Raw genomic sequence first — 72089 nt, 5'->3', positions numbered from 1 at the left:
GATTATCCATCCAGAATTTATGAAACCGAAAGGGGGCATTCTTAGGCTTACTAGGAGACTCATAAGCAATATGTAAGGGGGAGTGATCCGACACCACCCGAGGCAAAACCCACTGAGAGCAAGAGTGGAAAATGTCAAGCCATTTAGAGGTACCAAAACTACGATCCAACACAGCCTCCACATGACCTCTAGACCTGTTATTGGACCAAGTAAATCTTTTCCCAAAAGAGGGAATAGAGATGAGACTGCAAGAATCAACTCAAGCACCAAACTCCGTGGCCGAACCCACAAAAAAAGCCCCTGGGCCTCTCTTCTCTTCAGAAAGCAAGGTAGCATTAAAATCCCCGGTAACAAGCCATGGGTCAGAAACCAAATTAAGATTAACCAAATCCATCCAAAGCTCTCAACGACTAGTTCAAAAATAGCTGGCATGAATGACTGTAATGTACACCAAACCCCCATTCCGACTAGCTGACATGGAAATTTGTTGGTCTGACATAGAAATAATAGAAGGGTGCGGCAGACCCAGTTTCCACATAACCCAAAGGTTCGGGGCAGAACCCAAGCGCCGATTATGAAGAAGATCTGCAGCGAACCCCAATTTATTGAAAAACAAAGCTGAAAATCTACTAACCTCAACTTTAGGTTCAGCCAGACAAATCAAATCCGGACAGAATTCGAAAAGAATAGACACGAGCGCCAAGATACCCGCCTTCTTACTGCTACCTCTGATATTCCAGAAGAGAACTTTCATTAGTAACTAGTAGACTTAGCAGCCAAACGTTCTGAATGTTTGCGACCCTGTTGGTCCACCTGCGACGACACTCTGCCTTTGCGCTGCATAGAGGGCACCATGCTCTCCTTCTCGATCAAAAGGGCTGCATCATCAATGGCTTTAATTTCCCTCGCATGCACCACCATCGTGCCATTTAAGAGAGAAGTTTCAGCAATTTCATTCACTACGTGGGAGCCATCCACTTGAAGAACAACTTCTAATCCACCATCAACTAACGGCACCGAACTAGAGTCAAGGGACTAAAGCTGCGCTGAACCCCTAGCATGCCTTCCCCCACAGCTTGGGCCAGCTCGAGCACTTAATGTCGGCCCACCCCGAATTGCACTTGATCGACCATGACCCACGTAAGATGGGCTAGCCCGACCTGAACCACGACCCGGGCCAAGAACAGCTTCAGGCCTAGGAATAGGATTTAAAAACCGAATTGCATCTTGAGGGATTGACGTGGGCAAAGAAGGAAGGTTTCCAACTGCTGCACCAATTAAGCCATCACGTTCCAAGAGAGCAGCATCTCTCAATGAAGGGGGCCCAGCCTGGCCAGTATCCACGTTATTCTCCACCAACTCACAATTTAAAAATTCCTCCCCACACAACGGCTGAGGGAGATTTCTTTCCATAGTGGCACTAGCACAAAGAGGGTGACACGGGATTACACCACCCCCAAGATTGCCTTCCAAAAATTGCTCACCACCCACACCAACGTCCTCAATCCCACCCACCGCTAGAGCCACCCCTGCTTGAATCCTTAATGGAACACCACCAAGGGAATCAGGGACTCTAGAGGAACCAAGAGGAGAACCACCCCACTCATCGTTAGCTGGGCGAGGCCTAGACGAAGAGCCCAAGCTACTAGCATTTGACACCTCGTCCTCTCTAACCACCGCCACTTTAGACCTTCTTGCTTTCTTAGCCTCCACCTCTAATCGCTCTTTGCAGTTGTTAAAAGCATGTCCAACCCTTCTACAGAAACCACAATGCAGGAGATTGTCTTCATACACCACGGCATGTTTGAACCAGAATAGTTCTGTAGAGCCCATACGATGGCACCCCACCATGACTTCATCAAGCCTGTCCGCTGATAAGGCCATGTCCACTAAGACCCGAGCATACATACCCGCTGTGCCCTCACGAGTTTTGTTATCTAGCGCCACCGGCGTCCCTAAGGCTTTGGCTAAGGAAAGAAGGATTTCTGGGTGCCAATTCTCAAAAGGCAGATCTGGGAAGCGAACCCAAACAAGTTTGCGAGCTTGATGAGCCTCGTTAACATTGAAGTCCGGACACCAGCATTGGAAGCGAATCAGTTGATTACCCACTCTGATGGGGATCCTCCTCCAAATCATATTCATGTCTGCATCCAAATCGAAGTGAAAGATGATATAGCCTTTGCCGATGGGAATCGTTTACACAACCCCTTTCAGCCTCCACGACTCCAGGATCGCCTTTCTCAAAAAAGCAATAGAGACCTGTTGCAGATTTAACCTACCAATCAAGGCAGATTTGAAACGCTGCACTTGGGACTCGTAAGTCCCCTGTGGGATTTTTACCCTAGTAAAGCAGCCTTTATGAATCGGAACAGGGAGAGTCTCAACATGAGGAATTGAAACCTTGCCTACAGCATCTGCAAAAGATCTTCCCCCTACCAGGGCCGGCGCCCCAAGACCACTAACACCCACAGCCCCCTTCTCCCTATGGATCCCACTGCTGTCACCAGGATGAGGAGGATCGTCATCTTCCTCAGCATCTGCAAAGGAGTCCTTCTCAGCCTGTAAAACCTCAGCAATCCTACCACTCATCGTTTTCTCAGCCTCTGGGAAAATTCATCCAAAACATGCATGGTATCACATGTAAATAAAGGGGATGTAGTACTTATCTAAACTATAGATAAACCAAGATTAATGATGGCAAATACGACATCGTGAACATGGAGAAACTTAAGGAATCAATGAGGCTGAATTGTGTCACCGGTCACTCTCCATAAAACCATAGTTTCCCCTTACTGGTGCAACCGAGCTGATGTGAACTAGTCTCCCAAGATAAAACAACCCATATTGGCCCTCTAGTCCACGTGCACTCGATGACTAGGCTACATCGAGACACTTCAGGGTCGTGCTCAATGGGATACAAAACAAAATACAATTTGGAATTATCTACAAATTGTTATTAACGTGGGTTTAACAACATCTCTATATATAGGAGAGAGGCAGAGACACCTCTAAAAGACATGCCCAAACAACATGTCTTTTCCCACAAGATATATATGTTGACCATTCAAACCTATATTCCAATAGATACACCTATTGGTCATTTAGGTGGCTATAGAAAAGACACAACCCTCTAATATTTGGAATCATCTATTTTAATTAATAAAAAATTCCAACTCACTCTGTGTGTGTGTGTGTGTGTGTGTGTGTCTTCTTGCATCATCTGTACCATGTTGGTCATTGTGAATTCCATCTCCAACTTGTTGGCACCAGGGTTGGAGGAACCGCTCCCAAATCAATTAAACAATATTAGGTACAAGAATTGCCTTCTCTGTATTATCAATATCATGTATGATCTCTTCCTCCATAAATACGTCTCAGCATCTAATGATTTTCTTATTAATCGGATCATACAACTTATAACCAAATTCATCCGGATCACAATCCACAAATACACACTATCATGTCTTGACATCAAGTTTAGACCTCTCATCCTTGGGAATATGCGTAGATGTCTTGCATCCAAAGACACACAAATGATCATAAGAAACATCCCTGCCTGTCCAAACCCTGTTGGGTACATCAAACTATAACAAAACACATGGTGTCAAATTCAAAACATGAACAACTGTACTCAAAGCCTCACCCCAGAAGGCTCTTGATAGCCATGCCTGTGAAAGCAAACATCTGACACTCTGTACTAGTGTCATGTTTATTCTCTTAGCCAAACCATTCAATTGAGGAGTCGTTGGAGATGTTATTTGATGCTCGATACCTATTTCTCTGCAATAATCATCGAATGATCCTGAATACGCTCTCTCATTTTCTAAGCCGATGTATTTCAACTTCTTTCCAGTCTATTTCTCAATTGAGACTTGAAACTTCTTAAATACATCTAACACCTGATCCTTTGTCTTTAAGGTGTAAACCCATAATTTTCTTGAATGATCATCAATGAATGTTACAAAATAAAGAGACCCACCAAACGTTCTTGTTTTCATAGGACCACAGACATCATAATGTACCATATCTAGTACATTCGACTTCCTTAAAGGAGGGGAACTCTTGAAGGAAGCTTTATTATGCTTCCCTGCCAAACAATGAGCGCACACATTTAGAAGCTTCTTCATAGACAATACCATCATTCTTTTTTCACTCATGTGCCTGAGCGTTTTGTGCCACAACTCAATTATACCCTCATGCTCCACTGCATTTATAATGTTTTTGGAGGGCTTTGCCTGCAACAAGTACAATGTAGAACACTTTTTGCTTCTTGCCACAACCATAACACCCTTGGTGAGCTTCCATTGTCCATTATGAAAGTATTACAAAACCCCTCATCATCAAGTCTTCCTACAGAAATTAAATTTAAGCGGATGTAAGGGTGTCAATCAGTACAGTATCGATATTCGGTATGGTACCGAAGCCAAACACCCCATATGGATACTATATCATACCAAATACGGTATCATTTTCCCACACCGAGATTGTACTGGTTCGATATATGGTATATATTTGGTATGTGTTCGGTACAGTATACAATATTTGTTATACGTTTCTTAAATTATATATATAATATGAAAAATATTATTTAGTATGTTATATTCTTATATATATATATATATGAATAAGTAATTATATTAAAAAAACAACAAAAGGAAAAATTAAATATACAAAAAACAGGAAGCCACCTAGAACCCCTTTAAAATAGGCTTAAAGAGGGAAATGTGAGGCCCCTAACTAAAACGGGACATGCCCCGCATCAACAAAATTGTCAAAAACAAGGAAGTTACAACTGATAGTAGATATAGAAATTAGCATCCTCCTTAACCAATTTACAAAGTTCCTCTAGCAAGTCAACCGGTTGGAGAATAGTCTACACATCACCTGTAGGTAAGAAGGCAATGTAATCTACTGGTTGATTCACCTCCCTCCACACATGCTTATATTCCACCGAAGAAAGAGAGGCACTCAAATGGTGGATTTTGCTCTTTAACCACCGTAATGCCCACGGACCTTTAATCATTCCATTTGGCAAGTCCACAACCAATTTGGAATCTGACTGAATAGACACTTCATAGAAACCTTTTTCAATACATAAAGTCATACCCCGGAAGATAGCGTACAACTCCATAGAAAAAGACTGATCTATCTATACCCGTACTTGCAAAAGCAATAATGGGATAAACCATAGCATCACGAATCAGCCTTCCATAAGTTTCCTTTGCTTGGGATAGAGAACCATCACAATGCAACGCAAACATAGACTGAGGAGGTCAAAACCATGAACATGCCTCCGGAACAGTAGAAACCCAATGCACATTAATTCCCCAACTATCAACAAGAAACTGATTTCTAGGAGTGTAACTCCCGTAAGAGAATTATTATACATATTTGATACATATATACTTATATATATTATTTATTATGTATAAATTAGTATATATATATATATATATATATATACTAGCAAACGTGCACGTGCAAATGCACGTGTGGCCATCTGTTGTGGCAATAGAGAAACAGGCGAGGGGAGACCATGAGAGAACAAGAGTTTGAGAAAGAGAAGGAACATGGGAGAGAGTAAAATAGCGTGAGAATTAGGGGAGGGGAGATTGTGGAGGGAAGAAGAGGAGTCTAAAGCTGTGTGTGTGTATCGCAGAGAGAGAGAGAGAGAGAGATTGGGAGGAGCTAGAACGAGAGAAGGGGTGGGAATATAGGAGAAGAGTTTGAATGGGGGAAGAGAGATTGACTTTAAAAGCGAGGCTCTCCTCCAATGTGTCTTAAGGGAGAAAGAGAGAGTGTTAAAATTAAATAATATATTTATAATTCAGATAAAAATTAAATAAATTTATTATATTTGAGAGTCAAGGAGAATATGGAGAGAGGGACAGAAGCATCATGGAGAAGAGAGAGTGCAAAGGGAGGAAGAGAAAAGAGGGTTGAGGAAAGGTTTAAAAACACAAACAAGGTAAGGAATTGACCTCTATTGATTCAGATTTGATTCTAATTAACATCGTCTACAAATTGGTTGAGAATCAGCCGAACTCAACCTCACTCGGTTGAACTGAATAGCAAACTTGAACTCGGTTTTGTGAGATTTAAAATCTCAAGACTTGTCAATCTTCCGATGTTTTAAGGCAGACTACGAAGTTCATTTAGGTGGCCATCAAGTTGGTGCAAAGACTACTACTACTCACGAAAGGAAGTTAGATGAGAATGAATCATATTGAGATGGACGCTATATATCAAATCATCTACAAAGTCATTGAACAATTTTTTCTTAGATTTTCCTAAAAGAATAAAAAGGAAATAAAATGATCCAATCTCAAAACTTTTCCAAAGGAAGATGAAAAAAGATATAACCAATACATTTTGAGGTACAAAACATCATGGTGACTTGAAGAAGCTCTCTTCTAGTAGCATAACCATACTGAAAGCAGTGGATGTTACGTTGACACTTCTTGTAAATAATACCGAACAATGTGATGATGCAAGTATCGATGATGACACCAATGACAATGTCAACCTTCTGTCCACCTTTCAGTGCTCCAGCCAAAGAAAGATCCCTTGGAATCGGTAGGCCGCATTGTTGACAAATCTTTGAGAGACATCATGGATGACTCAAAGAATTTCCTGGCAGTGAAACCATATTGCAAACGAAAGATGTTATCTTGACACCTCTTGTAAATGATGCCAAGCAATCTAAAAATGTAAATGCTGATGATGACACCAATGTTGTGCTAGCCTTCTGTCTACCTTTCAGTACACTCCGCCAGAAGAAGAGCCTTTGGTATCCGTAATCTAATTGTTGATGGCACTTTTGGATACAAAAGTTAGCCCCGCCAACACCAAGAAGACCCCCATTCAGGTCTACATCCAGGGCATAGTGGACAATATTGGGGCTAGTTAGAAGACTTTCCTCGAACTGATTTCAACTGGCTTCATCCCCACATCATCATTTCTCCATATTATGCTTTCCTTGTTGAAGAACATGGAAAACCATCTCCCAAACACAAACTTAAGGTATGTTTGTAACAAAGAAAGAAGTCTATGGTAGCATATCTGAATAATAGTGTCATTAAACCAGACGTATTCTGCAAGTCAAATTGAAAAGAGGGAATCAGATACCTGAGAGGGCATGGATAATCATGTCTGGAATAAATTTAAATTGAAAACAACTACTTTACCAACTTGCAAAATACTACAGACTATTTATTCGAATGAATGTTATAACAAGATCTTCAGTTTAGCATCACTAAATAATATAGGGCATTGCAAAAGAGAGGATCTACATTTTGTGACCTCGACTAAATACAATCTCTATCAATTCAAATAAGGTTTATGAGGTAAAGGTACAGGCATCATCAAGACTTATCATGGTTAAACAAAATAAACAGTCTCAAACTGATTTTAAACAATGACTCTGGATTAGTTTATAAAGGTCAATGCCCCAACAATAGTGGGGATGATTCCAATTTTTTCACCCATTCCCACTGGACATCAAGTTTGTCAATGGAAGAGAATTTTCTAAGTGACAAAATCTGTAAAAAGAAGCATCAAGCATACACTGTTTTACAGGGTAAACCTGCACCTTCTTACACCTAAAATTGATCCACATCATGTCTTGTTTCTACTGCTAGATGAAAGGAGGTCGTGGGGAGGAAGACAATAGGGCATAAAACTGGTTCTTACCTGCCATTTCTCCCCCTCCCCCTTTTTTCTTCGGGTAATCAGTTCTTTCCTCTTCTTTCAAGAGGAAGATACGTACATAGAACAAGGCAACAACATTGCATCAACAGATTACATAAGCATTGGATATTTTATAAGAAATTCACTACTCTCCATACAGCTGGAAAATTTTATACCATATCTAACAGAAAAATATTTCAAAGAGAAAAGTAGTACCCAAGTACTCAACATCCTTCAGTATCTTTCGACGTTGATCTGTCTTTAGATCTCCAAAGCTCATATATCAGAGACTTAGGGTATCAAGTTTATAAATACCAATGACAAAATGTAGCATTATCAGCATTCCTACCATCATTTGCCAACAAAGTTTTTCGAGCCCTGCCTCTTGAATAACAACATTATTAACAACAATATTGCCCTACATAATTTCTGTTCTATTTCATAAATTTCATGAATTGTAGGGAACTTACGAGTATGTAAATTTGGAAGGTGATTTCGGATATGCTTAGGGTTTCCGTTTCATTAACTAAATTGAATAGCCACTAAATTCAAGTAAAAAATAGATAAAAACCAGAAAATTCAGCACCTCCAAGATACAAGTAGATAAAGAGAGAACTTACCATCATAGAAATAGAAATGGGAAATCTTGTCCTTCGAATGAATCTGGTGGTCGAGCCAAACAAAATATAGGGGATGTGGATTATTACAGACTCAAGTGAATAGAAAGAAAACAAAATAAATAAGAGAGACTGCTATTGTGATTTTCAACGCTGCCGAAGAAGAACGAATCTGCTCTGGATATCTCAGTCAGGATCCGAGATAAAAATTGCTCTGCACAGTACAGCACCAAACCTCAGGTCAATTCATAAATGCTAAAAGCCTTAAAATGCACAAGGATATGTATGTAATTTTAACTCAAATGTAAGAACATAAAAACAAGGGAAAATTTCATAGACACCCCCTGTAAGTATACAATATATCACGGACACCCCAAACTTTGGAAATATATCACAGACACCCCTTACTTTATGTTTTTATTTCAACTTATCCACACCGTTAGGTCTGTGCAGTCATGTTGCTGTTAATTTTTTTATAATGGCCAAATTACCCTTATAAAAGGGCTCATAACCTGCAGAAACTCATTATCCTACGCTCCTCTTCTTATTCAATAGCCTTCCCTCTAATTTTCATTCATATTTCAATAAAGGGCTCATAACCTGCTGGCCTTATGGGTTTAGGGTTTCCTAGACTCACATCAATGAAAGACCAGAATTGCATAATGCAGAACAGTCTAAGGATTTCAGCGACAGAGTATTCATCTTCCTAGATTCATGACTACTTAACCTTATGGTTGGATACAGAGTAGCTTTTAATTGACATAAATCTAAATGGCTGCCCTCTGAAATTAGAACTTGCTACCTTCAGCACCTAATAGCAGTTATACATACGCACATGCTTGGGTAGTAGACGAACTTGGGGTGTTATGCCTCCAGATTTTTAGTTCATTGTTACTTCTTGTTTTCAGGATATGAAAGTGGGAAGATGAGATGAGATGGGGATGGGGTGGCGTGGGTGGGGCTGCAGAAATATTGTGCAAATTTATCATTAAAGCTCCCCAGAATCCTTGATTCAATTGCAACAAAGTATTTTCAGTTGTATCTTGCCAAATTACCACTTGTTCTTGACATTATTACTTCTAATACCTGGTGCTGAAGCCCACCATGTCCTCAGCAGCAGTCTTCTAAAAGGAGTCAACAGTAGCAACTTAGCAGCCTAGAGTTTCTTTGGTTTTGCAATTTCGTTTCTATTTGTGTTAGTAAGGTTCTAGAAGTTATATTGTAGGTCTATTAAACTAATTTCCAGTTGTTTCTAGGCTAGTTTCTTATTTTAGTAAGAGTTGTTTTTGGAAAGTTTGTACTTGCTACCCAATCAACCAATGATATCCTTGCCCTGCGAATAGGGTCGCCGGAGAAGAAATTGCTGCACTTAATTGTCGCTGGAGGTGGAGCTGGAGCAGGTGATGGTCGCCCAAAATGGTTTGCATCCGCTCTCCCTCAGTGTCCTCTCTCTTGGACTGCAGATTGGGAAAAATCAGTCCAAGAGATTAAAACCAGGCTAATATACAAATAGACCCATTGAAGCACTACCCATACGATGAGGTGGTTTTTGTCTTCTCAATTTTGGTTCACACATCCCTTTCTGCACCCTACCACCACTTCCACTCTATCACCATTTTATGTGGATATCATGAATCTTGTGCAAAATAGCTTGAAGGTGGATTATCATATTTGCCTCATGATCTGTGAAGCTTCTACTTTGATCTCGGGCCTTAGTTAGTAGTCCATCTGAGCCTGCAATTCTTTCTGCACCACCTACACACGTAAACATGGGAAATTGTGGAAGTTATAATGAGGGAGAGAAGGGGAGGGTAGAGACATGTGATAGTGGGGGAGGGAGACGGAACACTGCTAATTTAATTCGATTCAACACTGCTGGTACAAGAAGAAGATGGTGATGCCTCAATAGAAATTTGAATGAAATTGCTGGATGAGAGAGGGTTGGTGAGGGAGACAGGGGGGGACGTGAGAGAGGAATACAGCTGGAGGGGAGAAAACTGAGGAATAAATAAAAGAAATAATAAAAACTGAATAGTAGAAAAGGATTCAATAGAGGCAAATATAGGATAATAGTGGATACACTGAGGATTCAAGACTTGAATTTTACTGATTACTAACGAAACCTCTTTACCCAGAAAGCCAAAAAAGCATAATGAAATGATAATAACGCTAATTCTGCTACAAACAAATGAAATCAATATATGAAAACTCAGAGCTAAAGCAAAACCAGGAAAACAAAAAAAGAAGAGCACAACTTTTGAAGTTCGAAACAAATCGCATCACAATAAAGGAGTTAGCGGTGGATAGCACAAACCTAATGAACTCTGCAGATTGCACCCTTCAGTAAAATTCGTCTTCAAACAAGGCCATTATCCTGAGAAAAAAAAGGAGGGGATCAAAGCTGAACCATTAAATAGAGAACAAAAAGGAATTAGCAGTGGATAGCACAAATCTAATGAACTCTGCAGCCATTAAATAGAGAACAAAATAAATAGAGAACCATTAAATAGAGAATAAAATAAGAAAATTAACTAGAGAATAAACACATAGCTGAGAGAACCATTAAACAGAGAACAAAAATCCATGGCTTTGTACACGCATAGCTGAGAAAGGAGAGAACATGAAACGTATGTGTGTGTGTGTGTGTGTGAGAGAGAGAGAGAGAGAGAGAACCCCTTGATCATTGAAACAGTAAAGCCTGAGAATCAACATATCTGTGATTACCGAATAAGAAATTGAAAGTAGCAGGGATATTCATGGAGATCAAGTCATGTTCATCACAAGATGCAAACCAAGAGATAAAATTTCAGAATTGTCAATGAGGATTGGGTCATATTCAATACAACACACAAACCAAGAAACAAAATCCACCTAATATAACTGTTGCATATGTTTTGGACCAACTTGTTAAAGAGGATTTTATTTAGTTACCATATGCAGAAGTTCTAAGGTTCTGAAGGAAGAATGATTTCAGTTACTATCACTTGCCCCAAAGACTTAAAAATAAACAACTTGACCAATTTGCATACTGAGACAGTGAAGGAGGTATGATATTTACGTGATTACTACCGGTAAATCTAAGCACAAAGTCTCAAGACCTCCATCCACCTCCCTGTCCACTGTTGCTACTTGCTTCTCTTTGTCAAGTACAATCTACCAGTAAACAGCGAAAGATCATAATAAATTAGAACAAGTATTAATAGAAGATAATTCATAACATCCCATTGCATTTCAAGATGCATGAAACAGAGACCATAAATCCATATAGAGAAACAGAACTCAGACTCATTTCATCTTCAAAGAATTAAACAATAGAGATCACAGATTTATCAAGAAAGAATGAAGCAAGAAATTGCAGCTTCATTTCACATCTATTTAATCTGAGAAAATCAATAGGAAGATAAAACTTACCTGGATCGAGCAGCAGAACCCCAGCCGAAGAAGGAGAAACCTCAAAGAAAATACACGACAAAACTAATGGGAGAGAGCAGCCAGATCTGGTGGTTCCGGTGTCGGTGAAAGCCACAGTACTCTCCTTCGATCTGAGGTTCCTATTGTTGGTAGAACCTCTTGGAACGAAGGTCGCAGTAACGATCAGATCGAAATTACAGCGGGAAGTAGAAAAAAAAAATTCTTACAGACTATGGATCAAATTACAAATAAAGAACTAAAAGAGAAAAAAAATATCAGATACCTCTGATTACCGAAGAAGTCAAGCCAGAAGTCAGAGAAGTAATAACTCTGTGATTACCAAAGAATAAGTAAAGAAGGGTAGAACATAGGAACTAACACAGACTACGATAACAGAGGCTTTGAGAGGAACCCTGTTTGAGGCGGGTCAGTCTCCTCAGCCTTCGTACAAAGTCCTCTTCTTCACAAATCACACAACTCTATCTGCACAGAATTAAGCCAGAAAATATGCGGAATAGGCTTTAGGTTTGGTAAGAGAGGTTCCATTTTGCAGTGAATAAGACGATTGAGATTGGGAGATTGGGAAATTGGGAGAGAGGAGATCATGGAGAGGGAGAGGGGTTAGGTTTGAGGGAGAGAAAGGGGTAACGTGAGAGGGACTGAGTTTGGGAGATTGGTAGAGGGTTTAGGTTTGAGAGGAAAAAAAAAGATCAGGAGATTGGGGGAGAGGAGATCGTCGAGCAGGATGTATATAGTCTTCTATCACCAGCTTCCTTAGAGAATCAATCAATAAGCAGCCGTGACTTGTTGTAACAGCAGTCAACAGTGCCAAAATGGCTCTCGGTTACTCACAATAAGAACACAGGTTGCAGGGAAAATTATCTCCTCCAGGTTGCAGGGAGAGAGAGGGTTGACGTGAGAGAGACGTTATTGAGCTTATCTGTTCCTGGTATCTCTGAAACTGGTTGAATGGGCATATCAATACCTTTTCCTTTGTCTTTCTTTTCCTCCTTCTTTGGCTTTTACTGTGAGGAAAACAACCCCAAGGGAGGGGCAGTTTCCAAGTAAGAAGAAACAAAATAAGATGCACAAAGAAATCTCACGATTCTTAAGCCCTTATGCTTGAAGGAATAAAATTTCAAGTTTAATGGAATTGTAAGTCATTATTGATAGTTCCATACTTCCATGTGGGAAAACAGATCTGGATATCTGATGCAATATATGCAGGAATGGCCTACAGGATTGGTGGGTTGGGCCCTTTAAGGTGCCACTTGGGCTAGAGTCATTTACTTATTCTTATCAATCTGGACCAAAATTTGTAGTTTGCCTAAACATTCAGAAACATGAAGTATCTCGGCAAATTCAGTGACTAAATTGGAATTATCTTCTTGCATTTCATGAAATAATTTCGTGAATTACTATGATAAAACCAAACAAAATGTTCAATATCTAAGCTAATCTGAGTAATTTCACATTTGGATGGAAGAATGGATCTTATTTGCATTAAGGAGTTTTTTCTCTTTACTATAGGATGGGGCCATGGATTATTATTTGCAAATGATTGTAAGGTTGTCATGATTAATTGTCTGTTGATTTCAAATAAATTTGTTACTGTTTGTTTTATAGATTTTTTTTTTGCTGATTTCATCACTATTAAGTTTCTCTTACTTTCCTTTCCCTTTATGAAGACCTCAGTTTTTCTTATTTTGTTTTTTAAAAGATCCGTGTAGACAACCCCATTTAGTTGGGATGAGGTTGTGTTGTTGTTGTTGTTGTTGTATTACTCATTCAAAAGAAGGGAAAGAATGTTTACATGTTCTTATAAATTTTAATGTTATATTCACTTTTCCCTTCTCCTTTTTTCTATTTGTTCTCTTGGAATTAGCTGTTCTGTCTTTTCTATATGGTAATTCTCTCGCCTTACCTACTATTTTTCGCTGCCCAAATCACAATTTAGATCTGTTGTACCAAAGCTGAGGCCTGCCTCAAACTCATATACCTATCTAACTCAGCTAAGGCTATTATCATTTGATTTTGTGATTTTGTTTCATTGGAAAGAAATGATGTAACACCTACACCCTACCTAGACCTACCTTGGACCATTGGTGAGTGACCGAAACCTTGAGCTCTAACCATTTAAGGGAAGGCCTTAACCTACCTTGACAGCCCCTTTGTGTCTTAGGGTGGAACATAACCGAGGGTGAAGTCCAAGGCCTTACTTGGCCTGAAATGGGATCACTGGCTGACCATGAGGCCAATATTAAACCTTGCAGCTACATCAGTCGCTTAGGGGAGCGGCAGATCCCCATCAGCCGCCCCATCTGCTTCCTAGCCTTTAAATGCTTTAAAACAACATCTTTTTTTTTGTGGGGTCCACTTGGCCTTGGTGTAAACCTAATCTATGGTAACCCTAGATGTTGTGGGACACTCTCATGCCCTCTCATACTTTGTGGGGTCATGGTGAGGGGTTTACATGGCCAAAATATAAGAAAATGCACTTTTAAGTTAGGGTTTCCATATATAGACCAATCAAATAGGCTTTAGTAGAACCTGTATATGAATAGAAATAAGCCTCTAAAGCCCCATTTCTCTCAGCCTCACAACCAAATTCATGGGAAGGAGCTGAAAAAGGAGAAAAAGGGAGGAGGGGAGTGCAACTGGTTTACTTCCTCTTGCCTTAGATCACCAAGGTTTGCCTAGTTCTCCCTCTTTCTTTCAATTCCTCCATTAATAGTTATTGATTTGGGGATTTGATTGGGAATCCTAGTATACCTCTGTAGTTAACAGAATTAGTGTTCTATTTGAAGTTCTAAACTCCATTCTACCCTCTCTAGCTCAAGGTATGCAAAACCCCATAAACCATTGATGGTTCTTGATTAAATTTGGGTTTCCAAACATTGAAACCATTACTAAATCCCTCCCCCATCAATTGGAAGTATTCTCTGAGTGTAATAAACTCAATGGAAGGTGTAGGGATTGATTCCTGAGCTGCCTTGATGCTTGGGATGACTTGCAACCAAGCCAAACTGAAAATACAGTAAATCTGGCCTGGGGCGGCAGATCACCATCAGCCGACCCTCTCCATTTTGTGCATTGTTGCACCTGAAGCATGCCCTTTGTGCCCGTGTTCATCTCCAACTCTTTTAGACTAAACCACTAGTTAAATGAGGGACATTTTTGGGGTATTTTCTTGGAGTATTTATAATTAATTCACTCTTGTATAATTTATTATTTAGGAAAAACTGAAACCCCCGGTAACGTCGTACGGGTACCCTTTGGAAACGAATTGCAGAATTGATTCACCAAGGTAAGTGAGTTAGATTGATTTAATTTAATGAGTGTTTTTGAATTTTTTAGTCTTGTATGCCACATTCATGCATTGTTGTTGATTGAATGTTTTACTATGCATGTCTTGGTAGTTTAACTAAATAGCCATCATGCTGGCTTGATAGAGACCGGTCTAATAATGAGACTGAAATTTTTTAGATTGGATTTATACAAATTACATTTCATTCGATTCGGTTGAAATTCACGATTTTTAGCATAAAACTGGATCAAAAACCATTTCATTCAATTCGATTCAAATTCATGATTTTTAGCATAAAACTGGATCAACATGAACAAGTAAAAATCTTCAAAACCAAAACCAAAACAAAGTTTTTTGTTGGTTTCTGTTCGGTTTTAAACCAGTAATGGGAGACTTTCATAAAAAAAAACCAGTAATGAGAGACGCACATGTTGTGTCGTGGGCCAATAAAAAACTGGCAAGTAGAGAATTAGAATATTCATTTTTTTGTACGTCAATAGCGAGCGCCAAGGCGAATTAAAATTCTCTGTCGGTGGGCGGTGGCACAGCAGAGGCCATGTGTACCATGTGTGACACCTGACCTCTACTGTGCCGTCAGATGTGCACCGCCACCCTGTCGGTACTGCAGAGGATCCTGGTCAGCGCCGAGGCTCACAGGCAGGGGGTTCAACAGATATGTAGTGCTGTGATTTTTACATAAAAAAGTTGTAAAATATGTTGGAAACATTCCAGTAAATGTTTGGAATTGAGCGTCAAGTTAAATCAAATCCTTGCATGACCTATACTAGCAGAGGGAATCTAAGGGTATTTTTGTTGCATTTTGATTTGCATGTATCTTTTGTTTTTTGTCTTTGCTATTCTCTTGAGCATGAAGAACTTTATACCCTTTTTGTAAATATTTTTGTGAATTAACTCAGCACCTCCAAATTTAGATAAGTAGAAACGTGAAGAAATATATAATCTCTTATGTGAAAAACTTTACGTTATGAGTGACGTAGGGGGTTTAGCTAGGGTTTCGTTGCGAGAAGGTTACAGGGAGGATGTGGATGGTGATCCTCGCGTTCAGGAGGGTGCAGGAGGGACTGATATGGATGCTTGGTCTGACCCCTTTCTTCTTGGGGAGCCCCATCTCATCCCTGGCAGGAGGCTAGGGCCACGCTTTACTTCTCCCTCGGCGCAAGTTGAAGGGGGTGTTAGAAAAAACTCTGTTTGAAGAAGGAAACTTCAAACTGCTTTGAACGCAATCTCGCTATCGTAAAGGAGATATTTGCCCCACACGACAAATTCACCTTCGGGAATCAACAAAGCAATAAATATAAAACACAGAACTCCACTTAGAGATACTGAATTGCAAGAGGGAGAGATAATTCGTTTGAACACATGACTCTATTTTATAGAAGTGGAGCATCTCTTCTGAATAGACATATCTATTCATTCTGTATCCATTAGATCAATTGCCATATGATCTAACGGTCCAGATTAAACCAGAGATGAACCTGTTCACAACAGTCATATCCTATTAGACGTGACCTTAGGATCTTCTAATCCGACGGATCTGATCATTTAAAAAAAACAACGTTAATAAATACCATTTATAACTTTTGTAGTTTTCCGATGTGGGACTAAAGCATTTTTCCCAAAATAACAAATTATTTATTTAATCTCTCATTTATTACAATCTATCTAACAGGGGGTGGGGGCGAGGCACAAGCGCAGGTGACTGGGAAATTGAGATCCTTTGCGGTTGTGGTAGGTTGTCCCTCTTTCCCATAGTTGGAGAACCTACCGAACCCGGTGACGGATGAGGACGGGCTTACCAGAATCAGAATTTCTCAGGCGGCTTATGAGGCTCAACTAGAGCTGCACCGTTTCACGCTTCTTGGGAAACTGAACTTCAGACGGACCACTATGGATTCGCTGCGTAGGCTGGTGAGGGAGTCCTGGTCGCTTAAGGAGGGGGTGGTGTTGAAGACTTTAGGGAAGGGCTTTGTCCTCTTTTAGTTTCAATCTGAGGCGGACATGGCGATGGTTTGGAAACGGGGACCAGTTAGGGTGGATGGGGTCTTGCTGTGATTTCAGCAGTGGAGGCCGGAGTTCAAAGTGGAAGAGGAGGACATTACGCATGCGTTAACCTGGATTAGATTCCCCAACCTTCCTCAGGAGTACTGGCATGAAGAAATCCTATTGTCCATGGCAAAAGCGGTGGGTCGGCCCATTGCGATTGATAGACCCACGAAGGAGTCCCACTTTGGCCATTTTGCACGTGTTTGTGTCGACGTGGATGAAGCGCAACCCAGGGTGCAGGAGATCTACGTAGAGAGGACCTTGCCCAGATCATCGAAATTGTTTGTGTTCAAACAGGTGGTTGAGTTTGAAGACCCTCCATCACGCTGTGGTGGGTGTGGCCGTTATGGACATCGGGTAGGGAGCTGCCCTGCAGGTGATCGAGATAAAGGGCGTTCGGAGGAGCAGGGGGCCAGGGTTGTGGAAGGCTTGCCGGGAGGGGATCATCGCCGGAGCAAGGAGTGGCGTCCAAGGGGGAGAAGGAGTCCTAGTGGGTTTGTTCCAGCTGTACAGGCGCAAATTCAGGAGGAAAGGGTTACTAGGAACGGAGAGGAGGTTGGGGTGGTTTCAAATTGCTCTTTGGAGCCATCTAGATTTTTGGATTCATGCAACGTGATTGCCCAGGTTGGTGTGCCAGCTGGCACTACTCCTAAGGAGTTGGATGTGCGGTCATGGGAGCAGGGTCTAGAAGGTGGGGTGACCCAAAACAACACGGAATTGTGGGTGGGCCATGGTGGGCGTGTGGCTTTGGACGAGGGCCTATCGTGTGGCTTGGTTCGTGAGGAGGTGGGGCGAATTGAAGAAGGGGAGCTTGAGGTGGTCTTACCAGTGAGCCAGTGGGTTCAGCCAGGGACGGGGACTGAACTGGTGCGTTACTCTCCACCAATGAGGGTCTCTTGTGCTAACCAGGGGCGTCAAGTGATTGTTCACTTTGATCTTTCTACCCAGTCTTCTGAGGAGCAACGTGACATAGTGCCTTTTACAAAAGTGATGCAGCGTTTGGGGAGGTCTGTGAGCCATAGCTTGCATGAGGAGAGAACTCAGGGGGAGAAGGGACAGAGGAGGAGAGCCCAGGAGTTGGTGGCGGTGGATGAGCAAATCAATCAGGCAGGTGCTAGTGGCGACGGTGCACGTCGCGTAACGCGTAGCTTGAAAACCCGTTCTAAATGAAGGGGCTATTTTGGAACATCAAGGGAGTGGCCAATAGGAGGGCTCGCGTTGCGATTCGCCTTCTGGTTCGCGAACATAGACCGATGTTCTTATGTATTGCAGAGCCAAAAATTAGGCCTGAGAAATGCCCAGTTGGTTTCTTTAGTTCACTGGGTTATTGCAGGGAGTTTATTAGAAATGAGAGGGCTAGTGGGGCACCTAACCTTTGGTTCTTCTGGAGGGAGGGGGTTACTCGGCCAATGGTATTGGTTTCGACGGAGCAGCATATTTCTATGAGTTTGGAGGTGCATGGAATTCGATGTTTTATCTTAGTGGTGCATGCTCACTGCAGGAGAGTGCAGGGACAGCAATTGTGGTGCGACCTATGCTCCATAGCTGGGTCGGGGCTGCCTTGGTTAGTACTTGGTGACTTCAATGTGTACCTTCTCTCAAGTGAGAAGCGGGGTCCTGGCCGTTTTAGTGTTGGATCGGTTGAAGACTTTGCTGCCTTTATTGAGTCTGCGGCCCTAGTGCCCTTGCATTCAACGGGGAGGAAATTTACGTGGTCGAACAACAAGAGGAGCGGCAATGTGAGAGCGGTTCTTGATCGTGGCTTGTGTAATGAAGAATGGTTAGAATCCTTCCCAGGCAGTGCACAGCAGGTGCTGGTGAGTGGATATTCGGACCATGCCCCATTATTAGTGGATTGCAATGATGTGCCTAGGCCGCAAAATGTACCCTTTTCGGATGAATCGGTTTTGGACAGAGCATGCAGATTTTCAGGAGGTGGTGAGAGCTTCGTGGGAGGTGCCAGTGAGGGGAATGCCCATGTTTATTGTGGGGCAGAGATTAAAAAGGCTGAAGAACCCGCTTCGTGAGTGGGCTAGAAGGGTGTTCCCTCATGTGGACCAGGAGGTGGCTAGAGCTCGAGCTTGCTTGGAAGAGATCCAGAATCAGATGGATACAGAGGGGGCTTTGAGGAGATTACTGCCAGAAGGGATTATGAAGCTGCAGTGGGGCTGCAGGAAAAGCTTTGGGCTGAAAAGTTGAGAGAGAAGTGGTTGAAACATGGGGACCGGTGTTTTAAGTTCTTTCACTTATCAACTAAGCTTCATAGGGCCAAGAGTCTCATTCGTGAGCTTCATACTGATGCAGGGGTGGTAGTCACTGATAGCATGTTGATAGGGCAGCAGGTGGTAAGCCATTTTGAATCCTTTCATAAGAAAGGGGTATCGGTTCAGCATGATCAGCTCCTTTATGTGATACCGACGTTAATTTCTCCAGCTGATAATGAGGTTTTGGTGGTTGTTCCTTCAACGGGAGAGATCAGGCAGGCAGTGATGGACTTGGATCCCTCTAGTGCACCAGGCCCAGATGGCTTTCTAGGTGCTTTTTTCAGAGTTTGTTGAGGCATTGTGGGCCCTGAGGTTTGTAAAGCCATACAAAATTTTTTTAAAGAAGGAATAGTCACAAGAGGGGTAAATTGCAATTTTTTGCCTCTCATTCCCAAGGTGGAGAATGCTAGGAAAGTGGGGCAATTTCGCCCTATTTGTCTTGGCAACTTCTTCTTTAAGGTCATTCCTAAGATTCTTGCTTCTCGATTGGCACCTTTACTTCCAAAGTTGACTTCAGAAGAACAGGGAGCATTTCAGAAGGGGAAAATTATTTTCTCAAATATTGGGGTTGCATCGGAGCTGACAAATATGATGAAGGCAAAAAGTTTTGGGGAAAGCTTGGGGCTTAAGCTGGATGTACAAAAGGCCTATGACACACTGGAATGGCAATTCTTATTTGATGTCCTGGAGAAATTTGGGTTCCATGCGAAATGGATTTACTGGATCCATCAGATTCTTGATTCTACAAGGCTATCTATCTTGATTAATGGTGGGCAGGTGGGTTTTTTTGGAGTGGAACGGGGGCTTCGTCAAGGAGATCTGCTCTCTCCTATGTTGTTCATCTTGGCGGAGGAAGTACTGTGTCGGGGACTGTAGGAGCTCAAACAGAAAGGCTTTCTTAAGGGCATCCCGGGTCCGAGGAAGGTATTAACCCCTCTCATCTTGTTTTGCTGATGATCTATTCATTTTTATGAATGCGGATTTGCGAGGTGTAAAGAAACTGAAGGGTTTTCTGGAGGTGTATCATGAGTACTCTGGGCAGGCATTTAACCTGGCAAAAAGTGAACTTTTTTTGGGTCGACTGCCACTAGGGAGGAAACTGCGCATCAAGGAGGTCCTGCAGATTCCAGAATGCTCTTTTCCAACCCACTACCTGGGTGTTCAGATCTTCCAGGGGAGAGTTAAGAGGGAGTTGGTACTTCCCTTGATTGATAAAATTAAAGAGAGACTGGCAGGGTGGAAGGGGCATTTGCTTTCGATGGCAGGAAGGGTGGAGTTGGTGAGATCAGTAATTAGTAGTATGCCGATTCACAATTTCTCAATGTACCTGTGGCCAGCATCATCGCTATCTATTATGGAGAGATGGATGAGTAATTTTATTTGGAGTGGGGAGGCACAGTTGGCCAGGGCAATCACAGTCAGGTGGGATGCAGTGTGTAAGCCTAGAAGGAGGGACGTTTGGGTATTCGCTGGCTTAGGGACATCAATCTAGCCCTCTTAGCTAAGCTGGGTTGGTTCATTAAGACGGTCAACTTAGGTCTAGCAGGTTTCCTGAGAGGGAGGCTTGTGAAGTATGATGGGTCCCTGCGTAGGCTGAAATCTTCCTCCATACTCCCTGGGTTGAGAAAGGTATGGTCGTTTGTGGGTGAAGCGGAATGATGGGTCATTGGGGATGGGTCCTCCATCAGTTTCTAGCATGATCGTTGGATGGGGGATAACAGAATTATGGACCTGCTTGATGACAATGCACAGATTTCTAGGAAATTGAGGGCATATGTGGCGGATTTTATTCAAGAGGGAAGTTGGTGCATGCCTAGGGTAACTTCTCCTTTATTGGATTCTGTTTGTGAGAAGATAAAGTCAATTAAATTGCCAACGGTAATGAGGGAGGATAAGAGGATCTGGTCCTTGACGGAATCGGGGTTGTTTACTGTGAAATCGGCTTGGGAAGGTCTCAGGCAAAGGGCGGCTTTGAGAAGCTGGGTAGGGGTGGTATGGTTGAAGGGTTTACAGCCTCGTGTTTCTACTTTTGGCTGGCGATTGGCGTGGAACTGCCTGCCATCAGATGACCTTGTAAGGAAGCGGCAGGTGCCATTGGTTTCTTGGTGTGACTTGTGCAGGTAAGACCAAGAATCAGTACATCACCTGTTTCTTGAGTGCAAATTCAGTGTAATTGTCTGGACTGATCTTCTTATACGGTTTGAGGTAAGGTGGGAGGGTTTTCCTTCGATGGAGGAGCTATTCTCTTGGTGGAAAAAGAAGGCAAGGACTATATTGTTGCGAAAGGCATGGCTGCCCTTAGTGATTCTGATTCCATATCAATTATGGAAGGAACAAAACAAAAGGAGATTTGAGAATAGGGCTGCTTCACAAGGGTTGGTAATTAGGCAGGTGCTATCGTCTTTGGCTGAGTTCTCGATGCTAAGCCCTATAAATGTGAGGTAGGTTTCTGAGTTGACCCTATCAAGAAGTTTGCATTTGAAGGTACAACCATACCAGCAGCAGAGGATTATCGAACTAAGTTGGGCTTCCCCTGTCCAGGATGAAGTCAAACTAAATATAGATGGGTGTTCTCTTGGGAATCCAGGGCGTACAGGAGCGGGAGGAGTTCTTTGTGATCATGAGGGTAATCCCATGAGATGTTTTGCGAGCTATGCAGGTGTGGGATCAAATTTCTATGCTGAATTTGAAGTTTTCTTTGTAGGAATCCACCATGCGATGTCCTTGCATGTGGAAAACCTATGGGTGGAATGTGACTCTCTTGCAGTAGTGAGTTGCATAACAGAGCAGGGTATTCCATGGATATTTCAACAAAGATGGTGGCACTACAAGAGATACCTTGATAGCATCACGTGGAAGGTTACACACTGTTTCAGGGAGGTGAACACGGTGGCGGATAGGCTTGCAAATCATGTAGCCTCTACTTCATCTAGCAATGTGTGGGAAAGTCCCCCGAGTTTCATAATGAGTGAAATTACGAGGGAAGCCTTAAAAAGACCAAGATACAGATTCTTGTAATTTGCTGATTGGTTGGATACTTTTCTATTGATGGCTAAGCCGTAGGTGGACTAGTTATCTGACAGCTCTGTAATTCAGTTGGTTGGTTTGATGTTAATATAATATACCTCTGCTGATTTCTAGCAAAAAAAGAAATACATAATCTCTTGATGAGAGGCCATGTGAGGACTTTTTGCATTTTTATATATGCATTTTGCAAAGCCTTTTCATTTTTATTCAAATTTATTTCAATGTCAATGTAAAAACTATACCTCAAAAACATGTATAGGGTTTTGGTAGAGTTATGCCACATACCTCAATTGATACATGTGTGCATTCAGTTGCCACGTCTCTTCCCATTATGTCTGGAATCTAGATTTCGGGAAGGTTTACATATCTCTCTACTCTACTATCCCTACACAGTCTATCTCTACTATCTTATCCTTCCTCACACACATCTCTTCTCATTGTCTCTTTTCTTTGGAATACTGCCAAGTTCAAAGGTAGCACTAGCCAAGCAAAATTTAAATGGAAATTTTACTATCTCAGAGTAAGATGTATTTTGTTTGTTGGCAATTTATGTAATTTAGTTTCTATGTTTTTTCTTATTTGATTGAAGTTATTCATCTGTAGTTTAAAGTTTCACATAATATATATCTTTTAAATTAATTTAAATGTTTATACCACACCACCAAGTAGAGATCTTTTCCCATATTTTTTATTTATTTATTTCCTTCTTCCTTTTTGTATTGGGTTGTGTTATTTAGAATGTATTTTTCAACACCATTATTGAAGAATAAAAAGAAATGGTCTCTTTGTTTTTCTGGAAGCTGTTAATTTGCTATTTGATCAAAATGAAGGAGTTCATGCTTTGATAGGAATACAAGTGCAGGGGGATGATTGAAATCCTTATGGAATTAAATGATAAGTTCTTCATAGCATGTGAAAACATCAGATCATTACAAGAATGGGTTGCATCCTGGAATACCACCTACACCTTATTGGATGCATTGGATGTTGGGCCTAATAATGTGGTATTCATATGTACTCCTAGGATATGCCTTGTAGTCTAGGTTGTCTTTTGGACATTCTTGTAATATTGACAATTGAGGATTTGATAAAACATTTTTTTAATATTATTATTATATAACAAGGAACATTTATTGAAATCTTATAATGTTTTTTCTTGATGTGGTGGAGACAATGTCTTCCTATAAGCATCTTTGCCAAGGTGTAGTCACTTACGTAAGGAAGCTTATCATTGTATTGAAGACCAGTCTATTTTGGTTCGGATGAGTTCGATCGATTCTTAACCTCTTTTGGGATGATATTAATTCGAATCAAATTGGAATCAAGTGGTCACGGGTTTGAGTCTCTGGAAATAGCTTCTCTGCGAAGCAAGGGTAAGGCTGCGTACATTAGACCCCGCAGTGATGGGAGCCTCGTGCACTAGGTACACCTTTTTTTATAAAAAAAAATTGGAATCAATAAAGACCAATCCCTTTCCCGATTCCATGTTTTTAAGACTTACCTCAACCCTCTCTTGTTTATGATCCTTTTGTCCCTCAATCCACGATATCCCCCACCCACAATATAATAAATTTATTTAATTTAATAAACTCTCTTTTCTCCCTTAGACAAATCTCTCTCTCTCTCTCTCTCTATCACACACACACAAACCTCATTCTCTCTTGAACTCCCCCATGTTCCTTCTTTTTCACAAATTCTTTCATTCTCTCAATGTATCTCTTCTCACCTGTTTCTCAATTGCCCCAACATATATATATATGACCATCTGTGCATTTGCACGTGCACATTTAACTGCACAAACTCATGTTTTCACTTGACTATTTTATCCTTCTTTTTAATATAAATAGTCCATCTCATTCATTATCTTTTTTTTTTTCATTTTTATTCTTCCCATATTTTTAGTATCCTTCTATTTATTTATTTTTTAAACTAAAATATATTTCTTTGGTCACATAAAAATAGTGTATTTTTCCTATCTCACATGAGATTCTCAATTACAAAACTATTATTCTCAGTTACAAAAAATATGATATTCTTCCTTTCTAACACGAGATTCTCCCTCTTAATTTTCTATTGCAGAAAATCTTTTTAATATCTCACACGACTCTCTTCCCCCCCAATTATTTACTCTTTCTCTCACTCACTTGCTAAATTCCCTCCCGTACCTCTCTCCCTCTGCCTATCTCTCTCCCCAATCTCTGTAGGATGGTATTCTCTCTCTTCCTGACCATCTCTATGACCTCGATTGCAACCATCTCCAGCGATATCCCCTGGAGAAAACTATCACCACCACCCCGGCTCCACTACTCTTTGATCTTTGTAGGTTGGGGTTATTGCAAAGGTTCTGCGAACGACAGCATTTGTTAAGTGTTGGAGAGCAAATTATTAGAGGACCTTTTGTTTTCTGGATTGCAAATTCATATAGCTAGGATTTAGAAGGCATTCAAGTAACCTGACCAGAAACCTATGGTACATAACAAGTACAAACTGACTATATATTGGCCGCTCGGTATATGCAATATGGATAGTAATAGATGTGATGCTCAATAGGGTTTCTACTACTCGTATAGGGAGAACATCCAAAAGAGAGTTGTTGGATTTGATTGTGCCAAATCCAAGGCTTTAGTATTTGCGAAGTGTTTGCTAAAGAGAATTTTATTTTATTAAATAACTTTGAGAATAATTTTCAAATTTTTTTCTACCATTCAAAGTCCTAGACATTCTCGTGATTAATTATAGTAGATCGGAATTGTGGCGGTGAATTTTATTCCATGGTTGTGGAGGTTTATTATGGATGTTAGTAGTGTGGGGAGAAAGTGTAATAAAACATCTACCAATTGGGGGTTTTCAGGTTATGCCTTTTGTAGAGATGTTCTTTTATGCAATTAAGAAAAAATTTATTGTAGAGATTTTCTTATGTGCAAATATGGATAACTTAAAGGGCTACCATTTAGATTCACACCACTTGGGACAATTTGAACCATTAGATTGTAATCTCTGAAATAAGCATTCTCTTTAAAAGAGAAGGCTTTGGTCAATTTTAAGGACTAATCGTTAGTTCTCAATTGCTAATAATTTTAGAGAGTTGAGAGTTGAAAAGAGAAGAGTCTCCTTCAACCTCAAGCTTTGGCCATTGGAGAGAGAGAGAGAGAGAGAAACAATGATTGACTCTGGACAGGGAGTCAACCATGCTGTTATTCCCCCTAAATGGTTTAATACATCAACAAAATCCACAGTCTTGTGCTTCCCTACATCAAAAAGGAAGAGAGGAATAGGCACAGGTTGAAATGTGTGGACAACAATAGCCTCTTCACTTCCACTGCTCTCCCCTTGAAGAGGTGGCATATGAGAAGTAAAGAAGGACACAAATTCAAAGAGAGTGACATCTTTGGAGAGAGGCTGCTTCCTAGAGAGGATGGATGATAGTAGTTATAGCCTTTGTAGAAGGGGTATAACCAAGAAAAGACATTTAAGTGCTTTAGGATCAAGTTTAGTTCGAGCAAATTTATTAACATGCATATAGCACATATGCCCAAACGCTTTGGAAGATAACAAGCTCTGATACCAAGTTGAAAGTAATAAAAGAGAATAAGATGAGAGAAGAAGAGAAGTATAGTGCATAGGAATGCTTCACATCTTCCCCGATGTCTTCTAATTGATGGGTGAACAGCTTATACAACTCTTCTTACATGGTGTTAGCCTCTATTGGAGCCCACTACTCTTCTAGGGTTAAAAAAAGAGGCACAATGGACAGACAAGTTGTTGGTTGACTCTCAAACCAGCTCTGATACCATGTAAAGTTTCCAACCCAAAATTCTGAACAAGTAGGTGAAAAGACTCCGAGTGTATAAAGGGTGCTGTAGGCTAATTAGTAGCCAATTTGGGACTAAACTCCCAACAACACACACAATAAAGTAAATAAACTCAAAACAGAACTCTATCTAGATATTAAGTATTCTAATCTAATTCAAACATTTAACTACTAATCCCATGCACTAACTTTATCCCCACTCTATGGGCTTCTGAATTGAGCCTATTAGTATGAAACCCAAAAAAAATAAAAGGCCCAACCTATAATATAACTATCCAAATGTCAATTTCAGTCCATTGGACTACCACAAGCACCTTATGTGCCTTTATACAAGATTAATGTCTAATGCAAGTATGCAACTATATCAATTCCCTTGTGTTGAAAAAAACTTACCCTCAAGTTTTGTAGAATGGAACAATCTTCAACATACGATCATCAACCATTCTCCTTGACTCCACGCGATGAATGATCTGACCACGATCCAACAGTACAAAATCAATGATATCTAATCCGTTGTTAAAGTTGAAATGTGGAAGCATAAACTCGATTGGTTTGATTAAAAGATCAACCATTGTATGTTCCTCCACAGGTGGCTCTTCAACGATAACTGGAGTCACTACATATTCTTTCATCGGTGGTTCACCGTCTAGGTCTTCCACCCATTGTTCAAAGACTGAGATCAGTTTATCGAATGAAGATCCCATTTGATCTGATGTGATTAGTAATTGGTTCTAAAATTTATTATATTGTCGTTGAGTTTCTTCGATATTCGCTTCAACTGCTCATAAGTTCTCTTATACGAGTAAAAGTTGATGATGGATACAAACAAGAGAGTAGGATCTATGGTATTAACGGTCAAGGTTGCTTTGATTCCAAATAATGGGATCTAAAAATCTAGATTATGGATACCAGAAGCAAGCAAGCCCAATGATTAAATCTATGATCAGATCTGAGATGAAGGAAATAAAATAAATAAACTCAAAACAGAACTCTATCTAGCTATTTAAGTATTCTAATCTAACCCAAGCACTTAACTACTAATCTCCATTTTATGGGCTTATAAATTAGGCCTATTATAATGAAACCCAAGAAAATAAAAGACCCAACTTATAATATAAATACCCGAAAGGTTAATTTCAGCTCACTGGACTGCCTCACACACCTTATGGGCCTCCATATGAGATTAATGTTTAATGCAAGTGTATTAGTTTGGTTATTGAGGAGCCTTCAATTCATTTTCTATATCAAGAAATTGCAAGGTTAATTGAAAGTACCACCTAAATACTCTTTTCTTCGAACTTCCATTAATATGGGTAGGAGCTGAATGCGAGCTTTCAAAGTATCACTCTTGCAAGAAGTTCAAATCTCCTATTTAGAACATAAATGTGGGATTAGCAAAATGTTTTCATCCAATAGATGTTGAGGAAAGTCTTTTTGTGGGGCTGGGGGTGTTCAGGGGAAGATGATTCATTTTTCACTGCCAATAATTTCTTCTAGACAATATAACAAGTGGTTGGGGGATGTTGTTTGGAGAGAGATGATGCAATGCAATCCCAATGATATCGTACCATATATAGCAAGTGTTGGGATTTTGTTCCTGGTTAGGAGACTTCTTCTTATTACTTGTGAGACATGACTTCTTCCTATTACTCATCTTCTAATTACTGAATGATTGACATTTCTTTTCATTAGGAATTTTCTAATCTAAATGACATGTTTCAGAGGTTCACTGGGGTTTGGAGAGGAGGCATTACAATCTCTTCCCAGGAAAGTTGGGTCCCAGGTGTTCTATTCTCAGACTATCATATATTTATGCTTAGGGCTTCAAATTTGTTTTATAATTTTCCTGAATTTCCAGTTAGTAGTTCAATACCATTGTTTTGTATTATTCCATTTGAAGTTATAAACCATGATCTCTTATGCTAACGTGTGCAGGATGTTAATGACGTTTTAACTGCTACACTTCTAATACCAAAATAATTTGCTCTCCAACACCTAACAAATGTTCATTTCTGCCTAATTTTTCTTCGTGATCTCTTTTATGAATGCTGATTTGAACTGTGTGCACAGGGTTAAGAAGTTTCTGGACAACTATCAAATTTATTCAGGGCAGAAAATTAACCTTGAGAAGAGTAAGATTTTTGTGGGGAATATGTCCGCTCTTAGAAGAGGTAGGGTGAAGGAGGTTCTGCAAATTCCTGATATCTTGGTGTGGATTTGTTCAAGGGTAGGGTGAAAAAAGATTTTATTCTTCCCCTGGTTGATAAATTCAAGGCAAGGCTGGCAGGGTGGAAGGGTAGACTTCTGTCTATGGCGGGAAGGGTAGAATTGGTGAGATTAGTGATATGTAGCATTCCAGTGCACAATTTCTCGGTGTACTTATGGCCTGTTTTGTCTGTGGAGTTGATGGAACGATGGATCCGAAATTTTATTTGGAGTGGGGATGCAAATATTTTGAAATCAATCACTGTTAGGTGGAGCAAGGTATGCAAGCCTAAGTGTGAGGGTGGTTTGGGGGTGAGAAGGCTTAAGGAGATCAATCTTGCACTTCTAGCAAAATTGGCATGGTTTGTGAAGAATGATAACTCAAGTTTTGCGAAGTTCTTACGGGGAAGGCTGATTAAGGCTGATAGATCTTTAAAGCAGGGGGTGAAGTCTTCCATTCTCCCTGGTATTAGAAAGGTGTGGGAGATGGTAGGGGATAACGAAAGATGGATAATTGGTGATGGTAAGAAAATAAGTTTCTGGTTCGATCGGTGGGTGAATGGGCAGTGTATAGATGATGCCATAGCTCCTTATGTCACTAACCCAAGGCTGTTGCAGGACAAAGTTGTTAATTATATTGATGATGGGGAGTGGCGATTACCAACCCCTGGATCACTAGAACTGCAGGAGGTATGCAATCAGATTTTGTAGGTAAAGCTTCCAACTACTGAACACGAGGATAAAAGGGTGTGGGCTTTAACGGAGTCGGGTGTATTTTCGGTTAAGTCTACATGGGAGAGGCTGCATGCAAAGGAACCTCAGAGTAGATGGTCGAGGCTGATTTGGCAAGGAGGTTTAGCACCTAGAGCGTCGATTTTTGGCTGGAGGTTAACCCATCGAAGCTTGCCAACTGACAAGAATGTTACAAAGAGCGCTGTTTATGGGGCATCAAGGTGTGATATGTGCTTTAGGAACATGGAGTCTATTCACCATATCTTTATTTAATGTGATTTTTTAGCCGGGGTTTGGGAAGCAGTGCTGTCCATTTTCGATCTAAGATGGACTGGTTTTCCTTATATTGAAGAACTTTTCTCATGGTGGAGGAGGAAAGAGTCATGGGTGATGCTTTCAAAAATTTGACCAGCATTGGTAATATTAGTGCCATACCACATTAGGATGGAACGAAATAAGCGGAGGTTTGAGAATGTGCATCGCAATTACATGACTGTTTTAAAAGGTATTTGGAAGAACTTAATTGATTTTTCAAATTTGGAACTAGTGCAAATATCTTCGGTGGCTGAACTTCTGCTATCAAGGAAGCTTTCGCTCAAGGTTATTCGGCAACCTCAAAGGCTGATTACCGAACTTCTTTGGCAGCCTCCAGTTCAGGGATGGTTAAAACTTAACATAGATGGGTGCTCTCTTGGAAATCCAGGGCGATCAGGAGCAGGTGGAATTCTTAGAGATCACAATGGGCGGTCTAGGTGCTGCTTTGCTTCTTACACAGGTGTGGGATCAAACTTCAGGGCAGAGATTGAGGGTTTGCTCAATGGTGTTTAGCAGGCGATATGGCTGCAGGTGGAGTGCTTGTGGATTGAAAGTGATTCGGCTGCGTTGGTGAGTTATGTGGAGAATAATTCACTACCTTGGGAATTCCAGCAGAGATGGAGGTTCTCCAGTGGCTATCTTGCAAAGGTGAGGTGGAGGATAACCCATTGCTTCAGGGAGATAAATGGGGTGGCAGATATGCTAGCAAAGAGGGCTGCGCTAACAAGGATATCAACGACATGGGATGCTATTCCAGGTTTCATTAGCAATGAGATGATGTTAGATGCGACATTAAGGCAGAGATATAGGTTCCCTAGGTGATTGAGGTTGGTCCTTGTAATTTTGCTGTGGTGTGCTTCCCTATTGATGGCCATGCTGAAGGTGGGGAATGTACTCCAACGTATTAGTCGAAATCTGTATCTGTACCTTACTTTCTTTTCTATATTATAAACATCTACTGACCTTTAGCAAAAAGATAAATCACTGTTAATAATCATGCTCATGCTCTCCATGGTGAGTTGGATTAGGCAGTCTTATTTTGACAGAGGAGGATATCACGCCAAAACTTGGACATCAATAAATTCACTTTTTTTTTATTTTTTTTATTTTTTACCCCGAATATTCTCTGGGACCTGGGACAGCCCCTAGCATTTTATTAACAATAAAAACACTAGAGAAACAGAATACAATGGGGGGGGGGGGGGACATTCCCGCCTTACCCCAACCCTTACCATAGTGGCTAACATCACTCAGCTCTCTCTAAGCTCAATCCTTCCCCCCCACACTATTTTCTTATGACAGGTAGGCCTAGTGCATCTTCCCGGATTATCCGTAGTAACTCACGTGGGAGTTCACTTTCTGTTGCAAAAATCATGTCTTCCTTTCTGTCACATGCATAGTTTGCAAGCCAGTCTGCTGCCCTATTACCTTCTTTGTACGTAAAAACCATTGTCGCATATGTTTCTTGCATCAGGGATAACATCTCATGAAACCAGTACCAAGCCCTCCAAGAATTACATTGCTTGCTCATAACATCAATAAATTCACTTGCTTTGGTAAGGGATATTAGAGTCTTATTCTATAATCATCGGTCATTATTACCGTATCCGGCAGACACTGCATTCGGACCTGCAAAGCTGTGGACTTCATTGTTGTAATTCAGCCGCTCTATTTTTTTAGTTAGCTGTTTTTCGTTTCTTTATTTTCATTTTTTTCCGTCTATTTGCCCACGTTTGTAATAATTCCCTATCCCCTGTTATTTTCTTTTCTTGGTTCGTCCATCTTCAAGCATTTCATTCGACTGACCATAGACTTGAGGTCGGGCTACTGGATACATAAGGATCCGACTATCTTTCTTTTCTCATAAAGGCAACAGTTTTTTCCCTCCCACCCTTGGTTGTGCAATTCCTCTTAGTACCTCACACCGGATTGTCTGTTCATAGTTGATAGAGGTTCCTTCAACTTCAATTCTTTTTAAGTTGTACATTCCTTGCAATTCCTCTCTGGTAACATATACATATGGTTTATACCATCAACTTCAAGTCTTTTTAAGTTGTAAGTGCTTATAAACATAGCCCAGTATATTAACTAAACATAGGGCAGGCTCATTTAAATTGTATTCTTATTATCAGCAATAGCAATGTGTCTGTGGTTATGCCCTAAATTCTTTGGCATAGATTGGTATATTTGAAAATTCTTCTATGAACCAATGCTTATAAATTACTTATCCTATATCTAGATGTTCCCCTTGTATTGGTTTGCATTATCTCAAGCTCCATTATTGGTTATTTTGAAGAAGACTTACATATTTTCAAGTTCGTTTATTCCAAGTTACAAGAAAAATCAAACAGCTTTTGATTTCCATTGTGACTACCTTTTGAGATTATAAGATTAATGCTGGTTAATATGTATTCTGAATTTTGGATGTTACAACTCACAGTTGATGTGTTTTGTAGTTCTTTCCCTTCTTTTTTAAGTTGTATGATTATTACCAACAATAGCAATCTGTCAAAGATAGGTATGTATGACAAATCTTCTACGAACCAATGCCTATAAATTTCTTATCTTATTTCTAGATTCCCCCTTCTATTTCTTTGCATTATCTCGAGCTCCATTATTGGTTATTTTGAAGAAGACTTAATATTTTCAAGTTTGTTTGTGCTGAATTACTTTGTTAAAAAATGAAAAATTAAACAGCTAAAATTGCATTGACTTTTAAGATTATAAGATTAATTCTGGTGAATGTATACTCTGAATTTTTTAGATGCTACATCTAATTATTGATGTTATTTTCCTCACCTCTAAGTTTTGAGCCACTCAGCATTCTTGGATTAGAATCTGTCTTTGGGTTGGTTAGAAATGTGATGCTCTTTTGGTATGATCAATTTTTTATTAAATCTATTTTCCTTCTCTCTCTCTCTCTCTCTCTCTCTGCCTTACACCTTCCCTTGGTGTGGAAAAATTTCACTCACTTTCATTAATAAAGGTTAAGATGGGATAACTTGTCAGCTCTTCCAACTTCTAATGCTCTCCTCTTTAAATACGGCCAGTTTATGCAGACGGAAGCATTTGCTTGGATATTTTGCAGAACCATTGGAGTCCCATGTATGAAGTGGCTGCTATAGTTGCATCTATCCAGGTATTTTTCTTCCATTTATTATGATGTATATGGAATTTAAGAGAGTGAATTACGATTGATATTCCCCATGAATTATGATGTATTTGTTCTGTATCTTTTTTAGATTGTTAGTTATAATTATTCTCAAAAACCAGATGGGGACATGACTGTCTTATGCAAACAAAAAATAATCCTGTTCAAGCTGTTATTATTTGAATACGTTTGCCAGCTGATTTTCGTTTACGAATACGCTTCAGTTAATTTGTCTATAACGTATATTTTACTTTCAATAACATGTTTCGCTAAGTGTGCAACTTGGTGGGGCTGGGTTGAGAAATTGATGAAAATCTTTAAAAGGACTAAGCCCAAACCTTGCCTACTTTAGTTCAAAAAGAGCTTTAATTTCTAATGGGCTCGCCCAAGTTGCGCTGATGTAGATAATCCAATGTCTAGCCTACCCACTACCAAACAAAGAAGAAGAAACAAACTCTTGAGCAATAAGACACCTCAGTTGCTGCTTACTTAGTTTCTAATTTCCTTTTTAGTATCGTTGCTTGTTTATAAGGTTGGATTCTATAAAGCCTTATTAGTTTCTATTTTCAGTTAGTTCCTATTTCTTACTTTTTATTTGTTTGTAAGCTTGCCTAAGCTATAAAACTGGCACCCATTGTAAGGAAGTGTTGACAATTGATTAATGAAATTTACAAGCAATGCTCACACATGATTCTGAAAAGAATTCCCCTTCAACAACTGAGATAGCTATGGGTGAGAGACCCAAGCGTTGAAACAGCCCAACCCTTACCCTCCTCTATCTTGAGCTCTTTTTTCTCCTTTGCTTGTGATCTCTATTGCTGCCAATCGAAGATTATTTCTCTATCAACGTAACAACTGCTGAAACCTTGTTATTGTGCAAGAAGACTTCCATCAGTGTTGCTCAAGATCAAACAACAAAGCCCCACTTTCAGTCCAATCGAGCTCTGCCGAAACCAGGGATTTCCTGGTTGAAACTGGACTAGTGTCAAGATAAATGCTGAAAACTAAAGCTAATCAATGAACCAAATGACCTTTCAGTGTAATGGAATGAGATTTCATTATCTTATGTGAATATCCATACTTAGTTTAAGAAACAATGGTGAGTGTACATTTAGGTGATGGGATCCACATATTGGAAACTCAATCATCTACAATATTCAAATAATAAAAGATTACAATATTGCATTAACCTATACAAGGAAGATTGAGAGAGATATCATAGGAGATTGCATGGGATTGCATGGGATTGTGATCTTGACACCCAAGCAATGCCAGCTATGGAAAGAACAAGTATAGAAAGAAATCGGATACGGTGGTTATGGCTGTTACACCCCCTCAAGATGAAGATGTGAGCAGGCGAATCTTCCTCTTGTCTCTAAGGAAAGTAAATCTCGCCGTTCCAAGACCCTTGGTCAAGATATCCACAATCTGATCTTTAGTGGAAAGAAATCGGACATGCAGATCACATTTGGGAACCTTGTCCCAGACGAAATGAAAATCGATTTCCACGTGCTTGGTCCGGGCATGGAAAACCGGATTTGCCGAGAGATACGTGGCACCGGTATTATCGCACCACAAGACAGGTGCTGAGAATGTTGTCAGGCCAAGTTCACCAAAGAGGGACTGGAGCCAGGTTAACTGAGCACAAGCATTAGCAAGGGCCTTATACTCGGACACAATCGAGGATCGGGCCACGGTCTTCTGCTTTTTAGAACCCCAAGAGATCAGATTTGTGCCCATGTAAATAGCATAGCCGCCGGTGGACTTCCGATCATCACCATCACCGGCCCAGTCAGCATCAGAGAAGGCCTGTAGATCAAGGGAAGAGGACCTGGATATGTGCAGGCCATAATCTTTAGTGTGTTTGAGGTAGCGTAGAATACGCTTGACCATGGTCCAACGGTCCTTAGCTGGACGGTGCATGTATTGGCAAGCACGATTCACAGAGAAGGCCACGTCCGGGCGTGTAAGAGTGACATACTGTAGGGCCCCCACGATTGATCTGTACTATGTAGGATCAAAGAATGGAACACCCCCTTGAGCAGATGCTTTGAAAGTGGTGGCCATCGGTGTAAGAACCGGCTTGCATTCAGCCATGCCAGCCCGTTGTAGCAGATCACCTATGTATCGAGACTGACATAATGTTAGCCCATCGGGCTGGTAAGAGGCCTCAATACCCAAAAAGAAACTCAATCGACCAAGATCTTTGATGGAGAATCTGATGCAAGCTGCTGTAATAGAGTTTCAATATGGGCTGATTCCCAGTCACCAAAATATCATCAACGTACACCAATACATAGGAGGTCGTGGGACCTTGTGTTATACCCGCACCCAGGAGTATAATTAATTATTAATTCTTCCCCGTGACGTGTAGTTATCAACGCCACGTATGCCGGTGAGTTGTTCTCACCGGTGGTCAAACCCGCTATATTGACCATAGTACGAGGTTGCCTGTGGAAACTAGTCGGGACCACGGAGGTTGCACCTTGACGTGTCGGGGGTAAGTAGTTGACCAAATTTTGTTGTGTGCTTACTTGCCTCTCAAAGCCCTCGAAGTGTGGTCCAAAGGCCCGACCTCTTATGGTGGGAACCACCTTCCTACTCGCATCGGAGGCAAGGTTCTTGGGCTGCCTCGACCGCATCCAATGCTGCAACAAGGACCTTTGTGGGTGAGACCTGTGGCTAAGGTGCTATTGGTGCCCGCCATGTTTGACCCTACCCAAATAGACCCTAGGTTACACTTATGAGGCCTTATCCAAATAGGCCAATAAATGTGAAGTCTATATGAGAGAGAGGGGTAAGACTATTCCTTAGTCTTTCTTTTTCTTTCTCTTTCCTAACCTAATCGTGAAAGGAGAGGAGAGCTTTGAAGAGAGGAGGAGAAGGAGGAGAAGGAAGGGAAGAAGAAGAAGGAAACGGCTGCTGGGTTGGAGCTTTAAAGAGGGCACCTCGTGTGTACCTCAAACCAGGTAAGCCAAGTGCCCTTTTCCCCCATTTTTCTCTTTCCCCTTACTCGTTTGAGCTTGGGTGGTTCGTTGGTTGCAGCCCCAAGATGGGGATTTCTTTTGGAAACCCAAAGGGTTAGCTCGAGCCATGTGTAGTTTCCCCTTGTAGGATGCTGTCCCATTTTCATTACAATCCTATAAAGACCTCTATTTTGACCTCTTCTTGAATCTATTTGATTCTAAAGCTTCAACCACCAAAGAAAACCCCAAATCTGGATTTTTGAGCTTTTGATCCTTTAAACCCCCTTAAATCTTTGAATGTTGGGTGTTTCTAAGACCCAAATAGACTCCAAGACACCCCTCCCTAGTCCTTGAGGCTTAGAGAACCAAATGGGACAACCCTGGGCTTTTAAAGACCTTGAAATCACACTTGGGTTGCATCGGAGGCAAGACTGCGTGAGTCCGATGTTTGCCTCCGATGTGTCCCGAGCTCGGGAAGGTCGGAGGCAAGGTCGGAGGCGAGCTGCTGAGTCCGACGTTGCCTCCGATGCGCTTTTAAGGCTTATAACTTATGTAAATGGTGGGGTTTCTCTATGAGGCCTCCCCTACACTCTCTCACACTCTTATTCACTTCCATAGGCGCCAACATATGTGCAATGGGGTGATTTTGAGCGGGAATCGTTGCGCTTATACAAACTCCATTTGAAGTAATTGGTGAGTGGGTTTGGGTGACTGTTTGAGCTTGTTTACTATTGCTTATTCATGCATTTATGAATTATATTGTGACATTATCATTCAAGCATGATTGCATATTTGCATTTATTCTTATTCGATGATGATGATTTGGATGATATGGATTTGTGTTGGGTTACGGTGCGGAAGTACGGCACCGTAACCCCCGTATCGTGGAATTGTATATTGCATCTCATTCTTGCCTGTATGCGCCGTGTTGTGCTTGGTACCGGGTGTTAGATGGAATGGGACGTTGACACACCCGGATGTACCTCTCAACACGATAGGATTCATGTAGTATATCCGTGGTTAGGCTGTTCCCTATGCTACGACCCTTACCAACAGGGTTTAGGTGTTGGGTAGCCGAGCACCTGCTTTGTGGAGAGTTAGAGAGGCCGGGCCAGGGGTAGTAATGGTTATCGGGTCTGCCTCCGGGTGGTGATGACTACGACCGGCGCGGCTCCATAGTAATAATTGAGGTTGCATTGTGGTGAGAATGGAAGGATCCACAATGTCTTCCCGAGTTATTGCGTAGCATATACCCATTGACTTAGCATTGTGTGTTAGGTGGTAAATGAATTAATAATAGCATGCACCATGGACTATTTGTGATTGTGTGATTGTGCATCCCCTTTTCTCTCTCACTAGCTCGGTGGAGCTAACCCCGTGTACACATTCTTTTTAGATTTTGATGCGATGATTACTTGTGGAGCCGAGACCGTGGCGAGGATCATGGCGATGGTTGCCCATGATGATTGTGCCTACGGCTGTATTGATACTTGGGACTTGTTCCCTTCTTTTGTTTTTTTTTGGGGGCCACGTGCCTTGTATAAATATTTATTATTATACTTGTTTTGGGGTAGTTATGCTATGGTCATTCGGGATATCCATCCAAACTATTTATGTATCACTTAGCCGTGTGAACATGAGGTAACTACTGTAAACGCTTCCGCTTATTTTATGATCGTTGGAAATGTAATATTCCTTTATCTTTCGCACTCTGATATCATTGTATTGTAATATTGGTTTATGACTGTGAGTTGGCCACTGCATCGAGATCCTGGCGGTGAGGTGGGATGACGCGTGTCACCCCAATCATACCCTGATATTGTATTTTATCCCTTGTCGGGATAGGGGTGTGACACCTTGTGTGTAAATGAATAAGGATGGATCCGTCTGGGAAGATCGGAAACCAGACTAAATCAGGAACTGTGATAGGCGACTGAACCAGGCCCGAGGGGCCTGTTTGAGGCCATACAATGACTTGTGTAATCGACATACATGGGCTGGCCAATTGGAATCTTCAAAGCCTTGGGCTGAGTCATATAAACTTCCTCATTTAGAACACCATGTAGGAAGGTGTTTTGGACATCAAGTTGCCGAACACCCCATCCATTGCAGACAGCCAAAGTGAGCACTATTCGTATAGTGGTAGGTTTGACAACAAGCCTGAATGTTTCTTCATAGTCCAATCCTGGCTATTGGTGAAACCCCTTTGCCACAAGTCTTGCCTTGTACCGTTCAATTGATCCATCAACTTTTCGTTTGATCCTGTACACCCATTTACAACCAACCAAATTAGCATTAGTAGGTAGAGGCACCAATGACCACGTGCCATTTTTAAGCAATGCTGCAAACTCATCAGACATGGCTTGACGCCAAGTGGGATCCTTCACAGCCTGAGTGTAACACGTAGGTTCAACTGGTGGGGAAGGTTCGGAGGAAAGTGGTTTATAATGGGCATGAGGGGCGATGGTGGGGTCGGCATATAGGTCACTAAGAAGGCGTGTGCGACGTGGGGGAGATGATGGAGGGGTGGTTTGCGGGCTAGGAAGGATAATCGGGCTAGGGGACATAGGCTCGGTTTCAGGTATAGGGTTGGGTGTTATAGGCATGGTCTGGGCTGATGGAGTGGGCGGAGTAGGTGGGTCGGGTATGACAGTGAGGGGTAGAGAGGCCCATGTAGGTGGGGTTGATAACAGAGGTGGGTTTTGGTGGGATTCCTAAAATGGAAAGCCATCGAACAGTACATGTCGTGCAATATAAATGCGATGTGAGGTAAGATGCATGCAACGGTAGCCATGGTGATGAAAACTATATCCAAGAAAGACACAAGGAGCGGATCGTGGATCCATTTTGTGATTATTATAGGGACAAAGAAACGGGAAACAGAGACACCCGAATACTTTGAGAAAACTATAATCGGGTGGATGAGATGAGAGGAGCTGATAAGGAGAAATGTTCCCAAGAGTGGGAGTGGGCATTCTATTAATTAAGTAGACTGCCTTTGACTGCCGTTTCAAAGGCGTAATCCCAATAAAGTTGAGGGACTGAGGCATTGTGCAGAAGAGCGAGCCTAGTTTCAACAATATGGCGATGACGCCTCTCAACGGTGCCCTGTTGTTCATGAGTACGAGGGTAGGAGACCCCCGGTGATAAATACCAAGGTTGGCAAAATAAGAACCAAGAGAGCGGAACTCTCCCCCCCAATCAGTTTGTACAGTTTTTATTTTGGTGGAAAATTGGCGTTCAACTAACGCCTGAAATTCTTTAAAAACAGGAAGAGCATCAGATTTTGCCTTAATGGGGGTAAAACCAAATGTAACGGGTAAAATCATCCACAAAGATTATAAAGTACTTATGTCCACTAGAGGAAACAGTGGGAGAGGGTCCCCAAATACCACTAAAAATTAAATTTAAAACAAAACTACTATGATGGGTTGATTCTCGAAGCGTCAAACGGCTGGATTTACCTATTTGACATGCAGGACACAAATGCGCAGAGGAAGGTATCTTGACATCAGGAACCATAAGATGAAGTGAACGATCATGAGGATGACCCAAACGTTGGTGCCAACGATCATAGGAAGAGAACTAAGCAACATTAGTGGATGGTGGATGTAAAGATGGCAAGTGATAAAGACCGTCCTTGCTAGGCCCCGTAAGCAGAATGCGATTGGACGTCGGATCTTTCACATGAAAATGAGTGGCATGAAATTCAAAGAAAACGTTATTATCAGTGGCAAACTTATTAACAGAAAGCAAAGAATTAGAAAGTGATGGGACATGCAGAACATCAGAGAGAGATAATAATTTAGAAGGGGAAGGAATAAAAGAGTTACCAACATGAGAGATTGGAATAGAGTTACCATCACCAACCAACAAATCGTGCTTATCATAATAAGGTGAATATGATGAGAGAGACCATAGGTCAGGTGTCTCATGATGAGTTGCCCCAGTGTCAGGAATCCAGGAGGCTAAACTGGAGTTGATGGAGGGTGAAGGGTAATGGCCATGGTGGGGTGGATGGGACGGCTGGGTTGGTGGTGGATATGGGTTGGGCCGTGGGTTGGAAGCAGTGGTGCATTGGGGTTGGTAGCAAGATAGGCAGATGGTGTGGTACTTTCATCAGGCTGCTGTCCAATAGGCTTATTTTTGTAAAAATAGGTGGCGGCCTGATGGTTTGTACGGCCATAGATCGTACAGGGGCTATGGGCAAATGCATTGGAACGCCCAAAACCACTTGGGCCACAACCCCTGCCATGCCCACGACCAACAAGAGTGCCATGGCCTTGGGGTGGAGTAGGGGTATTCGGCTTGTGTTGAGTAATATTAGCTGATGCGTTGGCAGCAAGATCAATGATTGCTTGGCGTGACTGAAGGAGATACTCATGGCTAACAAGAAGGCCATGTAAGTCTGTATAGCCAATAGGGTCTTTGCGATCCATCATGGTGGGAACAAGGGGCTGAAACTCTGCACATAAAGCACGAAAAATGTGCAAATTGAAGTCCTTAGTGGGAAGTGGCTTGCCGGCAGCCCCAAGTTCATCAGACAGGACCTTGGCCCTACTTAGAAATTGCGTGACGGTTTCTTCAGGCTTTTGAACTAGTTGTTGAAGAGCCGCATTAATGGCCAATATGCGTGGGGTGGATGCATTGCTATATGCAGCATGAAGGACGTCCCAAAGCTCCTTGCTTGTCTCACGTCCAACTGCCAATGACATGGCTTCCTCAGAGAGAGAGGAGATGAGTATGCTCATAACCAGGGAATCTTTTTCTTCCCATTGTTCAACCTGCGTCGCATCTTTGGGGTAAAAGAAAAGAACTAAATACTTCTTTGGATGCCCTACGCAGGAAAAGGTTCAGTGATGGCCTACCTTAGTGTGCTTTGTGGAAGGTTCATTTGGCAACCAACTGTTGCATAGAGAGGTTGTGGTCTGGATCAGCCACATGTTGAATTTCGGCGTCTAATTCAATCAAATGCACTCCTTTGTATTTGAATGCATCGTCTTGGAATTCTATGCATTGCTGTTCACTACTTTGTTATCCTGGATTTTTAAATCTTTATTACACCTTATGGAGAGTTTTGTTTCAGCTGAAATTTGACATGTGACTAGGTACCTCAGGGACATCAGGAACCTTGGGGTTTACCTGTCTTCCAAATTTAGACAGTACAAGATGCCCTCCATTTTCAGATAATTGATACTTTGGTCAAATTCTAGATTGATTTCTTTTCAACTATTCAATTCAGTTCTTTTCATTGTACTCATTTATGTTGATATAAGTTTGGGCCTAATTAAATGCTAAATAAATACTATTCTTTTTAATTGCTATGCTATTTTTCATTTGACAATGTGTTGCTTAATGTATAGTGTTACTTGTTCAGTGTTTTGAATGTTGTTGTATTTTTAGCACAAGTCCTTGACAATTCCCTCGTCATCATCTCTTCAGTTTGTAAGTCTACTTTGTGTTAAATTGATTTTTGATTTTGGGTTGGATGCATTGTAGTTGGATACAAGTTTGTAGTTTGAAGTGGTGTTCTAATTTAGGGGTTTTGATTTAGTTTTCATTGTTAAATGTTCCACAATTGTCATGAAAGAAATTTGAATTCCATGAAAGAATGCTGACTCCATAAGAATACAATTTATTTGAGCGTCGGGGCTGATATAGAATTGCCCCATTGTGGTTAGATTTTCTAGAGTTTAATTCTTGTTATTTGACCTTGTTGAAAACTAGGGGTATTTTAGTCTTATATTTTGGGTTTTAGGGGTTTTTTTTGTTATTTTACATCAGTTCTGTCCTTAGTTTGTAAGGTTGTAATAAATAAGAGGTTAGGGGTAATTTCATATATCCCTAACTACCTTACTTTCTATTTTGTCTCTAAATTAATTATATATTGAGAGGTTGCCTGCGTGAAGGTATTCTATTTTACCTATCGCAGGCTGCTCTCCTCTCTTGCGGCAACTTCTTCTTTCATCTTTCTTCCTTCATCCCTGATGTGATTAGTTTAATTCTGATTTACAACAAACCTGATAGGTAACTAACATTATGATAACTGTTGTGTCAAGAAATCGTCGAGCGGTCCTGCGAGTGCCGTCACCTGCAAGTGGACCAAGGGGTCAACAAAGAGAACCGGTGTGGTTCCGGCCTAGGGCTCTCCGATGCCAAAGTTAGATCTCCTGGCGCAAATAGATGAATAGTGATTATTCAGTATGAGTTTTGATGTCCCCTGATGGCTGATGGGGTTGTGTACCTTGCCTTTTATAGTAGCGTATGGCGGTGTGGAGAGTCCCAGTTTGATGGCGATTGTCCTGTTGAGTGGATAGAGGCCCTGGGTAACGGGGCTCTATCCTGATTGATCATCTCCCCGCGGGAGGGAGTGTCCTAGTGGTATCAAGATCCTTGGTGGATAGATACCCGCGTGTGGTGATAACGTCCTTGGTGCTTGAATCCGTCTGGGTGACATGACTTCTAAGCGGCGGCCTAGAGTCCTGGTGGTGACATGAGTCTGTAGCGATACGATCGGGTCATAGGTGGGTAGCCCCCACCTCTCGTGCCCACGATGCTGTGCCTGGGTGAGGCCGCGCTCGGATGTGTGGCCACGCCTAGGTGAGGCAGCGCCCGAGTGGTGGCCGCGCGCCTGGGTGAGGCGGCGCCTAGGTGAGGCCGCGCCTGGGTGAGGCCGCGCCCCGGATGTGTGGCCTCGCCTAGGTGAGGCCGCGCCCGAGTGGTGGCCGCGCCTGGGTGCTGGCCGCGCCCGGGTGCTGGGACCCCGGTTCGTTCCCCTTGGTTATGGAGCGGGTCGTCTGTGACACGTGGCGGTCATTGATTGGCCCGGTGAATATTGGATGTATCAATAACAAAGAAACGAACCTCAAAGAAAACATATGTAACACTCAAATTATGTCAGGATGACAGAAGAATGGGACAACCCCAAATGTTGAGCAGAATTTTGTCCGGATATTTCAGAGATTATTCTTTCAAGTCCCATTAGCTTGTTCCTTCCATGTTGCTCATGTGAGAACTTGGATATGATTTGTTAAATAGAATGATATTGTGGCTTTGGATCATAATTCCTCCTAGAGTTGCTTATATCAGCTGTATGTGTAAGATATTGCTATGGTTTCTCAATATTTTCATCAATTTCAATTCTCTTTCTACAGATATTTAGAAATAAAACTTTAAAATGGTGGAATATAGATTTAGCGGTTGCATAAACCATGAAAGATTCTAAAATGGTTGAAGTGTTGAACTATAACAACATGATGTTTTTGGGTCTGTATATCAAAAAATTTTCAAAGGTTTGAAAGTAGACCCTCCCTGCCAACCCCTCAAACCCGTTCCCAAAAAGTTAAAAAACAGTAAAAAACAAAAACACATAAGAAACATGGGTGCAGTTATTTTCTACGTTGTCTTTTGCACACTATAACGCCATAATGAATGGTCAAGGGCACTGAGTCTTACGGATGTGGTTTTCATGTATTGATGTGGATGCAGAATATGCTCTTGTTATCATCATTTAGTTAATTCTGATTTATTCATTTTTTTCCTGATTAAATTTTATCTATTTCCTTTGTTGACACTGATTATCTGAGTAATGTGGCATTTTTCTGGGGGAGAGAATGCTTGTGGCTGTTATGGAAGTGATGGACATGCCAAATTGAATCTGTTTATAATTAGAATTGGTGTACGAACAATGCAACAGTACTCTGATCTCTTTGTGGATTTTGCTTTTTTTGTGATTGTCAGGGCTTTCAAGTCACCAGATAGAGTCTATGGAGGTCTCAACAAATATGGCATCCATCTGCTGGGTTCATGTCCAATCAATAGAGTCTTGGCCTCCAGCTTGCTCATCTCAGCTAAGGTGCATCTGTAGGTGAAAGTGTTTTCCATTGAATGTGTAGTTAAGGTTTCAAATTTCAGGATCTAAAAAATTACAGTCCCCCCCCTCCTTTAAAAAAAATAAAACCTCTGGGTGTGTGGTTCAGCCCTTGAAATGATACACTATAATTGGTCCACATGGTGCAACATGACACATTAGCACGAAAAGGAAGAATGTGAAGATTGGATCAGTTGGGTTTGCTGGAAAACCTTGTTCCCAACGAGTGAAGAAGTATTTCCGTCTAAAGGTATGTTTTATGTCTGAATGGTAAGCCATGTTGGAAGGAGCTGCAATATATACTCTCATATGAAGCTGCACTTCTCAATCTTACCCATAGTCCTTTTCCATTTTCTTTTTTTCGAGTTAGTTCATGGAAGTATAGTTGCCTTGTTCTTGCAACATTATTATTATTATTAGTTGTAATCTTGATTGTTGTTGTCTAGCACAAGTGTAACATATTTTTCTAACTTCAGTTTCTGGAAAGGGATCAAGAAGAAATAGATGAGGATCTTGATTTCAGAGCACTCGAAAATGGCTTTGTGAGTAAGAATGACCATTGTATAAATTTCTATACTTTGCCTTTCTATGCTTTGATTGATTTGCATTTCTAATGTGGACCTCCTTCGAGAGGTCGAGGATCGCTCAATAGAAGAGAGATTGAAAGGAGCAAAACGTTATCGCATGTGCTGAAGGGTGGAAGGGGTTGTTATTTTATGTGGCGATGGAGGGCTGGTGAGATGGAGGGCAGTGTGAATGGGAGAGAGATGGTGAGGGGCGAGAATGAGAGGGAGAGAGGGTGGAACGGTGGAAGTGGAATGATGGAGGGGCTGCGGCTCTTCTAGGCCGCGGTCGAGGCTCTCTTCAAGGAGCGGACAGCTCTTCATGGCTGTTGATGGGAGGCTCTTCAAGGCCTGAGGGGGGCGATCTCTTCAAGGATTGGTTGGAGCTGGGATGCACAATCAATGGCTTATCAATCTTCTGAAATTTCATTCCATGGATGGGGATTTAAAACCCATAAACTGATTACAAATATATGGTAATTAAGAAGGAAAAATAGGAACTAGGAATAATGGAAGCTTTCCTAAACTATTAAAACTTGCAACCGAAGTTGTATTACATAAGAGATCTTACGCACATATGGAAACTAGTAAATAGGAAAGCAAATAATCTAAGAATCTAAAAGATATGCTAAAACACCAATGACTTGCACTCCAAGGACTGATGTGGCGCCTATGTGAGGTGGCGAAGGCGTTGGGAAGGTTGGCGAATCCGCATGGAGCGCCTAAGCTCTTTGAGGTGGTTGCGATCATGGTCCACCCGATCTGCCATATCGGATGCTACATCAATTTCCTGTTGTACAACAGGTTACGATTACTCCTCAAACCAATAAACCTTGTTTACATTGATGTGGTTGGTAATTTGGTGTACATTTGGAACTGGGATTGCGTTTTTTAAAAAAGTTTTCTATTTAACATGCTAATTTCTTCTGATTTATGCTTTCCCTTTTTTCCACACACCCGCTAACCCCCTCCCCCCAAACCAAAAAAACCAACCCCCAAGGTTCTTTTATCTTTTATGTATTCAATGAAGCATACGCTTCTCTTTTTAGCTTGTATATTAGGTATGATGTAAAATCTCCAGTCAGCCTTCTTTTTCTTGATATTTACTAATGTCTGGTTTAGGTTGGAACTAATGTACAGTTCCAGTTCAAGTCAGGTGAGTTGAGTTCCTTTTTTTTTTTTGGGTATATTTTGATGCAAACTGCAGTGTGGTTTACCTTTTTTTTTTCCCTCCCTTTCCTCCTTAATCTTGAGCTTTGCCCCAAAAATGCAATTTTTTGTGGAGATCTATGTTTGATTAAATTCTATTTCTTCTTGGGAAGTAAAAAGGAAATATGTGATGTATACTTGACTTTTCCATTTTTCTTTTATCAATTCCCTATGTTTATCTAAATAATTTTTTAGGATGGTATGTCTAAACCGAATATCGTTAATATAATTTAATTTTCTGTGATAAACATCTGACTGTAAGCTTCTCTTTGTTTGTTTAATAAATTCATGTATTATTCATCCTTTTTGTGTTGTAGCTGAATCAAGTAATTGGATAGTATAGGCTATGAAGATCATATCTGTTTGGTTTTTGGTTCACTTGTCCTTCGGTAGTGCCTTCTATTAAATGTTAAAACGTTGGAGCCACCTTTTACAAATTGGAAGAGAAAGTGTTCAATACATTGCAAGCTCAAGCATCGAGCTCCTATCCAGGGAGCCCAGCGCCCAGGGAGTGCCCGGGGATAGGGTGGGGTGGGGTGGCATCCAACGGCTGGGCTGTGCCTCACTTCTAGGATCCTTAAATGTTCAAACAACTAATCTTGATTGGTTCGGGTTTTTGATTTTTAGGCAGAAATTGTCCTTCCCAGTCTTATTCTTGTCTAGTTTTAATCCAAGAATGTAAAGCTCTAAACAATTTTCTCATAAACTTGTAATGTACCTTTCCTGATTTAATTCTGTATTTCGAAGGCAGCAATTATATTTCTTTCTTTTTTCCCTCTCCCTTTTTCTAATAAATTTTCAACCTATTGGATGTATCTTCAATTGCATATTTCCATTGGTGTGTCTTTTTCTATTGAATTAACAATATCCTAACTTTCTAAGTGGCATGAAAAGCCACCTATATGTTGAGGTGGATAGATTTCTCAGCTCTAATTTAAATTTAAAAGCATAGTAAGGAAGTCTATACACCTGTTTATACTTTATTTCGGACAAATAAATTGATTGAAATTATTCTCATATAATTCATTTTATTTCTTCGCGAGATAGAGCTCAGGTGGAGCAGTTGCTGCACTATATTGTGGAAGCAGCTCTAGAGTGTAATGAAAGCAAGCGTGCTTTCAAGTACACCACTCAGACTTTATCAAAAATCAGTTTTATTTGTTGAAACCATCCAAAGTAGACGTTTCTGACTTATTACTTCATTATTTATGATATTATTTTTTGATATAGGTTTCACTTCATTGTCTGTGAGATATTTACTTGTGAGATTGATGTCATTCTGTATACCTTGGAGGAAAAGGTTTTTTCTTATACAACATGTTCGCATCTCTTTTCTATTATGGGAATTGTCTTGGAATGAGTTCTAAGTTTTCTAACCTTGTGATTACAGCTAATGAACTTTTCTCCTTCTTGGAGCCAACTAATACCTTCCATTATTTAGTGATGTAATTTATGCTTTTCTCACTTCAGATGTAATTTATTCTTTTTCTATCTTTTCCATGTATAAAAAGAATATTTGGGTTTCCATCTTCTAATTGCAGGTTCAAATTCTCTGTTTCAAATTTTACTTTTGATATTTTTGCTTTTATTTGAATTTACACTTGAATTTTCGATTAGGTGTAGCGGCATGTATATCAGCAAAATAAGCAAGTAGGGGTTCTTGTTGGCAAATTAATCTTGCTGGTTAATAGCATTCTTCTTTTTCTGATTTCACAAGTATTAAATATGGGTCTTTAGCTCAACCAGAGTACTTGGGGTGTGAGAAGTGACTTCATACTTCAAGAGGATGGTGGCTCGAATCCACTAAGTCCCTTTTGTTATATACTGGTTGTTATTTAGAAAGAATTGGAGATTTATGCCGTATTAGAAAGAAAATGGTGAAGGTTTCGATTTACATTATTTCAGAACATTTATGGAAGTCTTAAAATATTAATCTCTCTTTCAACCCAAAGTTTCCATTTTTAAAAAAATTTTAATTTATCTAATTTTTCTTCTACTAAAATACCTCGGCCCATTTTAAGAATGTAGTCTTCAATGGATACACAATCTTGATTATCTTGTAAATGCTTTAGTCTCGTGACTCCCAAGTCTGGAAAATCAATTGCTACAAACTACAAAGATATCTACCATTGCTCCTAGGGCTGCAATAGGGTCGGGTTAGGTCGGGCTTTATAGAACCCTAGCCCAACCCTATGTCCCCTTAGCTGGGCCTAGGCCTGACCCGACCCTGACCCAGGGCCAAAAAAATCCAACCTTGACCCGCCCTCAGGGTCGGGCCGGGCTGACCTTGATTAACCCTGATCATAGGGAGGGGGAAAGAAATGCATGGGCTAGAATGGGTCAGAGAGAACATTATCAATTTACATAAAATAACACTACCATAAAATGTATCATATCACTTATTGTCTTCATATATAATATATTATATAAAAAAATGTTGGTGACATTTAAAGTTTATAATGTGTATATTATATCAATATATGTTTTATAGTATAACTTAAATCAGTGTCGGGCTGGCCTAGGTCAAGCTTAGCTTGAGGCTTCAACCCTAGCTCGACCCAACCTTTACTTAGGGCCAGAAATTTCTAGCCCTGACCAGCCTTTAGGGCCAAATATCTCAGCCCAAACCTTGTTCGGGCTCAAGGTGGGCCAAGGTGGATTCGGGGCGACAGTTCCAATCTTGTACCTCTAATTACTCCTTCAGTGTGAATTTATTAGTATTCGTTTGTACTATAGTGTCTCTCAATTTTCTATGCCATAATTTATTATGATATGCATCAATATTTATTGAAAAAAAGTTTATTACTTGATACTATTTTGCACAATGAGAAAGTCTCACTATCTTATAAAACCAAAATAATTTGCTCTCCAACACTTAACAAATGTTTACACATGTATTTTTACACGTGGTGAAGATGTGATGCTCACATGTGCATTTGTTTTCCTTCTTAAATCTAATGTATTTGATTGCAAAATATAGTAACATTTAATAATCAGATTTAGAATGTTTTGGAGTTAGTTACAGTCATGTCAAGTAACGATTATGAAGGTTTTCGTTTTAGTTTTAATTTAATTTCACTTCTCTTCCCTTCCCTTTATTTCCCTCACAATCAGAGCCAGCCTTTCTGAAATTGCATTGCTGCAATGTCTGAAATTGCTCCATTTCCTCTCGCCCGCCACCCCCCCCCCAACAAAAGAAAAAGAATAATAATAAATGAATTAAAAAAAAACCCATCAAAAAGATAATAAAAATGACTGTTTTGCACTTTGTTTGAAAAGATAATTAAATTGTTATTACAACTCTTTCCTTTTATTTCATCTTAACCCGTTGGTTAAGCTGGTCTTCTTTTGTAGTTCTTTTCCTTGCTGCCCAGCAGCTTCCTTGCATTTCTCACTCTCTTTTCGCCATTAGAAAGGTTTCTTTCCACAAGAACCCGACGAAGTACTATGATTGAAAAACTCAATGCCATTTTTCGTAGGATTTTCAGAAGAAGAGGTACACTACATTCATTGATTTGTCTCCATATATAATATATCTATCATCTCTCTGTAGCTTCTATTACTTTAAATAAAATAAAAACCTAATGATGCTTTTGTTATCTTTCTCTTTCTTTGAATTGATGAAGAATCGTCATTATTGAGGGTTTCAACAGGCAGTCAATTTTTTAGATACTGTAACTAAAATGTTCTTTTTCATTCAATGTACCCACACAGATATAAGGGAGCAAGTCCTTAGGGGGCATGATTTTGGAGTTTTGCAGGCTAAAGGGCAGAGGGTTTTACAAGCAGAACTGGTATGGTTATTATTTATTTATTTTTGTACTCAAATAATTTACTCATGCCTTCTCAGACCCTCGACTTTCTACCCTAGACCCTCTTGCCGAAGATTTTCTATTCTCTGTCCATCCATGGTCTTCTCTATAGTGACGTTATTCAATGTCGTCCACGGTCATATTCCCTGCAAGCAGAAACAAGAGTGCCTTCAGAACTGGTATGAACTTCACCCATATTACTGTCTCTCATTAATCTCTTTGATCCCTATCATCTTCCTAAACCCTATCTCATCCACCTGCAATAGACACTTTTTATGATAAGCCGGAGTAAATGCGGGTATTTCTCTCATCTCTCTCCCTGCAATCATTCTCATCTCTCGTATCTCTCTCTCTCTCCCTCTTAACCTTTCCTTTCTATTAGCCTCTCTCTCTCCCTTAATCTCCTATTTCAGAAATATGGTACTAGGATTTGTTCTCTATTTCGAAATGCAAATTTAATTCATTTAAGTTGAACTTGTAAATGACTTCTTTTAATTTTTTTTTTGGGGGGGAGGGGGGGGTGTGGTGAGCATACTATGGTAGTTTTTGTTTTCTCGAACTAGATACTTTTATGGTAATTTAAAAACAACATAAGTTGCTCATCATTCTCACTTCATGATAGCCCTGAGAGGGATCGCCAATTCAAGAATCTCAAATAAGAATAAGAAAGGTTAAATTACAGAGGACAGCAATAGAGTGAACCTTGGGGTAGAGCCTCAATTGGAGAGGAAAAACCCCAAGGGAAGGCTGCTATAATTGGCCTAAGATGGTTTCCATACCAACAATTCACCCATTCACATGGTCTTCCTTGATGCAAAAATATTATAAGTTGGCCAAATTTTAACCTTTTAAAATTTGATATCGTGAGCTTTTAAACTTGTAGTCTTTTCAAGCTATTTTGTTTTTACATCTATCGCGAGTCTGTAGAATCACGATCTTTGCGATTGATGTTTGATAGTAGGCATTTATGTGTGAACTCTATCTTCTAAGATTTAGGTGGTGCCTATTTATTTATGCTTTCTAACTTTTGCAGGTTATTGCCGGTTTGGAGGATTTAATGGGGACTCTTACTATTTGTACCTGTACCTAGACTATCTGATAATCTTACCTAGGGAGGTTTCAGAGGAACTTGAGCAGATATAGAAAGCGGATTTTGTGGTTTAATCCTGAACGGCAATCTGTGATATGTTATTGTCATATTTGACCCCTTAAATCTTGTGGTATCTGACTGTTATTGGAAAGTTTATTGGATTTTATAGGGTGAGATTGTTTACATTCTGTAAATACTGAATCATCACCTCGCCGCAGAGTTGTGATTGTTATTAATTCTACATCTTCTTTGTCAAATTGTGTAGTTAAATTTTTTATATTGATAACCAATGGTATACAATAATTACTTAACTGCATCAGCAATTGGATATCATGCAAATACTCATTCAAAATTGCTTACGTTTAACAATCTCCCTTTACTGTTAAAATTGAATACGTGGTAGAATTCTCTAATTAATATCAGCAATTGGATATCATGCAAATATATATATATTTTTTGTACAATAATTACTTAACTACGTCAACAATTGGATATCATGCAAATACTCATTCAAATTGCTTATGCTTAACAATATCACTTTACTGTTAAAATTGAATATGTGGTAGAATTCTCTAATTAATATCAGCAATTGGATATCATGCAAATATATATATATTTTTTGTACAATAATTACTTAACTGCGTCAACAATTGGATATCATGCAAATACTCATTCAAATTGCTTATGCTTAACAATATCACTTTACTGTTAAAATTGAAATACGTGGTAGAATTCTCTAATTAATATCTTCTTTAGTTGAACTGAGAGTTTGAGACAATTGCTTTGGCACACGTTGGTTAATAGTAATTTAATTCTCTCTCTCTCTCTCTCTTTGTGCAATGTAACAAAGGTCCCCCCACATGCATTTGCACGTTCACATTTACTAGTATATATATATTTGGAATTGGAGAGCTTTAATAGGGGAGGGGAGATAGAGGATGGGGATAGGCCCCAAGGTGGTTTGAACTCATGACCTCTTATTGAGGAGTTGATCTTTTACCAACTGAACTGACCCCTTGGGGTCAAGAATTTATAATTTAAGAATACGGTAGGCAAGATCATGTTTGTGTATGGAGAATTTTTCACATCCCACCCTTTTGGATCTTTAAATAGGAGGATATTTAAGATATTTCACTGTGTTGTGAATGGTGAAATATGTCAAAACATGCAAAGTGTTTTGCGGAGTATTTTTATTTTATTAATGTTACGTAATTAAAAACTTTTTTTTTAGGTGAATAAAAAATGTTACACGATTAAATCATTATGCTAGCACGAGATTGAAAGGAACAATATATAATGGGGCAATTACTTTTACTACCCTACACTTAGCCTATATTTACTAAAACTACTCTACCGTAAACTTCTTTTCTGATATTCCCCTTGATACATCCAATATTCACCGGGCCAATCAACGATCGCCATGTGTCACAGGCGACCCGTTCCATAGCCAAGGAGAACGAACCGGGTCCCAGCACTCGGGCGCGGCCTCACCCAGGCGCGGCCACCCCTCGGGCGCGGCCTCACCTAGGCATAGCCACCCCGCGGGCGCGGCCTCACCCCAGGCGCGGCCTCACCTAGGCGCGGCCTCACCCAGGTGCAGCCACCACTTGGGCGCGGCCTCACCTAGGCGCGGCCACACATCCAGGCAGGCGCGGCCTCACCTAGGCACGGCCACACATCCAGGCGCGGCCTCACCCAGGCGCGGCCTGCACCCAGGCACAACATCGTGGGCACGTGAGGTGGGGGCCACCCATCTACGATCTGATCGTATCGCTAAGACTCATGTCACTATCAGGACTCTAGACCGCCGCTTAGAAGTCACGTCACCCAGACGGATTCAAGCACCAAGGACGTTATCACCACACGCGGGTATCTATCCACTAAGGATCCTGATGCCACCAGGACACTCCCTCCCACGGGGAGATGGCCAATCAGGATAGAGCCCCGTTACCCAGGGCCTCTATCCACTCAACGGCACAATCGCCATCAAACTGGGACTCTCCACACTGCCTTATGCTACTATAAAAGGCAAGGTACACAACCCCATAGGGGACATCTAAACTCATACTGAATAATCCCTATTCATCTGTTTGCGCCAGGAGATCTAACTTTGCCATCGGAGAGCCCTAGGCCGAGACCACACCGGTTCTCTCTGTTGACCCCTTTGGTCCACTTGCAGGTGACGGCACTCGCAGGACCGCTCGACGATTTCTTGACGCAACACCCCTATATATAATTTTAGAAGAGGATTGGTTCCCCCTCCTTCCCCCACAATGCCAGCCACATTGTATCGAGCATGTGGAATTTGGGTATCATGGTGTATCGGGCATGGTATCGATCAATGCTAATACTGATATGGTAAAGATTCAGATCAGCCCGTATTAGTTGGGATTAGGCAATTTTACCTCTGTTTATTATAAGACCATTTTTATTAACGTGTTCACCCTTCGTCGTAACACTCTGTTAAAACCTTTAGAGATACACTCCAGTAAAGATAATCGTATTGCAAGAGCTTCACTGATGGCAATATCCTCAAAAAAACCTGGAATAGAAACAACATGGAGACGATGCCCTTCAAAATCTCTACATAAAATACCAATACCACCAGATGAAGAATTGGGAAGTAAATTTGTTCACAATTCACATGAGTAATTCCAGGAAGAAGGATTTCATCATTCACTATTGAATTAGCAGATATTGAGGCTGGAAAAGATGATAAACCTGCTACTCGTTAAAAGCCTTAAGTGAACTTTCAATCACCTCCACTAGTGACCAACATCACTGACCAAAGATGTTATCATTCCGCGCCTTCCATAACATCTAGCATATAAAGTAAAGAAGTGATAAACAAGAATGGCGAGTGGTTTTATCCATAGAGATTAAGTCCCATTTCAGGATCCATTGTGAAAAAGATAGGTCATTACCCGGAGAGGAATAAAATGGCTCAAAGGACTCCCAAACCAAATTGCACGAGCAAAGGAGCAATCCAGAACTACATATGAGATGGACTCAATCAGACTTGCATTAAGCCACCAGTGAGGCTTAGGTTTTTGGGTCGACCGTTGTTGTTATCGAAATATGACGCCGGAGCAGAAGCAGCAGACTTCAATCCATTGATGTCGACACCAACATGGTTATCGTTGATATCATTGAACTCAACTTCCTGTACGGTGTCGAACTAAATTGTGAATATATGATTGTCTGAATTGCCAACGTTGTATGCGTTGAAGAAACCAAGATATTATTTATTTGGAAGATCACCAATGAGGCCTGCTGTGGGTGCGATGACGAAGGCGATTCCGTGACCGCTCGAACCGTTTTGGTACCCATCTATTCCAAAGACAAAAGTGGTAGAGAAGGAGAGAGCAATAGCGGCGGTACCTGATGAATAACATTGGTTAAGGAAGTGAATCGGGCTAAAGTTGAAGGCATTAACCCGCTCTTGCTCGTCCCCGTTTGTCAGCATGAGGTAGCCATTGTTCGTGATATCGGCTATGCCTTCCAACTCAATGTAATTAATATCTGCCGTTTCAAATCCATTATAAATGAAACTTACTTCTTCTCCCCCAGGCTACCCCTTTAAATATCGCGAGGAGGAACAAAACTGTAAGCTTGAAAACGGAAAACATGGAATCCAGATTCCCTCTCAAGACTGAAAACTAACTCTCCACCACCGCTCTTCCTTCACATTCTGTGTTTTTGGTCCTTTTGATCTCATTAAATTTAGGAAAAAAGATCTCTGTCTACGCCATCACTCCCAAGAGTCTATCTTTCTCCTCCTTAAAACAAGGTGGCAGAGGTGTCTTTTCACATGGGGAAGAGAGAGATAGATTCATGGGAGTGCTGGCATAGGGCACACTCTCGTACAAAAAACTGCTTCCCGTAAATTTATTAGGGAGAATTTCATGGACACCTCCTTAAGTATATCGAATATCACAGACAACCTAAATATAGTCAAAATATCACAGACACCCCCTATTTTATGAATTTATCTCAACTTAGTCCACTCCGTTAGGTGTGTGTGCAGTTAAGTTGCTATTAATTCTTTTATAATGACAAAATTGCCCTTACCACAGGGTGAACTTCCCATATATAATACCCTTAAGGGTAAAACCCCAAATTACCCCCTCTCGTCATCGTCTTCGTTGGTCTAAAGGCGGAAGAACCAAGAACAGGGGTTCAAAAAAGAGGGCGAGTTCATCACCATCGTCATCATCCTTGCACAAGCTCTGCCATCGTTGCATCTCTCTTCCCTTCTCTTCTTCTTCTCCTTCTCATTCACGTCAAGCACAGACCAAAGGGGTGGTGCCTTCTCTCCCTCTCCTGAGGCGGAATCAAGAGTTACTCTGATCAAATTTCGAAGTCCAGAACTGCAGATAAAACTGTGATGTCTTTATGACTGGTGAGGAGGTGACAGAGCAGTTGCCCACTTATATACAACGATTAGAGAGGGGGGACCCTATTGGCGGAGGAAGGTAACCATCAGACTTAAATTAATGTCAAATTAAAATCAAAATTGCTTCTTAGGTTTTACATTTTCAATACCAAAGTGAGTAAAACGCCAATGCCATCTGCTTTTTAGATTTTCCTTCCCCATCAGGAGGCGGCACCAATGGGGAGTGGGGCAGTTTGTGGTCACACCGGGGCTGAGATCGCAACAGGGGGTCGGTGGGATGGTGGGAAGTAGGGGTTAAAAAATTAAAAAAAAATAGGGAAGCAGTTTTCTGTACAGGAGTTTGGCCTCGCCTACGCCAGCACTCCCATGTGTCTATCTCTCTCTTCATTAAAACAAGGGGGCAAAGATGTCTTTTCACATGGGAGGAGAGAGACAGACTCATGGGAGTGCTGGCATAGGCCACACTCCTGGACAGAGAACTTTTTCCCAAAAAAATATTAAAAATAAAATCGTAACTCACCTTTTATTGGGTTTCACAATGCTTAGTAACCAGGTTTTCTAAAAGACAAGTCGAGTCTAAAAACCTGGTTTTTCAACTATGGTTTAAGAACGCTACACCAAAAGGTTGAAATCCCTAAGGACATGCAGGGGGCCATGTGGCCCCCGTGCCATACGTGATGCTCTATGTTAAGTCATGGAGTGATGAAACAGTTTTTTATTGTAAATTGGATATCTTTAGCAGTTTATATAGAATTACAACGAGATAACCCTAGTACGAGATTGTGATTGTGTGTGCTTAATTATAGATACGAGACAGATTACTTATAAAACACGAACATAACAATTTTTTGTTTTGGTAAATGAACACAAACAATACATGTGATATGGTTGAGGGAAATCGAATATCTAAGGAAAACCAAATATGGAGTCTCTTGTGAATCACAACTAATGGGTTTTGGTATTTACCGAACAAACAATTTAATGACTACAACAAAACCCAACAGAGGGAGAATCGACGCCCTCCAGAGAGTATCCATCCTGAAACAGAGGGTGATTGAGGCACCACAAAATCACAAGAACCTTCGCCATCCACAGAGTTTATGCCATTAGCACTGAGACTAAGTGATGATGAAAGATCATCTGGTAGAGGAAGTTCTCCCACCAAATACTGCACAACTTGTCGCATTGTTGGTCTTGCTGTGGGAACCCAATTACAGCAAAGCAATCCTAGACTCAACACCATCTCCATTTCCTTCTCTTCGTAGTTCAATCCCAATTTTGGATCCACTGCGTCAAAAATTGCCCCTCTACTCCAGCAATTGAACACCCAATCCACCAACACCAAATCCTGATCTGCTGATGCTCTTGGATTTTTTGGCCTCCTTCCACAACCAACTTCTAACATAAAAGTCCCGAATGCAAACACATCTGTGCTCGTGTTGGCTTTTCTGGTTCTTGAAAGTTCAGGTGCAAGATAACCCAGCGTCCCAGCCACATGTGTTGTTTGAGGTTCAGTTCCATGGCCATACAATCTTGCAAGTCCAAAATCTCCTAATCTTGCATTGAATTCTCCATCCAATAGAACATTACTGGACTTGACATCTCTATGAACCACAACCTGTTCCCATTCTTCGTGTAGATAAAACAGAGCAGATGCTACACCTCGAATAATTTGAAACCTTTGAATCCAATTCAGCAACGGCATTGATGGATCGAAGAGGAACTTGTCTAGACTTCCGTTGGGCTTGTATTCATAAACCAAAAGTAGTTCTCCTTTACGCCGGCAATACCCCAAGAGCGTTACTAGATTCCGATGCCGTAGTTGACCAACGGTAACAATCTCAGCAACAAATTCCCTAATCCCCTGTCTCGAATCATGGGAGATTTTCTTGACTGCAACTTCGATTTTGGAGGTGGGTAATATGCCTCTATACACCCTACCAAAGCCGCCAATACCCAGGAGCTCCTTGTGCTTAAACCCTTTAGTCGCCACGTAGAGATCTTTGTACTTGAACCTATGAGGCCCATAATCGAGTTCCCACTCTTCAAGCATTTCTGCAAAATTTCTCCTTTTCACCATAATCAGGATGCCAAAGATTGTCGCCAACAATACTAAAGCAGCAGCAATTACAGGAAGCCCGATTCTCAGAATAGGGGGTACAATACGTGGTTTCTCGTAATAGAACAGGTCGGGTCCTGGCGTTGAAAGCGATTGAAGTTTGGTGAGATTGAGTTCTTCTGCTCGCCCGTTCAGCTTGAAGCTCCATCCCAACACATAGTGGCATGTGGAAGAAGGGCCATCACCAGTAGAGGATGAGAAACCGACGTACATGGGTCCTTCATGAGCGGAGAAAGATCGAGAGACAGAGACAAGAGGGGAAGAGCTGGTCTAGAAACATTGACTAGAGCTATTGTGACGTTGATCGAGCTGCTTGTGTACACCATCGTAATCAATCCAGACTTGCTTTAAGCCGCCACTGTCGAGGCTTAGGTTTTTGGGCCTACCGGTGTTGTTATCGAAATAGGTCGCCGGAGTTGAAACAACAGATTTCAATCCATTGATATCGATACCAACATGGTTATCATTAATATCATTGAACTCAGCGTCCTGTACGGTGTCGAACTCGACTGCGAATATATGATTGTCTGAATTGCCAACGTTGTTTGCGTTGAAGAGACCAAGCTATTTATTTGGAAGAAACACCAACTAGGCCTGCCGTGGGTGCGATGACGAAGGCGATTCCGTGACCTCTCAAATCATTTTGAAACTCGCCGTCTATGCCAAATAAAAAAGTGGTAGAGAAAGAGAGAGCAACAGCTGCGGCGGTACCTGATCCAGAAGAAGAAGATTGGTTAAGGAAGTGAATGGGCCTAGTGTTGAAGGCATGACCCACCTCTTCCTGGCCCCCGCATGTCAGCGTGAGGTAGCCATTGTATGTGATATAAGCTACGCCTTCCAACTCAATGTAATTCATGTCGGTCGGGCATTTCAAATCCATTATAAATGAAACTTACTTCTTCTCCACCCGATGCTACCCCATAAAATCTCGCGAGCAGGAGGAACAAAACCACAAACTTGAAAACGGAAAACATGGCATCCAGAATAATGGATTCCCTCTCAAGACTGAAAACTGACTCTCCACCGCTAGCTTCTCCTTCACAGTCCGTCTTTTTGGTCCTTTTTTAACTCCCTTAAATTATTAATTAATAGGTTGTAGTTGCAGTAGACCCTCAAGTCGATCATCTATTAATCGATTTTAAACCCCATGCGTACAGAAATGACTGACCATTTAAGTCAAGTTCTCAACCATACCCGTTTCAATTTTTGTTTTTTTAAGGTTTGAAAGTATTATATTTATTCAGAACGTGTCAAGCACGTAGACGACATGGTGGCCTTGAGCAATATTGAATGGGAAAAAAGTCTAAAGGTGGATAAAGGCACGGTTATACGCAACGGTTAAATCACAGCCGTTGATATTTTTATGTAAAATCTTAACCGTTAATTGTAAAACCGCTTGTTTAGAAAAAAAATAAAAAATTAAAACCACCTGTCTACAACCCCTTTCCCCACCACCGTCCCTGTTCCCAGACCTCCCCTCTGCAACCCTTTTCTCGTTCAATGTAAAACTATTCTTTTAGAAAAAAATAAAACCGCCTATCTACAACCCCTTTCCCCATCATCGTCCTGTTCCCGCCTAAAGCACAGTGATGAGCAGTTTTGTTCACCCACCCAAACCCTTCCCAGCTGTCCTCTCTATCTCTATCTGTCTTTGACGCAGTGATGCTTTCATTCAATTTATTTGATTTTTTCACCATTAAAGATCTCGAGCAGAAAATTAAAATTCACACGATAAATGACAATGAATGAATACGTATACAGAAAGAGAGATTAAATCATGAAATAAATAGAAAGACTCCAATATTTATAATGACAATAAAGAATACTAAAAAGAAATAAGGGTGAATCGAATCAAAATAACTCCCACAAGAATCAATCCCATCAGGAAACCACCATCACCACAACCACCGCTACAAATCAACCCCTCATCAAGAGCCAACAAATACAAATTAAAAAAAAAAAAAAACAAAAGGGATAAGCAAAACCTAAATGTATGAGACTTATGACCCCATGCAAAACGGGAGTAAGAGAGCTCCGATCAACAGATCTACATCACAAAAACAATGGAAGTGACGGTCAAGAGAACAGCCGCTCCAACTTTATAAGAAACAGCGCCGCTCTTTGGTGTTTCCGTAGGACTTCCTGTTGGAGGAGAAGAGATTGCAGAAGGAGTAGGAGCAGCGAGCGAAGATGGAGGAGGTGATGACGGATGAGAAATCGGTGGAGTCGATTGAGCCCTGGTGAGCCCCTGGTGGGGAGAATGGGCTGAGCCCTGGTGAGCCACTTGGGGACGAAATACTCTTGTATAATTTACTCCTAATTACTTACTAAAACCAGACTAACTAAAATAGAAACCTAATAAAACTCAAATTGAAAATTTCCCTGTGTCTAATAATTACCTTAAAAAACAGATTACTTAAAATAAAAGATTACATAGTACTTTCCCAAATTAAATAATCTTTCTAAAATCCTACTAGATCCAAGCACTCAAACTGGACCCGGTTCAACTGGATTGGGTTGGTCCGATGTAGTACACCAGTTGGCTCAGCCCGGTCCAAGATTGTCCTGCATCAGTATAGTTGTCCTAGTGGACATGAAATGGCCATGAACATAACTAGTATAGAAGTAATAAGAAAACACATGGGAACATATGTTTTAGTTTTTAGTGGATTGAATCTATTTAAGAGAAGGCATACTGGGAATGTCATCAGGGCAAGAAGCCAACTCTTGAAAGAGAAATATAGCTTATCTTTTTTAGTTTTTTGATAGATAAATATAGCTTATAGTTTTGGCTTTAAGGACAAGTTGAATGACTATGGAATAGCTTGCTGTCAAGATTCCAGCAGTGGGTGTGCTGGTCATGGAACTTAGAGAGTACTCCCTAGCATCTCACAAAACTCAAAAATGTCTTCTGCAGCAAATGAAATTGTACCAAATTTAGGGTTGGGAAGAAAGAATATGAGCATTGGAAAAAGAAGGGGGGGGGGGGTGACAAAAAATAGAAAAAATGAAATTAAATCACTAGCTAATGCCATGCTAAGCCTCTTCGTACTGATAGAGTATCCACCTGAATTAAAGCAACATGGATGGGTCAATCGGGTTTAACTTGGCTCCAACAAGTTGTTTCCCTACTCATATAAAAGCGGGAACTGCAAGGAACTGGCTAACTTTAATAGCTAATGTTTCCAGGTAGATCTGATGGCTGCCTTCTTTGTGGTTCATTATTGTGTGCTAATAGTAGAGTTTTGAACGTTTATCAAATATTTCATGATTGTATCATTTTAGAGTCTCAGACAGTTGCATTTGCGTGAAATGCAGGTCCAGGTATCTTGGGCAAATGATCCTTCTCCTCACTGGAGGGAAGGAGTTGCCATTTCTTCTGAGGAGCGGCCCTTATCCAAGTTGCTGCGTGCTGAAGTACCTCTCAGGAGACATGGCAGACGCATTAAACAGAGCGTGGGTATAGTGAGTCCGAGAAATGGGTTAGACACGCCTCACAAAGGCAGGGAAATCGTTGCCTATGATGATCTTCTCTAGTTTGACTGAGATTTTGAGGGGCTCCCTGGTTCCGTTACAAGTGAATCCTTTCTCAAAGGTACAGAAACCCAAATATGAATACATAGCCCTGATGCCCCTGAAAGATCAAGAACTTGTGTATGCGGTTGTGTGTGGCTTCACTTTTGGTTTTCCTGATGTTTAACGATGCTTTTTATTTACAACCAAATTCCATCATGTGTAGTATTGGTAAATATCTGATTTAGTTTCTTGTGGATGTGGTTCTTGGTATCATTTGCTGTTCTTTCCTTTAACTTATCTCCCTTCATTTTGGTTCTGTGAATCATCTTTCTTTAGAGAATGCTATAACTGGGAGATGCTTACTAATTAGCTAGATACTTTCAATATGTTATTTTATGAACTCGTTAAAGATTTAAGCTTTTAAGACAAGAGGTTACAGAGTTGCTGGCTGTCAATATGCTGGGATTAACAAACTTTTTAGGACTCCATTGCTCTACCCACTACCCTTTCAGTCTGCGTTCTCTGTCTCACTGGGTCCTTCCTACCATTTGAAAGCCTTTTCTTGCATTCGGGGTCTCTAAGAAGGCTTTCAGCATTGTTTGTTCTCCTTGCCCAGATCTTAATGTGAGAAGCTCATGGTCTCGCTAAAATGTATACCAGTTTCTCCGGAATTTGGTGGCTTCAAGCTTCAAATTAATGAGGGCTGCAGATATATTCCTTTTTTAATATAGTTCACCATTTTTGTTGTGGGCTTGGGGGGGGGGGGGAGATTTTTTTTCCTCTCCTGTCCGCTGCCCAGACAGGACCGTGATGTCCCCTCACATGGGGGCACTAAATGACGACTTAACCTCGCCCGGGCAGTGTGTTCGGGTAGGGGTTAGGTCGTCATTTCGTGACCCCACGTGAGGAGACAGCACGGTCCTGTCTAGGCAGCGGACAGGAGAGGATAACGATTGGGGGAGGGGGGGGGAAGGTGTTAAGAAACCCCCGCAGTAAGGTTATTGTTCTGAGAAATGAGTGAGCTTAGCAAATCAAACTAGAGTTTACTGGCATTGGACATCCTAATGTCTGAAATCCCTAAAACAAAATACACATGGAAACTGCATCTGACCAGCTCTTGCTGTGTTTACTGAATTACACAAACTGGCTTTTATTATAGGGCGTTTGTTTGTAACCAAGAACCCTACTTTTTTGCCCATCATATATTGGCATAGCAGAATAATGAAGGCCTAATGATGTCATTTTACAACCTGCTCCAACCTCCCCTCTCCATCACCACCTTGATCCCTTGATTCGCCACCATGGCACCACCACTCTCTCTCTCTCCTCTGACCAGTTCAACTTGTTTGCGGAAGAAGCAGGAAAGGCCATTGATCATACTTTCTGGCTGGAACAGAAGAAAAATAGAAACAAATATGAAAGGTAGAGTACTGGGTTTATCTGATTGTCCGCAAAAATAAGTAACATTTGATTCTGTGAAGGAATGAATAACCAGCAACTTCTTGGAGAGCTTCGACATCTTGAGAAGCAGCTGCAGCTGCAGCAGCGAATGAGTGACGACAGACATTCCGGGCAGATATCTACCCAGAATCCAAACAGACATTAGGACCAAGCGAAGCAAAGACAAGAGAAACAAGTCAAAGTTCAAACTCAGATACAGGAGTGGTTGTGGCTGTAGTTTAGCATTGCTGAGAGAGAGAGGGAGAGAGAGAGGATGGATTGGTTTCCTGTTAAGCAAAGGCCTTCCTATGGGTGAGAGCATATGAGCGAGGGTAGGGATAACATAGACTGTGAAGCTAACCAAGAGAGCATCGACAGCACAGTTGATGTGGTTGAGAAGCTGGTCGCTGAAGGCCTAGTACATGAAGGGTGTTGACAGAGTCGGTAGGATGAACACGAACAATATTTCCAGCAAGTACACTTGAACTTCTTTGGCTTCCATATTGCGTGCATTATTTCCCTAGGAATTTCAGGTTTCAGAATGAATAGCTAATATCAAAATTTCTCAGACGACGTAGAGAGAGAGAGAGAGAGGGGAAGAATCGGTTGAGTGTAGACCCCCTCCTCTTGCTCCCTCACGCGGTTAAGAATGAGGGGACAAAGGAAAAATGAGGAAATGCTAGTCAGAAGGATTGGTGTTCTGTGAGGGTGATGCGGTTAAATGGGCAAGCTCAGCAGGCTGAGCTACAGGAGCATGCAGGGCATGCCTGTGATATTGCCAATAAGTTTTAAGGGAAAATGTACTCTGTGTCGAGGTCACAGGCTGCGCTCAAACACATGGGGGTGGGTGAAATGACCACCCGCCCCCTGAATGGTGGAAATGCCGTTGCCATGTGTCTAGGCACAGCCTGCACCTCAGGCATAGAGAACATCGACCCTAAGTTTAGATGGGTAGAGTTACAAAAAGAGTTTGAAGAAGCTAAGAGGTGGAAAAGCCTTCACACTAACTAGGAGCCTGCGCTGATTGAGACTCAGACGAAAATAATCATTGAAGGATCAAGAAATTAGGACTTTCAAAATTCATTGGTGGCAAATTTTGTCACTAGGGTGCAACCGGCCAAGGTGGATCAGATGTTTTAAAAACCCAACACAACCCAAGCCCAGCCCAAGCCCATCCCAATTGAGGTCAACCTAACCCAGCCTGGCCCTGATTGACCCTGATTGGCTGGGCTTCACCCTCCATTGGTGTCATTTTAGGGCTAGAGAAGGCCAGGCTAACCAAGTTTTTTGACTGTATGTAGTATGATATTATTAGGTATAATTGTATATCAGGGAAGACTTTGCTGTCCAGTCGCATGGCTTTGCATCAGCATGGGGGCCAATGAGGAGGCATGCAAGAGCATCCAACAGGAGGGGTGGGGCGATCATTTCGCCTCTCCTTGTGTGGATACAAAGGAGCACAACCAGGCATCTTTTTCTTCCCTTGTATATTCTATATGGGAAAAAGAACGCTACTTGGTCTTGTGGTTCCTGGGCCAAGACACAGGAGCGCATGCACAAAATTACTGCTTAGCCCTTCTCAAAATTAAAAATTCCATCCATATTGATGCCCCTGCTTACGCTCTCATTGGTCCCTGCACTGATGTAGGAACTAGTGAACTACACGGCCAAGCAGCGATCTCTTGCCCATTTTATATTTATATATACAGGATCAGGTCAAATTGGGCTCAACTCAAGGCCTCGTCCAGACCCAAGCGCTCAACGAGGTCCTCCGTGGCTTGACTTTGGGTGGCTTCATCTAGGAGGTCTTCGATTGTGATGGGGAGTGCCTCCTCTGATTTGCCTTTGCCTCGGAGGACGGTCACATAGTAATTGCGGGATATCTATTGATCCCCTTTACACTCGCTAACTCCTTTTCCTGTCGAGAACTTCATCTTTAAGTGGGGCGCGCACACAACTACTTTCAGTGCATTGAGCCCCACTTGGCCAATCAACTCTAACACCCTGGAGGCTCCACTCCCTACTTGCCAGAGGGCATCTCTCCATCAAGATGCTAACTGTTGATCTTGGGTTCCGCTATGCTTACGGGGTCTTTAGACACCTAGTATGGCATTGTAGACTGACGGGATGTCCACCACTAGGAAGGTGATCGTAACGGTTGTCTATTGATATCCTGACTCTTATTGTTAGGGTCAGCTTGATCGAGCCCTCCACTTTGACTTTCACCCTGGTGAACCCTTGTGGGGGATAGTCCACCTTTTTCAATCTCTCCCTGCTCAGTTTCATTTTTTCGCCTTCTTTGATCTCTGCTGGTCAAATAATAGCAAAAGATCGGGAGATTGGGAGATAGGAGATCGTGGAGCAGCCATGACTTGTTGTAATAGCAGTCAACAGTGCCAAAATGGGTCTCCGTTACTCACAATAAGAACATAGGTTGCAGGGTTAATGGAAATACAAACAAGGAATAAAAACAGAATAGAGAAGAGGGGGAAGAAGAAACGGGATAGGGAAGGGAGGGGGAAAAATCAGGAAATTGCAGCTTCATTTCACATCTATTTAATATGAAAAAATCAATAGGGAAAATAAAACTTACTTGGATCTAGCAGCTGAACCCCAGCCGAAGAAGGAGAAACTTCCAAGAAAATAAACGACAAAACTAATGGGAGAGAGCAGCCAGATCTGGTGGTTCCGATGTCGGTGATAGCAAGAGTACTCTCCTTCGATCGAGACTGAGTTTGGGAGATTGGGAGAGGGTTTAGGATTAAGGAAAAAAAAACAGATCAGGAGATTGGGAGAGAAGAGATCGTGGAGAGGGAGACGGAGAGATGATAGCAAGAGTACTTTCCTTCGATCGGGACTAAGTTTGGGAGATTGGGAGAGGGTTTAGGTTTGAGGGAAAAAAAAAGATCAGGAGATTGGGAAAGAGGAGATCGTGGAGAGGGAGACGGAAAGGGTTTAGGTTTGAGTGATTGCTTATTTTTTAATTTTTTTTTCATAATTTTTTTTTTAATTTTTTTATCATAAAAAAATTAAGAAAGTGTACCAACAATTTTGATAAAAGATGGCAAAGTAAAAGAAAGAAAATAAGAAATGGAAGGTATTTAATTAAAAAAGAAGGGTAAAATAGTCAAGTGAAAAAGTAGCCACGAAGCATGAGTTCATGCACTTACATAATAGTAAGATATATATATATATATATAAAATACCAGTAATATGGTACAATACCAGTATTTGGTAATTCGGTACGTTATAGGTGTGTACCACCTGTATCAACCTCCATACCGATACCATATCGTACCATACCAAGTATGGTACCATTTTCCTATACCAGTACCATATCGAATTGTATTCGATACGGTATGGTACATATAATTCGGTATAATACAAATAATTTGGTACGGTATAAATAATTCGGTACAATACCAATTCAGTAAATGGTTTCGGTACCGAATTGACATCCTTAAGTGGATGTCAGGAACATGTTTCCCATCCCTAAGAGCTAACTTTGTGCCAATATTAATTTCCAAACAAACATCTCCTATGCCAACAACTTTTGCCAAGCCATCATTCCCCATCTTTACAATCTCAAAGTTACCGGACGTATAAGATGTGACATGAATGGAAGCACCACTATCAATCGCCCAACTAGTCTCATGGCATGCAAGGTTAACAACATCGTTATCATATATAATATGAAAGTCCTTGGAAGTGGTAGTAACTTAGTTATCGGATACTATCATCTTTCTTCTTCTCTTTATCCTTTTCCTTTTTATTCTCTCATTTTAAATTTCGGCAAAACTTCTTGGTATGACCTTTTATACCATAATGATAGCATTCAATATTTGCAAACTTGTTAGATTTTCCTTTGCTCTTATCTCTATTTTTTTTATCTCGACTTTTACTCCTCCCCCTTTTCTGAGTGACCAAAGCATTTAATTATGAAGAGGAATTATGTGACTTTCTTCTCATCTCTTTATTCAGAACACTATTTTTGGCTAAATCCATCGAGATTATACCATCTAGAGTTGAGTTTGATAATGACATTCCAAAAATCTCCCATGAGTCCAGTAAAGTGCTAAGAAGCAATAATCCTTGTATCTCTTCATCAAACTTGATACCTGATACAGGTCATATCCAACCTCCAGTGCCAGCCAGACATATGTAATAAGGACAAACTGGGAACCGGCCCAAGGGAGAAACACTTACAACTTGATCGGATTCCCAATCACGACATCATATTGAAGGAATGCATAAGCAAAATTTACATGTGGACCACCAAAGGCAAAATCACTGACAAATACTGACAATTTAGTTAACAGTTCCCGGTCGGATCACCAACATGCCTTGAAGACCACATAACCCTAAGGAATAGAGGGGCATTTTAGGGAACAAGAAGTAGAAGGACATTTTGGGAACAAGGCCAGAGATATATAGTAGAAGCAGAAAGAGAGAAAAGTAAGACTCTACAAACTAAGCCATTGGTTTTGATATTAGAGGGACTCCAGAACCAAAGCCTCTATCTCCGGCCCCATTAACTATTTTTTAACTTTGAGATCTGACTTAGGCATCAGAGAGACCTCCCCCAGGACACACTCAGGGGTGCCAACTCTCCCTGTCTTCTGGTTCTACTGTTGTGCAAGATTGTGTTGGACAGGACAGGACCACGGAGGGAAGATCTTGACAGCAACAATACCCATTGCAGCTAGCTGATTAATGATTCCTTGAAATGAATTTAAGTGATCTGTCATCGGGGTTCCATCTTGGTATTTCACAACCATCATCTGTTTGAGAAAAAAATAGTTTATTATTTTCGGTCTTTCGAGCATACAATTGCTTGAGCTTGGACCATAAAGTGTGTGTGTGTATCTCTCCACTAATATGGTTCAACATATTATCATCCACCCACTGTCTAATGTACCCACACACTCGTCAATGAAATATATTCCATTCCTCATCGATTTTATTAGTGGGTTTCTCACTAGTAAAAATCGGTAGATATAATCTTTCACATAAAGAAGATCCGTCATTTTTCCTTTCCAAACATGATAATTTGAATCATTTAAAGTAACTATTCTGCTTGTATTAATTTTCGTTGTTCAGCCCAGAAAAATAATTTAGTAATCAACCTGGCTCTGATACCACTTTAATGGGGAGAATGACAAACTGAGATATACCCAATTAACAAGCATCACGAAATAAAAAGAAGTTTTCCCCTCTTGGGTGAACTTAATAGGAAGAAATCAAGTAGATATTGATGGAGCTATATATCAAACACAATGATGGCAATAATCAAGCTCCTAAATCAGCAATTAAATGCATCACACGCACATGAACACCATTAGTTTTTTTAGCGTGGAAAACCTTCTCAATGTGAGGAGTAAAAACCATGGGATCGCAATCCACCAAATTTCACTAATCTTCAAATAATGGGAATACACAAGATTCTTCTCTAATAAAAATTAGAGGCATATATAACCACTCCATAATCAAGAACAACATATTCATGGCATATATCATCAACAAGACGAACTTCAAAAGATGAACGAAAGAAAATGGAAGAGATCTCACCAAAACAGGGGCAACAAAGACGGTTTGTAACACTGAGTTAGAGGACTTCAAATAACAATCTCACTGTTCAAAATGAAGAGTTGTGTCTTGTGATTCTGCTATCAAAAAATTAGCTCAAACGGACCACAGATGAACATCTGATCGAGCTCTTGACGATGACTGTGCAGTGCCTCAAAACCTAGAAATTTTTGTTCATGTCCTCTCTTTCCTTTTCTGCGGACAACAACTCTCTCTTATGTCTCTATGAGACCAAAATGAGAAAAACTTCACCAAGAAGGTGAGCATTGGGCCATCCTCTAAATGGAGGGAAACCCAACCCAACATTTTGGACTTTGGATCTCTTACCAAATTTATCTACTCAACATATATGATCTAGCGAGGTGTAGGTTTTGTTTTTTTCTCAAAAATGTTCTTTACTACCCCCTATATATGTTTGACTTCATATCCTGATCTTCTAGAATTTATGCTGTTGCTATTGATCTTAAAACATGTTTCTGATATGGTAAGCTCAAGAGTTCCTCGATGTAAATGTGTGATCTTAAAACATGTTTACAAAATGTTTGATAACTGCATTTTTTGTCATCTCTTGTTCTGATAAACAAAAAGGCAAAAAGGAGATCACTTTATGCATATAATGGATGTTAAGTCTCTCTCGTGTTCACAGGGCTAGGTAAATGTGTCAATGAAGTAATAATTGGAGGGCTTGACATAGAGTTACAAAGGGCGTATAGATCGTTGCTACCAAGGTTAATCCTGTACATTAAACCTAGTCATTAATCCTGTACATTTTTTTACATATTGATATAATCTTTTGTTGACCTTTAAAAAAAAAAATTTCAAACTTATGTGTTGTAACTATGAATTGTTGGGGGTTGCTCACTTTCTAGCATAGAAAGCCAGGATTGAGAAGTGGGACTTTGGGGGTAGATAAGAACGCTTTTTTTATTTTTTTTATTTTGTATATCTCTATTTTTTGTTACTTTATTCTTCCATGGTTTGATAAAAATTTTAAAAAAAATCTACTAGACCTCATCATATAGTTGAATTACTTACCACATCTTTAAACAAACATTTAGTGTTTCTCAAAGCTACTATGACCTAATGGGCTAGCTACTCATGTTAATCTGATGACTAAAAGGTAACAGGTCATATATGGAAACTTTGGCTTAGTAAATTAAGGCCTTTTTTTTAGGGGGGGAGAGGGTGGAGAGGGGATGTGGGAAGATTTGATAATGGACCGAGTTTTCCTTCAACCACGGTGAATGGGGATCCATTCACCAAAGGGTTTCATATTCGCATTGGAGGGTATCGAGAGAGTATTTTTGGCAACATGCTAAAACCTTATAAGGGTTTGTGAACCCTAAGATGGTGTGGTGAACCTTCATCGTGTGGTGAAGGAAAACTTTTTTCTTTGATGATTTGGTTATGGTAGAAAGAATGCTACCTGGTCGTGTGTGACACGCGACTCCTTTGCACAGACACAGGGCTGCATGAATGACCGCCACACCCCATAGAAAAGCATAAATTTCTGAGGACACAACGGTCATTTCACGTGGCCTTGTGTTTGGGTGCAAGAGCCGCGCATTACATATGACTAGGTAGTGTTCTCTTTCCCTTCGGTTCTTTTGGATATTAGATAAATAGGGATTACTTGAATAGTTTGAAAGTCAAATTGTCATTTGTGGTTTCTTCCCTTGTTTCTTAAGTTGTTCATGTTCTTCATAAATGATTCTAAAATTTTTTTTTTATGGGTCATATGACAAACTCTGCAGTAGCGGGAGCCTCATGCACAGGAACACTCTCTTTTATCTTTAAATTGATAAGAACTCCTTAGATAGGTCATTTGCTAAACTTAGTTACCAATCAGATAGTCTACCATCTATTATTTAAACAAAATAACGACCAAAATAAAATTGATTTTTCAACCATTTTTTAAAGTATTATAATAATGGGAAAAAGAATGCTACCTGATTATGTACAACCAACGCTCAAACACAATCCCCCTGAAATGACCATTCCCCCTACAAAATAAAAAACTCCCTTGTTCGATGCCTGAGTGTCTCCATTGACCTTGTGCTGATGCAGGGGCCATGTGACCGGTACGTGTTCTTCTTCCCAATAGTAACCTATGAAAAAGAGATTGATAGCGTATATGCTGACGAGAGTTATGTTTTGAAATCCAATCAATTAACCTTCTTTCAAGTAATTTTTTTCAAAAATAAAAAAAAACTTTTGCATGAGTATTGGCTATATTCCTTGTCTCTATTTTTTTTTGTTAAATGGCTGTATTCCTACTCTGACTATCCATTAGACAACATTTAAGTCACTGGAATGCTAAGGCTCCGTTTGGTTGCAAGGGAAATGGGAAAGGGAAGGGAAGTGAATGGATTTTCCCCCCTTTTAAGTCATTTGGTTGCAAAGGAAGTAAACTGGGAGGCAGCTCCGTATTGTGGATTTCTTTAAGCCGGTGGCAAGAGTCATGGAAGGTGTGGTGCAGGCTGGGGAAAAGGCTATCGAAGATGTAGTAGCTGGCCCTACTAGACCACCCTTGACAAAGTCTTATGCGAGGGCGGTGGGAGGGTCACTGCCAGTTATTGATGACTTGCCGGATCCGATAAAAGCTGGGAACTCTACAAAGGTTGTCATTCCCCAGGAGGCGTACGAAAAAGAGTTGCTTGGTTTCAAGAATGCTTTGATTGGGAGGACTAATTTCCGGTTCATTACTGTGGATGAGATAAGGGCTGCAATTAGAACTTCATGGAGATTAGAGGTGGGGGTGGTACTATCGCCGCTGGGGAAGGGGTTCTTTCTTGTCGAGTTCGAGAAGGAGGGAGATATGGCTGCTATCTGGAAAAGGGGGTCGAGGAGGGTAGGCTCACAAGCGATAACATTCCAACGATGGAGGCCACGGTTCAACTTAAATGATAGAACGATGTCGAACAAGCTGGTCTGGATAAGATTCCCAGACCTCCCTTTGGAATATTGGAATGAGAAAATTCTGTTATCTATGGCCAAGGCGGCGGGGAGGCCGGTGACGATTGACCCTTGCACCCAACGTGTGATGTTTGGGAATTGTGCGACAGTTCTGGTGGAGCTCGATATAGATGGGGAGAGGATTAGTGAAATTCAGGTTGAGCACATGCACCCGTGCTCGAGGGATCCCTTTTGGTTTCATCAAACCATCGTTTATGAGGATGAGCTTGAGTGGTGCAGGTTCTGTAAAAAGGTGGGGCACTCATCAGAGAAGTGTCGTTCGAAGGTGTGGTCTGAGGCTACCGATACCGGCAGGGGAGACGATCAAAATGCCAATACAAATTTTGAGTGGGTAGATGGCCGGAGGTGGCGCTGGCGCAGCAGAAAGAGGCAAGGTCAGGCTAACTTGTCACCAGAGAATCGTGTGGAATTAGGAAACCCGATCCAACGGGGTGATCTTAATCTAAACTCTCCTTTCTTGGAGAGCTCTCATAAGCAGATGGAGGAAGTTGGCATGAGACATGATTGATACCACTTTGGGCTGATCGCATGACATGGAGGATAGTAATCGCGAGATTCCAGGGATCGATGAGCTGTGTGGAGCGGGTGGTACGCTGGAGGTTGTACTACCCAAAATATCTGGCATGCAAGATGGGTTTATGGGAGCTGTTGGATCGGGTTCTAACCCTGGATCTGAATCCGAGTCTATTCAAGACACAACTGCAGCTCTTCGCCATGCAGCAAGGGAGGTGATAGTGGCTAACTGTGAATTAGTGCCTGATTCTTTGGGGAATGTGGTTACCTCGGTGAGCCCAAATCAGGTGGCTAATGGACAGGCTGTGGTGCACCACGATGGTGTGGAAAAGGTTGATGAAGCGATAAGGGCCTTAGAGGCTGGTGAGGCTGCTAAGCAACAATCGATAAAGGGGAAATAGGTTGTGGAGTATGCGACAAGGAAATCTGGTCGCGTGGTGAAAAAAAAAAACGTTTTTAATGAGGGCTCTCTACTGGAATATTAGAGATGTTAGGAAGGCTGCTGCTAAGTTGGCCTTGAGGATTTTTATTAAAGAAAAGCATTTGGAAGTGGTGTGCATTGCAAAACCGATGGTGGAGGTTAATAGATTCCCTGCTTTGTTTTTTAACAGGTTGGGATATGATAGTGACTTCATTCACAATAATCGTAGTGATAGGGCTCCAAACCTTTGGGTGATATGGAAACGGGGTTTATCGAAGCTGTCACTTGTGATGGAATCTGAGTAACAGATTACGATCAAGGTGGATTGGGGTCAGATTAATCCCCTCTTGACTTTTGTTCATGCAAAATGCCTGAGAGTTCTTCGTAGAGATCTGTGGACCGAGCTTGGGACGGTGGCTCCTCTGGATTCTTGTCCATGGCTTGTTGTAAGGGACTTTAATGCCACGTTAGCCTTGACTGAGAAAAAAGGCCCAGGCTCCTTCAGTCAGGGATCGATTGCAGAGTTTGGGGCGATGGTGGATGCTTGCTCGTTGATGGCGATTCCTTCTCAGGAGCGCAAATTCACTTGGACAAATAACAGAAAGGTTGGGCATGTTGCTGCAGTGTTGGATAGAAGCTTTTGTAATGAAGCTTGGCTCTCTGTTTTGGGGGATAGCTCGCAGATTGTGCTTACAAGTACCATTTCAGATCATCCTCCTATCCTTGTGGTGGCCGAAGCTATTAAGAGACCGGCAAATGCTCCCTTTCGGTTTCAACGGTTTTGGTTGGACCACCCCAATTTCCCGTCTGTAGTGGAGGATTCCTGGAAGGAGTGAATCACCGGATCTTCTACATTCGTTTTGGCCCAAAAGCTGAAAAGGTTAAAACCAATCCTTAAAGCTTGGGCTAAGGAGACTTACCCAAACTTTGAGTCGCAGATTAAATCAACAAAGAGTGAGTTGCAAGCAGTACAGGACGTGATCGACAGAGTCGCGTGGGATGACAGACCAATTGTTTGA

The 72089-nt window shown here is 41.1% G+C and overlaps 4 protein-coding genes, 1 long non-coding RNA gene and 1 pseudogene across 5 annotated transcripts; 5 read left to right on the top strand and 1 right to left on the bottom strand.

The window, feature by feature from the left end:
- Nucleotides 1–18254: 18254 nt before the first annotated feature.
- On the top strand, nucleotides 18255–22370 carry LOC122665656. Its single transcript, XM_043861806.1, has 4 exons — nucleotides 18255–19111; nucleotides 19205–19637; nucleotides 19749–20129; nucleotides 21837–22370. Exons 1-4 carry the CDS (start codon nucleotides 18255–18257, stop codon nucleotides 22368–22370), a joined length of 2205 nt encoding a protein of 734 aa, XP_043717741.1.
- A 21200-nt stretch (nucleotides 22371–43570) lies between these two features.
- LOC122663618 lies at nucleotides 43571–44811 on the top strand. The gene is made up of 3 exons (XR_006333200.1): nucleotides 43571–43679; nucleotides 43906–43971; nucleotides 44797–44811. It is a non-coding gene; the product is annotated as an uncharacterized LOC122663618 (long non-coding RNA).
- A 10673-nt stretch (nucleotides 44812–55484) lies between these two features.
- On the bottom strand, nucleotides 55485–57498 carry LOC122665655 (annotated as a pseudogene).
- A 2202-nt stretch (nucleotides 57499–59700) lies between these two features.
- Nucleotides 59701–60155, top strand: LOC122665654 (uncharacterized protein At1g27050-like). Its single transcript, XM_043861805.1, has 2 exons — nucleotides 59701–59807; nucleotides 59912–60155. The coding sequence occupies exons 1-2, from the start codon at nucleotides 59701–59703 to the stop codon at nucleotides 60153–60155; spliced, it is 351 nt and encodes a 116-aa protein (XP_043717740.1).
- Nucleotides 60156–69621: 9466 nt separating this feature from the next.
- LOC122665653 lies at nucleotides 69622–70644 on the top strand. Its single transcript, XM_043861804.1, has one exon. It carries the CDS (start codon nucleotides 69622–69624, stop codon nucleotides 70642–70644), a length of 1023 nt encoding a protein of 340 aa, XP_043717739.1.
- A 464-nt stretch (nucleotides 70645–71108) lies between these two features.
- LOC122665652 lies at nucleotides 71109–71906 on the top strand. The gene is made up of 2 exons (XM_043861802.1): nucleotides 71109–71228; nucleotides 71379–71906. Exons 1-2 carry the CDS (start codon nucleotides 71109–71111, stop codon nucleotides 71904–71906), a joined length of 648 nt encoding a protein of 215 aa, XP_043717737.1.
- The last annotated feature ends 183 nt before the right edge of the window (nucleotides 71907–72089 follow it).

The sequence above is a fragment of the Telopea speciosissima genome, chromosome 6 (genome assembly GCF_018873765.1).
Source record: "Telopea speciosissima isolate NSW1024214 ecotype Mountain lineage chromosome 6, Tspe_v1, whole genome shotgun sequence".
Classification (NCBI taxonomy): domain Eukaryota; kingdom Viridiplantae; phylum Streptophyta; class Magnoliopsida; order Proteales; family Proteaceae; genus Telopea; species Telopea speciosissima.
Note: the sequence above shows the minus strand (reverse complement) of the source record. Positions and strands in the feature narration are given on the sequence as shown.

What these genes read in the sequence shown, in the direction of transcription:
- LOC122665656 (XM_043861806.1), top strand. Translation starts at nt 18,255, where the DNA reads ATGAAGGGGCTATTTTGGAACATCAAGGGAGTGGCCAATAGGAGGGCT. An exon ending in AAGGCTGAAGAACCCGCTTC is followed by an intron (nt 19,112 to 19,204) that starts GTGAGTGGGCTA and finishes AGATGGATACAG; the next exon opens with AGGGGGCTTTGAGGAGATTA. An exon ending in TTCTAGGTGCTTTTTTCAGA is followed by an intron (nt 19,638 to 19,748) that starts GTTTGTTGAGGC and finishes CTCATTCCCAAG; the next exon opens with GTGGAGAATGCTAGGAAAGT.
- LOC122665654 (XM_043861805.1), top strand. Translation starts at nt 59,701, where the DNA reads ATGGATGGGTCAATCGGGTTTAACTTGGCTCCAACAAGTTGTTTCCCT. An exon ending in TTAATAGCTAATGTTTCCAG is followed by an intron (nt 59,808 to 59,911) that starts GTAGATCTGATG and finishes TTAGAGTCTCAG; the next exon opens with ACAGTTGCATTTGCGTGAAA.
- LOC122665653 (XM_043861804.1), top strand. Translation starts at nt 69,622, where the DNA reads ATGGAAGGTGTGGTGCAGGCTGGGGAAAAGGCTATCGAAGATGTAGTA.
- LOC122665652 (XM_043861802.1), top strand. Translation starts at nt 71,109, where the DNA reads ATGAGGGCTCTCTACTGGAATATTAGAGATGTTAGGAAGGCTGCTGCT. An exon ending in TTGCAAAACCGATGGTGGAG is followed by an intron (nt 71,229 to 71,378) that starts GTTAATAGATTC and finishes TCTGAGTAACAG; the next exon opens with ATTACGATCAAGGTGGATTG.